The sequence below is a fragment of the Cibotium barometz genome, chromosome 8 (assembly GCF_041138505.1).
Source record: "Cibotium barometz isolate CiBa-2024 chromosome 8, ASM4113850v1, whole genome shotgun sequence".
Taxonomy (NCBI): Eukaryota; Viridiplantae; Streptophyta; class Polypodiopsida; order Cyatheales; family Cibotiaceae; genus Cibotium; species Cibotium barometz.
Window position 1 is genome coordinate 52,779,279 of NC_141053.1, and position 72,089 is coordinate 52,851,367.

The window sequence follows — 72,089 nt, forward strand, 5'->3', positions numbered from 1 at the left end:
CAAAAGAGGTGGAGAGAATCAAGCAAAAGAGGTGGAGAGAATCAAGGATGAGGTGTCCCCCCCAGATGTAGGGGAGGTGGCATAAATCAAGGAGCATATCATGGACAAACTTGTATAAATTGAGGCATTGGTTCCATCTTTTTTTTTTAATGAAAGAGAACGGGCGCATCCCAAGGTGAAACAGTGGGTCTTACGAATCCTTGCTCTAGTAGTTTCCTTAACTGCTCCTTAAGTTCTATGGCTTCTGGAACTGAAATTTTGTATGCACACTGGGCTACTGGCTAAGCTTCGGGGGTTAGCTCTATCTCATGATCTACTTCACGAGTCGGAGGCATCTCAGTAAGTTCTTCTAGGAACACATCGGCATATTGACTTAACCACTCTGGTTCCTTAGTACTGGATTCATTTTAATGACATAGACAGCCTGCCTCTTTCTGAGTCCCTTTAGTAATTTAGAACTTTGACTTATTGCAGAACTGGGGATCCAAAAATTCCAGTTCCTTGGACTCGATTCCCATGCAGGTCGAGGAAAGAAATGGTTCCATTGTGATAGTGAATGATGTCAGCCTGATTCTTATGGAGCCAATCCATTCCAAGGATTCCATCGTAGATTCCCAAAGATAGGACTCTAAACTAGCAGTCTGTTATGTTCTCATCTAGATTAAACTGAATACAGTTTGTCTCAGGGGTGTGAAAAGAATCTTTCCATTGGCCAATTCCACTTGCATAGGTTTCCCTGATTCTTGATTTAGGACTAACTTATGCAAACATCCTAGGGAAATAAAAGAATGTATACTACCTGAATCAATCAAAAGCTTGAAATGCTTACCCTTGTACTCTGCTAGAGTCTGGAGGACTAAGAATTGATGATTGTGCCCTTAATGCTCAATGGTGGCATAAATCTATCCTCTTTCTTCCTCCACTTCCCCAGCTATTGTGGTGGCTCAAGTTGCTGAAGTCTGATGTGGAACTCTCTCTCTTTGGTTTCCCCAATTCTAGGAAGGAGTTCTGAGACTACTTTGCATTGAGGCTGCAAGCTGAGCTAGCACTCTTTTGGGTTGCCCTGATTTTGGCGAGGGGGACCTTGATTAGACTGATATGAAGGAGTCGGTCTTTGAATTCTGGGACCTTAGCTTCCTTGGCCCATTGACATAGAAGGAGTTGGAATCCTTGAGCTGGTGCCCAAAACCTTGATAGCCGAAACACCTGTTTTCACTTCGAAGCTCTTGCTTTTGCATTTTGGAAAGAGCCAGAGTTCTTGAAAAAGAGCTTCGAGGAAAAGGCCTTCCTTCCGTTCTAAAGCTTCCCATCTCCTGGTTCTGATTAGGACCTTGGTGTCATTTTGGAAGCGGAAGTTTGGAAGTACTTCCCGGTGTTTGGAACCTTTTGAAGGATGAGGGAGCTGGCTTTGGCGGGACCTTAACAACAAAGGCCTTGGTGAAGTCCTTTGCCATCCGTACTACTCAGCCATTGAAACTGGCTTGGCATTCTTTACCAGGGTGTCCACCACAGGTTCTTTCATTCCTCGAATGAACCTAGCCATGAGTTTCTCTTCGTCCAACGGTGGCGAGTACTTGAGGAGAAGAGCGAACACCTGGTGATACTCTTCAATAGATCTGCTCCCCTGGGTTAACTCCAAGAATTCATTTATCTTAGTTTCCAAGAAGCCGGGAGGATAGAATCTCTTCCTTAGGTATGTCTTGAGATCATTCCATGTCTGGGTATTCCGATCCAGATGGTTTGTCTCACAATGGTTTCTCTATGCTACTCTGGCTATTTCTACTATCTTCAGCCTTTGCAAGAGCCACTTTACTTTTCTCATTGTATCCAGTGACATCAAAGTATTCTTCCATTGCTTCGATCCACTTTTCCACAGCCTCCTTGCCCAAGTTTTCCCCATTTACCCTTGAAGGGACCTGGCTAAGATCTATGAAGTGCTTTGCGAACATTGGGGTCAAGCTCTTCCTCATTTGTGAGAGGATCTGGCTGTCTCCCGACCGCGCCACAATTCGCACGTCTCATGATTCTGCCAAAACAGTACATCGTTAAATTTCTATTTAATTTCTTCATCAAGATCCTAAGACTTAAGAAGTTTGAAAATAATTACTTTAAACAAGATAATCGATCTTATTATAAAGATCTATGACATACATTCGAGGAAACAAATCTTATTTCTTTAAAATCGATATCGGATAGTCAAATCACTTAGATAACTAGAATTTTTTCACAAAACATTATTTATTTACATAAGATTTACAATATATACATAGAGCAACATGGCTCCAGATCAAAACCTCCATGGTATAAGCATGAGATGACGATACTGCGCTACTAGCATGCCGTGATACAATTGTTCCCTTATCGCTAAAGGTGCTACAATCTTACTACTTGGGATAAAACATCTAAGAAGTCTATAAATATGACAAGAAAGCCTAAAATCTTGAGGTGTGGGGTGATACAGGATAACACCGTGATACCAGATAACACCGCGATCCACCTTTAGCCTCACAACAGGACCATGGCTAAAGAGATATTCTTCCTCAGCATCCATCAGGTGCTAGTTGCAAGAGGTGTGGACATATTGCCCTGCATGCCACTTATACTATCGTCTCTCAGTCGGGTTCGAAAAATATAACTCCTCAAAATGATTTGCGAGTCTTGCTCTACTCGTTTGAGTCATAGCGGAGGAGAGGATATGCTCAAAAGCGAAAGCAGTCATATCTTGAGATTGAGTAAGATTGGGAATACCAGATAAACACAGAATGTCCATCTATAAAATCCAATTCATTGATTAAAAGTATTTATTAATGAAGCTTAAGGAATGAGAATACAACATGAAAATGCATCTTTCTAAGTTTTTATTATAAATTTCTGATAAAATTCATTTTTCCTTCTTAAGCTTTCAACAAAGCTCTAATACTAGTTGTGAGACCCCTGCCCTCTCTTCGCACAGCCTCCTCTGGGTTGCTGGCAGTGGAAGCAACAGCTTCTCACACAGGGCAGGGATGCCCACTCGTTCGGGGCCTCGCCCACGAATGTCCGGACAAGAGACTAATCCGGCAGTTCCTTCGAAATGGAGATCGAAAAAAATCCCTCACCTCCTGGAAGGCATGGGCGATTCCACCAGGAAACTCATCTAACGAAAAAATTATCTAATGAGTCAAGGCCTTAACTCTACTTTCTAATCTGACCAAACCCTTAGGTCACATGGCTAGATCAAGGAAGAGACTTGCACTTGGTTCATAGAAATCGTCGCTTTTCCCCCCCTTAAGTGAGACACAACCACTGATTCTTTACCACACAGAACAAGAATCTTCCTAGGACTTATTGTAACCAACGCAACTTGAAGGTATCTAAACTGTATTGTAGGAATCCACCGATCCAGCCCATGGATTAGCCAACTGCCCAACCGCCCAACCGCCCAACCACTATATTGGTGGGATCCCTTTGTATAAAAATTTGGTCGAGTTTTGTCCCGAGTACCAGGGAAAAGAGTTCCTAGGCCCCCTAGCCGGCGCTCATGCAAAATATAATTTAGACACACCACTTACGCACCCAATGTGAAAAATTACCTTTTATAGATTCAACTATCTTTAAAAAGCAGACTTGAAATGAAGCCATAATATTTCAAATCATAATCCTCCAAAATATCCAATCCATTGTTTTACAATCAAAATATCATCCAGACTCTCTGTTGAAGACCAGCTAGTCAACCAATGAGATCCAAATTCAAGTTCTAATTCACATAGATAATTCCTTGTTGTCAGTCTATCCATATCTTCCTCGACATACGCATGGGTGTCCTAGCAGCCGCCGAGCCCATGCATCACCTGGTGAGAACCCTCTAGGATCCTCCTTAGGTGTCCTAGCACTTCACTTAGGTACCACCTCGTTGGCCCTCGCCCATCATACCAGAAGCATACCATTTTAACTATACCGAGGCTGGTCAAGACCTTGGTAGGCTTTGCCACGGGAGACGCCCTTCGATGACTCTCCGCCAACTGTTACAAAACAATTCTCCTTAGAGACTAAACCATAAGCCAAATGCTTCCTCCAGCATTTTGGCATGAGACAGTCCTTTAGAAAAAATAGAGTTTCTATGCAAGTAAGAATTTCTTGTTGAGTTTGATCCCATAAGACCCTTTTTCTCAGTATCCAGACTTTCTTAATGAAAATCACAATTCTAGTATCTTGGTAACCCACCCATCAATTACAATGAATTTTTGACTTATTTCTCGATGATTTCGGTCTAAGGAAAACTTCTCTAAATCACTGCTAATCCATTCTTCGTACTGAAGAAATGGGAATGGTCACAAGGTTTTGCTTAATTTTTGATTCGAGAGATGGGCAAACATCTTACTAGTCCACCATTCTCACGTGGTCGTGGTCTAACCATAAATTGCTCAGATTTAATCCTAGCTTTCAGGATTTTTCTTCTATTTATCTGATAAATTAATGGTGATTTCCAATTGTAAGGAAAAATCCAAAATTATGAAAATTTATTCTTTCCTGGTCATAATAGAATTATAAATAGTTCTATTTGAGAATAATGGAATTTTATAAAGATAACTCTTTTTCCAATAATCGATTTGAGAATAATGGAATTTTATAAAGATAACTCTTTTTCCAATAATCCATTTGTGAATATGCCTACATCATTTTATTGATTTATTCACATCTAGAAATATCTTAAAATATTCTTTTCTCCATTTTGATCCTCAACATTAATATATCATAATTTTCTACCTGAAATTATGGTGAAACCTTCTCTTTAACACCGAAAGTAATTTATGCATTTTCTAATTAAAGAACGATGAAAATTTCCCTTTTAAATAAATAAAAATGCCCATATTTCAAATATGCTAAAAATTCCTCTTTTAATATTTAAAATATTTGTATCTAGAATATCATGGGAATTCCTCTTTTTGCATCTAAATTTTTATGCATGTAAAAATAAATATAATAAAAATTCCTCTTTTCTCTATTTAAACAATTATGCTTAAATACTATAAAAGTATTTCCATAAATATGACAAAAATCATTCTTTTAGCATAAAAATATCTATGCCTAGAATATGATGGAAATTCCTCTTTTTGCTTTATTAAATTTATGCATAAAAATAAGATTTATCTTTTTTCTGGAAAATTTTGCCATAGCTTCTCACTACACTTTCTGAGAATATTCAAATTTCTAACTTTAAAGGAATATTCATAATTGAAATATGATAAGAACTCTTTTAAACTAATTTTTTTATGCATACATAACATAATTATAAGCATAATTACGATTAAATCTTTTGATTATTCTTAAATTTCCATTCCTTGTTTCCAAAAATGTTAGCATAACCCTGTTTCAACTTAAATTGAGTTAATATGATTTTTCTTAATCATAAACAAGCTTATAGAAATGAATCATCATTTTTAACTAGATTAAAATCATAAAAATGCCTAATCTATTTCTCTAGCTTATCAAGCCTAGAGTTTTGTTTAAGATAATGAGTTTATCATTAAGAACCATCCTTCTAACAAGGATCTAACCGTAAAGATGATTAATCTTTCCAAAAAGAGAGATTTACTAATAAAAACCCTATAATTAAGCATAAAGATTAATATTAAACCATTTAAACATTATGAATCATTAGAAAGCTTGATTTCAAGAAAAAACCATTTAATTGAAAGCTTCCCAAGCATTAGAGGGATTGGGAAGGAGATAACCATTGAGAAAGATAGAAAAACCATCGGATTAAGGCTTACCTTTTATTTTGGCTTGATTCTTTAAAGAAAGAAGTGAAGCCCACAAAGCAAGATTTGGCCACCAAGTTGGGGATGGTAATCTCCAAGAGAGGATGGAGAATTGAGAAGCTCCAAAGCTTTCAGAAGCAAAGGCAAAATAGAGGGATAATAGAATTACACTAAAATGAAGATATTACTGGCATGTAATTACTCAAAGATGAAAATAAACAATGAGGGTTTATTTATAGGTGAGGGAGGCCACCAACCAAGTCCATCTAGGATCTAGAGGCTTCCAGCTTCAGTTTGATCCATTTTGGATAAGTTTTGGACTAGTTCAGCTCGCTTTATGATCCAATTTACAGGAGGAGAGAGGAGAGATGAAATATCTCAAATTTTTTGAATTAAAAATGCAAGAAAATGATGAAAAAAAAGGTGCCTAATTCATGAGCCCTTTTCCCCATTCTTGAGGTGTCAAAAAATCATGGTTTTACTAAAATATTCCAATTTTTAACTAATAAACCCAGTACTTGGTCCACTCTTCATCTTATGTGATAATTTACTCATTTTTGGGGTATTTTCTTTTATTCTTTGTATTTTTCTCATCCCAACACTTGGATTAATCCTATTGGCTCTTTAGAACCTTATTTGGACCTTACTCAAAAAAATTTGAAAATGTGGAACCTTAGGCTAAGGTCTCTAATACACATATTCAGTTAATTTCTAATGCACATTGGAAAATTCTTTTTGAACTTTTGTTTTAGGGGAATTCATGTTAGATATTAGGAGAACTTTGTATCCAGAAATATCTCAAAATTGAATTACCTCTCTCTAGAATACTCTCTCTCTAGGTCAGAAACAAAGAAAAAAATTATTTTCTTTCATTCAAAAATAAGGGATGATTACAGGGAACTGAGATGAGAGCTTATACATCTTTTAGGGCTGAGGAGGAAACTTACAAGTTAGGGAATCGAGGCACTGGTCGCGGGCTACCAAGTAAGAGAGAAACTTGGTATAGGTCCAGGTGTGCTAGAGTTATTCATTTTTGAGGGGAGGTGTTGAAATATGCAAGTGAATGGGTGTGTGTGAGAACAAGCCTTTAGCAAGAGACTGTAAAAGGGAGTCTGTAATTGAGTGGGTAGCAGTGAAAAGGTGAGAGGTATCTATTGTGAGGATGAGAGAATCAAGGGTAGCATGAGTGAATATAGGGGTGTGGAAAGATTCTAGAAAAAGGTGCCCCTAGATGTGGGGGAGGTGGCACAAATCAAGGAGAAATCAGTGGGATTAGATGCTTGGCATCTTGTGGATGTACAACCTATAAATTGAGGCATTGGCCTAATGAGAAATTGTTGGTTTTTAAGTATCCATGCCTACAGTAAGCTATTAGATTAATTATTCACTAATCTCATCTCAATCATCATCTAATCACTTGCTATTATGTTGACTTTTGCATTTGATCCACCATAGCTCATCACATTGCTGCAAATTTAACACTCTTGTTAGGATGTTGAGTGGTGTGATATTTCTAGGTTATACACTAATGGTCCGAATGGTGGCTTGATTGGTAGTAGAAGTCAAACCACTTGTGCGATATGGAAAATCCTTGATCAAATGATCAATCCCACATTTAGTACAGGTGAGTAATGGCATGTCATTGGGTGTAGCGGTCACTTGTTTAGGGTTAGTGCGCGCATGAACCATATTCTTGTTTGGGCACTTGGTGACTTGATGTGGTCCTCCACTAGCCAAAACATTGTAGCTATCCTCTTCTCAGGTTTGAGTTCATGTCCTTGCCCTTCCATTGTATCATGGTTTGAAACATAGGTATCGGCGTATTATTCTGTAGGACGTAATACTCAGGCGTGACTATTCCTAGTAGTACGTGGTGGTAGAACTGGTGGTGGCAGAGGTGAAGCGTCTTGTACACAAAACATCCCCCTAGGTAAGTAGAAAGAGTTGGGTTGTCGAGTAGTAGTGGTGATCTGTAGAGGTGGCGTAGGTAAAGCCAATGGGGCTCTACGTGCTGGTAGCTATGTGCAACATTTTGAAATCTTGGAAATCTGCACATTCAAGTGTCATGATTTCCTAATTTTACACATTGGGCACAATAGAGTAATGGCCTTGCTCTTAATTGTGGACACTCAGTGGTAGTGTGATTCAATCTACACATAGAGCACCACACCAATTCCATGCGGGAGTAAAGATGATTATGCCCATGCCCAAATGTTTCTCTTCCCTCCTTTACTTTCAATTTCTCTAATATGGCATTATTGAGCTCATCCAGCATCATGTTTCTGACTTTTTTGATTTGAGTTCCAATTTCTTGGTGACTCGAGACACGCGAAGTCGTAGTTGCTGAAGAAATTTTGACATCTTCCGGTTGCAGCAATTCCAACATATTATCTTCATATTCAATTGCCAGTTTGCAACATGCATCAAGAGTAGCAGGTTGGGCTAGTACCATAGGTAATCATGCATTTTGTGGTCTCTAACCCCTCTCCGAAAGCAAGGCAATAATTGATCATCAGTTAACCTCTCCCAGAGTTTGCACCTTGAATTTAAGTGCTTAAGAGATGAGACACATAGTCTCTCATCGGCTCAACTTCCTTTTGTTTTATATTAGGTAAATGTGCCACAGGGCTCCATCTATCACCACTTTGGGCAAAAATGGGCACAAAAACGTTCTTGAGTCTTGTGAAGTTAACCTTATCCTGAGGCTTGAGGGTTCAAAACCACTGATGAGCTTTTCCTTCCAAGGTTAGTGAGAAGGCATGAATCATTGTTACATCACTGACAGGCCTGCAAGTTTCACATGTGGATTCAAAAATCTCTACATGTTGGATAGGATCTCCGTCCCTAGAGAATTTTTGGATGAGTTTGGAAATGATATGTGGTTTTATCTGCGAGGGTCGGGATTCTAGAGTAGTGCCTAGTTCCTTGACCATTCCTCGGCCCATCTCTGCTACCATGTTTAATAGGTATGTCCTTATGTCCATTAAGGTTCATGGTTGGATCCATCCTTGGCCTTTTTCTGCATATCCGTGCTGCACGAGGCCCTGAGTGAGGGACCCTGCCCCATGCAAGAAGTGCTACTTTTGCTGCTAGCACCCCTGAATTCGTTGCGCGGAGGGGACAGGGATCTTTCACTCCTTTTGGCCCTCAAGTTTTTCAAGAGTACGCAATGTGTACAATGGCACACTTGGTCCTCTGACAATTCTAATTGAGTTCTATTTGGAAACTTGTGAATCCTCATAGTCCTGTTCTATGGAGCTCTTTATATCTTGGTATAACTCATGTTTAGCGTTTAAAGGTGCAAGTGGTGACACTATGCTAGCTTCACCCCATGAGAGAAGAGCACTCCTCCAAATGAGGATTGGAGAGACTGCTTTAATTTCGTAAGGGATTCATCGAATTCCTCATGTGCTTTTTCAACCGCATAATTCATGTAATCTGCCTCTATTGACTCTTCTATAGAGAGTATGTCTTCCTCTTGAAAGGGGAAATGATACTCCTCTGGTTCTTGTATTTTGGTTGCTTTTTTAGGATTGGCATTATTAGGTTCAATCACAACCGATGATCCTGTATAACACTCAAGAATGCTAAGCATGCTCTCTTGAGCTTGCTTTTTGCATTCCGCATATGTCATATGATCATGATTTTCAATTTGGGGTGGTTGGGTGGGTTCTAGTTTCATGATTGGTCTATTAAGTGCACTGACTGATGAATCAGAACTTGTTTCATCCTCACTAAGTGACGTACTAGAACTTGTTTCATCTTCTAACTTTCCTTGGATCATCAGGTTTTCATTATGTTTTCCCATGCAACGAGATCAAAATTTCTTTTGGGATTTTGTATTCTGTGTCACACATATGGGTGTTATGGTTTGTGTGGTAGCCTTTGAGGTGGATGCTTCTGCATCATGTGTAGCTTTAGGATCTTTTGGGGTTAGGTCCTCCACAGGCTCCTTTTCCTTGTCCTCCACATGCTCCTTTTCCTTGTCCTCTCTTTTAACCTTGGTTTTGATAGTTTGTTGTCCCTTGTTTTTCTTGGGTTTAGCAGGTTTTGTTTTCTCTTTTTGTTTCTACTTTAAGGCATGTTCTTCTACCCATTTCAAAGTGTTATCTTTTGCGTTCTTTTTTATAGTTTCTCATGCCTTAGCTTGCAATTGCGTAAGCACATTCAAGGGCACCATGGACAATTGCCCATTTTATATACTTAAGATGTTTAGAGTTGTATTCTGTGAGACAGATTATAGTGAAGCAACTCGCCTTGGGTAATCTTGGAACATGTGGTCTATGCCACAACGTTCACACAAGGGTTATAAAGTGTCAATGACTCTGGGCATGGAAGTATTCCAAACTGTGCAATCAGCCACCTTGTGTGGTCCACGATAATAGAAACAATGAAGTGTTTGATTAACTGCTTCTTCCTAAGCAATTTCTACCCTTTGGACTCTTTCTTCTTGGTGCATGAGAGATGGAGGTTTTGAGTTATTTGTAGATGAATTGGGACATTGGTGGGTAGTGTCATGACCAAAGGTTTTGCAATATATGCAGTACAAAAAAACACGTGCCTTGTATGCGTGTATGCACAATGGGGATTGGGATGGTCGTAGTGATTGCACTGAACACAAGGCATTTAGACATGAAGGATGTTTGGTTTTGAAGGATCTCATCATCTCTTAGAGATATCGATTGAAAGCTTTTAAGAAAAGCTGCATAGAATTCAAGAAATGACAATTCTGAGATCAATTGTTCTTTTGCCATTGCCTCACTTGGTTTAGATGAGGAATATCTCGTAACATAATCATCTTCCATCATGTCATCATCTAAACGTATTACTTCTTTACAACATTGATCAAATGTTTCTAGATTGGATACAAAGTTGTGTAAGCTATTTTTCTTTAAGCCCATCATGAAACATCTCTTTAATTGAGAATCATTTAATTTTTCCCATGAGTCACATTGTGAGTCCAAGAGTTTTATCTGAAGAATAAAGTATCTAATGGTTTCGTTTAGTTTATGCTCAATTGAATATATTTCCCTTATTGCAATCCACCAATCACCTTGTTTTGAAAAGCCACAAATAAAGGCTAACTTCAAAGGTTCTGAAGTTTGTCTTGATCGCGCTGGCATCAATGTGATGAACCATCGAATTAGTCTTTCCCACTAAGCATAGGTTTAACGCATGTACCTTGCTGGGGAATTTATGGCCGTATTTTTATGAGTCACTAAAGCCATGTGTGAGTGCTCTTGTGGGATAGGGACTCACTTAGTCCTTAGGCAAGCCCCCTTCTTAGATTAGTCAATATATCCAAGGTGTGGGCATCTAGGGGTTGCAAAGTATTGGTACCTATAGGATTTGTGAGAATGTTAGGTAAAGGACCAAAGCTCGGTGGGAATTAATTAAGTGATAGGGAGTGTAAAACCCAATGACATGCTTGTTGTCGGCATGGCAAATGGTATTGGAAGATGTCAGACATTGGGTTCAAAGATGTCAGTGGCTCGAAGATGTCAGCCATTGGGTTCAGTTCGTGTGTGAGCCCTAGAAATCTCTCTACTATTGCCATATCTTGACATTACTAATTTCTCCTTTAACGAGCAAGCACACATTTTTTTTAAAATATTTTCTCACATCCCACTACAGTCTTGGGAAGCTCGGCGTACTCTTCATTGGGTCAAACGAGTGTCTGTTTGCCCTAATTATCTTGGGCGCTACATGCACGTGAACGACCTTTTAGAGATGTTTTTCCAAAAAAGGTGCATGCTAGTAGCTTCCGAGATAAAAGAGGAGGTCTTAAAACCTATTTTCCATCATTGTCTCAAGATGAAATTTTTTCTTGGGAAATTTTTCCCTGTTTCATAGCCCATTTTTTAAGGTGTTTCAAAAGGAATTTGGAACAACTCTATATGAGAGAGTTGTAGTATTTTTGGAGTACTACAACTTTGTCTCTTTGAGCTTTTCATGATTTTGTTGTTTAGATCCTCAAAAAGTAGCCAGAATATGATCGAAAATCATTTTTGCATTATTTTGGGTGATTTTTAGTGCTTTAAGGACCATTTTTTACCTCAATTTTTGGGTCGAATTTTGAGGCTGCTGGTCGGAGGTCAAAACCATCGATTTTGACCTCGGACGGTCAAGACCAATTTCGAAGAGCTAGATATCAGCTTTTCGATGAGCACGAGTGCCTTCATCGGATTCATGGTTTAGGAGATACAAGCCTCCAAATAGGATTGTTTTCCAGAGTATATTTTTTTTTTTTGCTGATTGTCCCCCTTTCACGGCATGACCACTAGAGTGTAGTTCACGACGTGACATCCATGGCCTCCTCTACCTCGTCCTCTTCTTGAACTTGTGTAGAAGGCATGTTGCTCTCTGAACTGTTTTTGTTTTGTGAAGACTATTGGTCTTCACCCAAGATCTTCTCTTCTATAATCAACATAGACACCAAATCTGTGAAATTGGGAATGTTTTCCCGAGTCTGAATAGACGTCTTGAATGCCTTGTATTATGGTTCGAGACCACGTAGACAGACTTTCACTTTATCATCATCATCTACTACTGAGACACCAATAGATGCAAGGGATTCCACAATTTCCTTGATCTTCAAACAGACATACTCTTTTTCTCCATAGTATGAAGTTCATTCTTCAACTGTATCTTGTTGAGATATCGAGCTCATCTAGTGAGGCGATGGACACTAATGACCCGCCTGGGGGATAGGCCCCACACTTACACCACTGGCATGGTTGGTGAGATCATGGGTGATATGCGGCCAGTAGGATGACAGGCTGTGTGACAGCCATTCTAGAGACTGGCATAGTTATAGCACCAGCTCATTTAGTTGGATTCACACTATAGAGAACCTTAGTATGTATTTGGTTGAGTACCTTTTCATAGCTGTGTACTCTTATCTTTGTATATGGGTGTTGAGTGTTGAGTGAAGAAGAAGAATATTTTCAGCCTCTCACCTTGTGTGTTCTCTTTTAGGGTTTTATGAGTGTGTGTGTGCTTGCAAGAGCTCAAGCTCTCTTCTCCCCTGCATCTTTTCATGATATCAGAGCCTGGTTCATGCTAAGGGCTGAGCTGCAAGCAAGAGAAGCATAGGAAGTGGTACGAGGGTAAGAGCTTCAACTACTCTTCCCTATTTGTGTTGGCGACTACACCCTTGTCTAGAGCTCTACGGGAGGCACTGGAAAACGATCTCTGATTGAGGAGCTTTCTTCACAGGAGTAAAGCTATAGGGCAACTATATTGTCCTATCTGATTGTCCTATTGGACTTCATTTTTCGGGCCGAAAACGCGTTTCAGGCGCGTTACAACCTCTGTTTTTCAGAAAGCAGGGGATTTTGAGCACGGGCAAGTCATCGATTCTCTGCAGAACTCTGTTTTAAGAACTGCAGGAAGACAGATTAGTTGTGCAGACACTCTGTGTGCTGTAAGGAGGTCAACAGTTGCCATTGGGTGTATGTATGCACATTGAGGTCACTGGTTGTGACATTTAAGTGTACTACAGTACTGCTGCAGAAAATATAGCAGTTTTTGCAGGACAAACCAGAGTGCTATTTTTGGTAAATTTGTGTGTCTGGCAAGATGTCAAATGATGGCATAAACCAGATTGTTGCTGAGAAGCTTGATAAGAACAACTTCCATGCTTGGAGGTTCAAGTCGACGAATTTCTTGATGGGAAAGGGTTATTGGGGGACTACATAGAAGGTGAGCATGAAGAGGCACCGGAGATACCGGAGATCAATCCGACTGCTAGGAAAGGGTTATTGGGGGACTACATAGAAGTGAGCATGAAGAGGCACCGGAGATACCGGAGATCAATCCGACGAATTTCTTGATGGGCAACGGTTATTGGGGGACTACATAGAAGGTGAGCATGAAGAGGCACCGGAGATACCGGAGATCAATCCGACTGCTGGAGATGTGAAAGAGTTCAAGGATTGGAGCCAAGGACCCAGAAAAATTATGTATTGGCTCTCTATTAGTATACAGGACACCATGATTGGGCACATTCGGGATGCCAAGTCCCCCAAGGAGGCATGGGACACCTTGGTAAAACTCCATGAAACAAATACCAAGGCACAAAAGATACAGTTGAAGAATGAACTTCATACTATGGAGAAAAAGAGTATGTATGTGAATGACTATGCATTGAAGATAAAGGGTATTGTGGAATCCCTTGCATCTATTGGTGTTTCAGTAGATGATGATGATAAGGTGGAAGTCTGTCTACGTGGTCTCGGGCCACAATACAAGGCGTTCAAGACGTCTATTCAAACTCGAAAAAACATTCCCAATTTCACAGATTTGGTGTCTATGTTGATGATAGAAGAGAAAAGCTTGGGTGAAGGACAACAGTCTTCACAAAACAAAAATAGTTTAGAGCAACAGGCCTTATACACAAGTTCAGGAAGAGGACGAGGTAGAGGAGGCCATGGACGCGGTCAAGGAGGTGGTCGAACAGGTAATCAGAATTTTGGCCAGCAAGCAACAGCAACAACAACAGTCCCAGAATTCACAACAACAACAGCACGCAGGTGGAAGAGGCCAAATCAGAGGTAGGGGGAGTCAAAGAGGTCGTGGAAATTGGCAAAGGCAGTATAATGATACACGTGGATACTTTTATTGCGGTAAGCCTGGACATGTGTAGGCAGATTGTTATAAGAAGCAGGCTCACATGCAAAATGGAAAATTGCAGCAAAACAACTATGCATCCTTGAGCAAAAACAATGAGGATAATGAAAGGTTGTTTGTTATGCAGCATGTCGTTAATGCCATGTCTGAAAATGTTGAAGCAGCACATAAAGATGATGTATGGTACGTTGATTCAGGTGCTTCGAACCACATGACAAGTCATGGGGAGTGGTTCAAGGAGATGAAAAACCTTGAAAGACTAGGTTTTGTGGAAACAGGGGATGACACTACTCATCCATGTTAGAGATGTGCCATTGTCTATGCAGGATGGAAAAGTGAAGTACCTTGCAGATGTACTTCATGTTCCGAACATAACAATTTCAGTTGGCCAGATGATTGAGCAGGGTTTGCAGGTTCAGTTTAACCTTGATGGTTGTTATGTTGAGGACTTTAAAGACAAGTGCAGGTTGGTTGCAAAAGACAACACAGTGGGCACAATGTTTACATTGTAAACATGCCTGAAGTGAGTGCTGCGATGTTTGCAAATGGTTCAGGAATTGAAATAGACACAGACATTTGGCATAAAAGAATTGGACATGTGAATGTGCAGAGAATGAAGTCTATGCAGACTAAAGGAATTGTGACAGGGTTCCCAAAACTTAAAGTTCAAGGTATGTAGAGAATATGTGAAGCATGCCAATTTGGAAAGCAAACAAAGCATGTATTTCCACGTAATATAAATGTGAGCAGAAATGTACTAGATGTTGTGCATTCAGATGTATGAGGTCCTACGAAGACCATGTCTATGGGAGGCTATAGGTATTATGTGACATTTATTGATGACCACACAAGGAAAGTGTGGGTATACTTCATGAAGGAGAAGGGTGAGGTATTCACTCACTTTCAAAATTTTAGAGTTATGGTTGAAAAGCAAACAGGGAAATATGTAAAGTGCCTAAGGTCAGATGGAGGGGGAGAGTACTTCTCCAATGAGTTCTCTAAATTTCTAAAGAAAAATGGTATTCGGAGACAGTTTACATGCAGATACACTCTGCAGCAAAATGGAGTTACTGAGCGAAAAAACTGGCACATTGCTGAGTTTGCACGAGCATTGATGGAAGAGAAGAATATGCCACATAGCTATTGGACTCAGGCTGTTTCTATACAGCAATTTACATCATGAACAGGACTCCAACTGTAGCCATACAAGATGTAACTCGAGAGGAGAGGTTTACTAGTAGGAAACCTCATTTGTCTCATATCTGAAAGTCTTTGGATGCATTGCATATGTGCATGTGCCAAATGAGTTGAGAACTAAGCTAGATCCAAAAGCTAAAAAATGTGTGTTTATTGGATATTAGAGCATGATCCTCTGGGAATTACACATCCAAGACCCATGTTTGTCTGAGATGGATTAAAGATCTTGGATGATCGTCCTAGTGTACAGTATCGAATGGATGGCATTCACACGTCAACTATTCAAATCTTAATGGAGTTACAATCTTAATAATTTATAATATGCAAGTTAATGAGATATATCCTGAAAATTTCTCTAAACAAGTTTCGGTCTATCCTTCCAGTCTCTCACTAGTTTCTTAATTTGATCACCCTATGTTTTTTTCTCACAAAAGTTTTCTCCCCAATCTTATTTCTCAAATTTATTGTATAAATATCTTGCGTGTGCACCCCCAAGATACGAGCACAATTTCATAGGATGATTGTCTCAACATGTGAGGATATTCAAATCAATTCTATGGCCAGTAGAGATGATTGATTCGTCCTCATATGATAAACAATCACTTATTTTAATCCCTTGAGTGTTAACCTTTGAAAAACAAATCCTAGGAACTAAGATCGGCTCTGATACCACTTGTAAGGTTCCCCCTTCCACAAATAGGAGAAACACTTAAGATAGTCTGCTAAGTCTTATCTTAGAGAAAATTTCCTACTTATCGACACCTTGACCATACAGAGATTCAAGGATACGATTCATAGGTAAGACCTAGTTCTATCCCGCAGGGGGAGCGTGGTCTTCTAAAATCAAATCACCCATAGGGTAATTGATACATAAATTGGGCAACTACAAGACTTGATTTCTAGAGGCAACGCTTTTTTCCTCATCCATGCAAGGCACAGCCGCTGGCCTAGTCTTCTAGAATAGAGTTGCCCGAGAACCTATTTATCTAACGTAGGGCTTTCACTTAATAAGTTGGAAAGCTACCCGACTAATCGGGTCCACCCGTCCGTAGGATGGTGCCGTCGGGGCATTCCATCCTCCCACTTTCCTTCCTACTCACGCGTCAATTTATTTTCTAATTAATCCTACCACACTGTTTGACATAAATAAACATGTTCCTTAATTAAGGTCCTTTTCACAAGGTTTATTAAAACAGCCTTTTTCCACAATACAATAATACCAAAGACAAGATTTATAAAAACAAAGTTTAAACATAAATCAATTTCATACAAGCCAAACTGGCTCTCTTATTCTTTTCCTTTATACCACCGATGATCTAGAACTCGGCCTTACAGCCTCCACATGCTGGGCAAAACCCTACGGGACCATACACCACATCGTCGGCCGCCGCTGGCGAGGACTCAAGCCGGCCTGTCGCCCTCTCAGGCTCCATCGCTCGATCCTCCCGCCCCTCAGAGGGATGTCTGCGCACTAGGGTGGGCTAATTCACCGCACTAGCCTGGGCCCTCAGAACTAGGCAGCATCACAATCACTCGCCTCAATCGACAAACCTCATTCTCCCAATGGTATGAGGGATACCATGGACCAACTCCGAGCCTTACTAACATCTCCGCCGTCCCGCTATACAAGCATAAGAACGGGGCAGCATCAAGGCAGGGAGAGTTGTACCTGGACCTTAATTTAACCAACATAACAATCCATTTACTCACTAAACCATAGGACTAGAATCCATGTTACCTTCTTAAGAAAACAATCCTTTTCTCACATAGATTTTAGCATTTCAACTTGAGATTGTGATAAGACATTCTTTATTAAGGCATATGCTGTTGTTTAAAAGAATACAAACTTTAAATGGTAAATCAATCAAATAGATCACTGTAACAATCAATAGAGAAGCCGGGGCCATACCTCAACCCCTAAGAATGATATATAATTGAAAAACAAAATATGTATATACCTTATAGAAATTTATCGTTTATCGTTGTCTTTGCTCGTATTAACAAGAGCTTTAGAACTTGACATATGAGAATAGAGTCTTCTAATACCTTGTCTTTTGATTGAAATCATCCAATAATCTCCAAGCTTTATCTTCTCTTACTCATACTGTGACTCTTCTCTCTTTCTAAGGTCTATGGCAAAATAGCCTTCTCTTACAGGACTACGGTCTACTATTCTTTCTCTACAAGAAAAGCTATGGAGTTTTGGTCTCTTCCTTCGAAAGACCATAGCAATCTAAGCTTATTTTCTAAGATATTAGATAAGAATGAAGGGATATATACATCTCAAACTCTAGGATTACCAATGAGACTACTTGCTGCCTTCTCACAGCTTTCTCTGTGTAGAGACCCTGACAGAAACAACAAATTGTTTCGACCATAACTCTCTGATAAAAACTTAGAATATGGTCATATAACCAGTCAAAAGAACGGGAAGGCATCTGCTCTACAAGCCCGCGCGGGCAGAATAGCTAAAAACGTCTGTATATAGCCACAAACGTACCATCTTTAGAAACGCGTTGTTTTTCCACATTTTTAGTATGCATGGACTCTAAATGTATAAAAGTACTCTAAATATGACCTCTTATCACTTAAACTCAAAATTCTATTTTTGGGGATACTTATCTCTTAATAGAACTATTCTTATTTCTTTTAGGATTTTTGGAGCTAATATTTTTATTCTAACACTTTTCTAATGTTTCTAGCCTTATTGTCTCACTCTTTCTAATTACACTCTCTTTTCTTATTGAAATCTATATTAAAAGAGACACATACATACATGGCTTGGGAGGGACCTTACAATCTCCCCCACTTAAAAGATTCGAGATGTCCTCATCTCGCGAGCTGGGGTAGTATCTAAGTAAATCCTCCTATCTCTTTCAAATTGGTGTCCCCCACCACTAGGTAAAAATCTTCTTTTATCTAAACATTGTTCTTAAAGAGTCTTTTATTTCATGTGCTTGGCTCGTTTTATTGTGCCTCCAAAAGATCTTTATTATTCTAAAGTTAATTGGCCTTATTATCCTAATTTCATGTATCCATATACCTCTCATATGATATGAACCTTCGAATTCCTTATTCTATACCCCCATGTAGTATGGTACTTAATAAATTATCATGGAGAAACATAAGGGAATCAATCCTTGACACAATCTAACCTATGATAGCAATTTCATAATCTTAGTATCGTCTTGTAGAATACCTCTATTCATCATGCACATTACTTCACATGAATCTTGCACCAATCCTCTTCTATTTACTCATAGAAATACTTGTTGAATTCGGTTATCTTTAACCCTGCTATCCCTATTTCTTGACCTAATTTTTGCTCTAGCTCATGATTCCTTGTAGCCAGGGGTGGGCTTGATGTTCCTCTTGAATTAGGAAGCCTCTTCTTGATTAACATGGAAGGACTCATGTTCTTCTCGACACTTTCTATATATATAAAAACTTTATCACAGTCTCTGGCTATAATTATGGCTTCTGAAATAGAGGATAGTTTTACATTCTTGATGAGGTTATTCAAAGATAGATTAAGCTTCCAAATGAATCGATGGAGAAGAGTTATCTCATCCAGCTCTTGAGCAAATTGGAGAAGTTTAACAAAAGTTTTGTGGTATTCTTTTAGGGTCTTTCTTTCTTGGGTTAGCTCCAAAAATTCATTCATTTTATCCTCTCGAAATCCTGGAGAACAAAACCTCTCACGAAGGTGTACTTTCATGGCATCTCATAACTGATTCTAGCTCTAGTGGTTAGATTGACAACAATGCTTTTAACTTTCTAGCTCCAATGGTTAGATTGACAACAATGCTTTTAACTTTCTAGCTCCAATGGTTAGATTGACAACAATGCTTCCAACTAATTTGGCATTTCTTACGATTTTTAGACGCGAGCAAGGGTGAGCTTGCTTCTTTCGTTGTATCCATTAAAAGTTCAAAACTATCAAATACTTATCATAGTGCCGCATCTAAAGGCACTCTGGATTAATATATGTGAGATTTTCATTCTTTTTTTTTTTGAGAATTACACATCTGGTATCTTGGGACTAACACATTTAAGAGCATGATCCTCTGGGAATTACACATCCAAGATCCATGTTTGTCTGAGATGGATTAAAGATCTTGGATGATCGTCCTAGTGTACAGTATCGAATGGATGGCATTCACACGTCAACTATTCAAATCTTAATGGAGTTACAATCTTAATAATTTATAATATGCAAGTTAATGAGATATATCCTGAAAATTTCTCTAAACAAGTTTCGATCTATCCTTCCAGTCTCTCACTAGTTTCTTAATTTAATCACCCTATTTTTTTTCTCACAAAAGTTTTCTCCCCAATCTTATTTCTCAAATTTATTGTATAAATATCTTGCGTGTGCACCCCCAAGATACGAGCACAATTTCATAGGATGATTGTCTCAACATGTGAGGATATTCAAATCAATTCTATGGCCAGTGGAGATGATTGATTCGTCCTCATATGATAAACAATCACTTATTTTAATCCCTTGAGTGTTAACCTTTGAAAAACAAATCCTAGGAACTAAGATCGGCTCTGATACCACTTGTAAGGTTCCCCCCTTCCACAAATAGGAGAAACACTTAAGATAGTCTGCTAAGTCTTATCTTAGAGAAAATTTCCTACTCATCGACACCTTGACCATACAGAGATTCAAGGATACGATTCATAGGTAAGACCTAGTTCTATCCCGCAGGGGGAGCGTGGTCTTCTAAAATCAAATCACCCATAGGGTAATTGATACATAAATTGGGCAACTACAAGACTTGATTTCTAGAGGCAACGCTTTTTTCCTCATCCATGCAAGGCACAGCCGCTGGCCTAGTCTTCTAGAATAGAGTTGCCCGAGAACCTATTTATCTAACGTAGGGCTTTCACTTAATATGTTGGAAAGCTACCCGACTAATCGGGTCCACCCGTCCGTAGGATGGTGCCGTCAGGGCATTCCATCCTCCCACTTTCCTTCCTACTCACGCGTCAATTTATTTTCTAATTAATCCTACCACACTGTTTGACATAAATAAACATGTTTCTTAATTAAGGTCCTTTTCACAAGGTTTATTAAAACAGCCTTTTTCCACAATACAATAATACCAAAGATAAGATTTATAAAAACAAAGTTTAAACATAAATCAATTTCATACAAGCCAAACTGGCTCTCTTATTCTTTTCCTTTATACCGCCGATGATCTAGAATTCGGCCTTCCAGCCTCCACATGCTGGGCAAAACCCTACGGGACCATACACCTCATCGTCGGCCGCTGGCGAGGACTCAAGCCGGCCTGTCGCCCTCTCAGGCTCCATCGCTCGATCCTCCCGCCCCTCAGAGGGATGTCTGCGCACTAGGGTGGGCTAATTCACCGCACTAGCCTGGGCCCTCAGAACTAGGCAGCATCACAATCACTCGCCTCAATCGGCAAACCTCATTCTCCCAATGGTATGAGGGATACCATGGACCAACTCCGAGCCTTACTAACATCTCCGTCGTCCCGCTATACAAGCACAAGAACGGGGCAGCATCAAGGCAGGGAGAGTTGTACCTGTACCTTAATTTAACCAAGATAACAATCCATTTACTCACTAAACCATAGGACTAGAATCCATGTTACCTTCTTAAGAAAACAATCCTTTTCTCACATAGATTTTAGCATTTCAACTTGAGATTGTGATAAGACATTCTTTATTAAGGCATATGCTGTTGTTTAAAAGAATACAAACTTTAAATGGTAAATCAATCAAATAGATCATTGTAACAATCAATAGAGAAGCCGGGGCCATACCTCAACCCCTAAGAATGATATATAATTAAAAAACAAAATATGTATATATCTTATAGAAATTTGTCGTTTATCGTTGTCTTTGCTCGTATTAACAAGAGCTTTAGAACTTGACATATGAGAATAGAGTCTTCTAATACCTTGTCTTTTGATTGAAATAATCCAATAATCTCCAAGCTTTATCTTCTCTTACTCATACTGTGACTCTTCTCTCTTTCTAAGGTCTATGGCAAAATAGCCTTCTCTTACAGGACTACGGTCTACTATTCTTTCTCTACAAGAAAAGCTATGGAGTTTTGGTCTCTTCCTTCGAAAGACCATAGCAATCTAAGCTTATTTTCTAAGATATTAGATAAGAATGAAGGGATATATACATCTCAAACTCTAGGATTACCAATGAGACTACTTGCTGCCTTCTCACAGTTTTCTCTGTGTAGAGATCCTGACAGAAACAACAAATTGTTTCGACCATAACTCTCTGATGAAAACTTAGAATATGGTCATATAACCAGTCAAAAGAACGGGAAGGCATCTGCTCTACAAGCCCACGCGGGCAGAATAGGCAAAAACGTCTGTATATAGCCACAAACGTACCATATTTAGAAACGCGTTGTTTTTCCACATTTTTAGTATGCATGGACTCTAAATGTGTAAAAGTACTCTAAATATGACCTCTTATCACTTAAACTCAAAATTCTATTTTTGGGGATACTTATCTCTTAATAGAACTATTCTTATTTCTTTTAGGATTTTTGGAGCTAATATTTTTATTCTAACACTTTTCTAATGTTTCTAGCCTTATTGTCTCACTCTTTCTAATTACACTCTCTTTTCTTATTGAAATCTATATTAAAAGAGACACATACATACATGGCTTGGGAGAGACCTTACAATCTCCCCCACTTAAAAGATTCGAGATGTCCTCATCTCGCGAGCTGGGGTAGTATCTAAGTAAATCCTCCTATCTCTTTCAAATTGGTGTCCCCCACCACTAGGTAAAAATCTTCTTTTATCTAAACATTGTTCTTAAAGAGTCTTTTATTTCATGTGCTTGGCTCGTTTTATTGTGCCTCCAAAAGATCTTTATTATTCTAAAGTTAATTGGCCTTATTATCCTAATTTCATGTATCCATATACCTCTCATATGATATGAACCTTCGAATTCCTTATTCTATACCCCCATGTAGTATGGTACTTAATAAATTATCATGGAGAAACATAAGGGAATCAATCCTTGACACAATCTAACCTATGATAGCAATTTCATAATCTTAGTATCGTCTTGTAGAATACCTCTATTCATCATGCACATTACTTCACATGAATCTTGCACCAATCCTCTTCTATTTACTCATAGAAATACTTGTTGAATTCGGTTATCTTTAACCCTGCTATCCCTATTTCTTGACCTAATTTTTGCTCCAGCTCATGATTCCTTGTAGCCAGGGGTGGGCTTGATGTTCCTCTTGAATTAGGAAGCCTCTTCTTGATTAACATGGAAGGACTCATGTTCTTCTCGACACTTTCTATATATATAAAAACTTTATCACAGTCTCTGGCTATAATTATGGCTTCTGAAATAGAGGATAGTTTTACATTCTTGATGAGGTTATTCAAAGATAGATTAAGCTTCCAAATGAATCGATGGAGAAGAGTTATCTCATCCAGCTCTTGAGCAAATTGGAGAAGTTTAACAAAAGTTTTGTGGTATTCTTTTAGGGTCTTTCTTTCTTGGGTTAGCTCCAAAAATTCATTCATTTTATCCTCTCGAAATCCTGGAGAACAAAACCTCTCACGAAGGTGTACTTTCATGGCATCTCATAACTGATTCTAGCTCTAGTGGTTAGATTGACAACAATGCTTTTAACTTTCTAGCTCCAATGGTTAGATTGACAACAATGCTTTTAACTTTCTAGCTCCAATGGTTAGATTGACAACAATGCTTCCAACTAATTTGGCATTTCTTACGATTTTTAGACGCGAGCAAGGGTGAGCTTGCTTCTTTCGTTGTATCCATTAAAAGTTCAAAACTATCAAATACTTATCATAGTGCCGCATCTAAAGGCACTCTGGATTAATATATGTGAGATTTTCATTCATTTTTTTTTTGAGAATTACACATCTGGTATCTTGGGACTAACACATTTAAGAGCATGATCCTCTGGGAATTACACATCCAAGATCCATGTTTGTCTGAGATGGATTAAAGATCTTGGATGATCGTCCTAGTGTACAGTATCGAATGGATGGCATTCACACGTCAACTATTCAAATCTTAATGGAGTTACAATCTTAATAATTTATAATATGCAAGTTAATGAGATATATCCTGAAAATTTCTCTAAACAAGTTTCGGTCTATCCTTCCAGTCTCTCACTAGTTTCTTAATTTGATCACCCTATGTTTTTTTCTCACAAAAGTTTTCTCCCCAATCTTATTTCTCAAATTTATTGTATAAATATCTTGCGTGTGCACCCCCAAGATACGAGCACAATTTCATAGGATGATTGTCTCAACATGTGAGAATATTCAAATCAATTCTATGGCCAGTAGAGATGATTGATTCGTCCTCATATGATAAACAATCACTTATTTTAATCCCTTGAGTGTTAACCTTTGAAAAACAAATCCTAGAAACTAAGATCGGCTCTGATACCACTTGTAAGGTTCCCCCCTTCCACAAATAGGAGAAACACTTAAGATAGTCTGCTAAGTCTTATCTTAGAGAAAATTTCCTACTCATCGACACCTTGACCATACAGAGATTCAAGGATACGATTCATAGGTAAGACCTAGTTCTATCCCACAGGGGGAGCGTGGTCTTCTAAAATCAAATCACCCATAGGGTAATTGATACATAAATTGGGCAACTACAAGACTTGATTTCTAGAGGCAACGCTTTTTTCCTCATCCATGCAAGGCACAGCCGCTGGCCTAGTCTTCTAGAATAGAGTTGCCCGAGAACCTATTTATCTAACGTAGGGCTTTCACTTAATATGTTGAAAAGCTACCCGACTAATCGGGTCCACCCGTCCGTAGGATGGTGCCGTCGGGGCATTCCATCCTCCCACTTTCCTTCCTACTCACGCGTCAATTTATTTTCTAATTAATCCTACCACACTGTTTGACATAAATAAACATGTTCCTTAATTAAGGTCCTTTTCACAAGGTTTATTAAAACAGCCTTTTTCCACAATACAATAATACCAAAGACAAGATTTATAAAAACAAAGTTTAAACATAAATCAATTTCATACAAGCAAAACTGGCTCTCTTATTCTTTTCCTTTATACCGCCGATGATCTAGAATTCGGCCTTCCAGCCTCCACATGCTAGGCAAAACCCTACGGGACCATACACCTCATCGTTGGCCGCTGGCGAGGACTCAAGCCGGCCTGTCGCCCTCTCAGGCTCCATTGCTCGATCCTCCCGCCCCTCAGAGGGATGTCTGCGCACTAGGGTGGGCTAATTCACCGCACTAGCCTGGGCCCTCAGAACTAGGCAGCATCACAATCACTCGCCTCAATCGGCAAACCTCATTCTCCCAATGGTATGAGGGATACCATGGACCAACTCCGAGCCTTACTAACATCTCCGCCGTCCCGCTATACAAGCACAAGAACGGGGCAGCATCAAGGCAGGGAGAGTTGTACCTGTACCTTAATTTAACCAAGATAACAATCCATTTACTCACTAAACCATAGGACTAGAATCCATGTTACCTTCTTAAGAAAACAATCCTTTTCTCGCACAGATTTTAGCATTTCATAAGGCATTCTTTATTAAGGCACATGCTGTTATTTAAAAGAATACAAACTTTAAATGGTAAATCAATCAAATAGATCACTGTAACAATCAATAGAGAAGCCGGGGCCATACCTCAACCCCTAAGAATGATATATAATTGAAAAACAAAATATGTATATACCTTATAGAAATTTGTCGTTTATCGTTGTCTTTGCTCGTATTAACAAGAGCTTTAGAACTTGACATATGAGAATAGAGTCTTCTAATACCTTGTCTTTTGATTGAAATCATCCAATAATCTCCAAGCTTTATCTTCTCTTACTCATACTGTGACTCTTCTCTCTTTCTAAGGTCTATGGCAAAATAGCCTTCTCTTACAGGACTACGGTCTACTATTCTTTCTCTACAAGAAAAGCTATGGAGTTTTGGTCTCTTCCTTCGAAAGACCATAGCAATCTAAGCTTATTTTCTAAGATATTAGATAAGAATGAAGGGATATATACATCTCAAACTCTAGGATTACCAATGAGACTACTTGCTGCCTTCTCACAGTTTTCTCTGTGTAGAGACCCTGACAGAAACAACAAATTGTTTTGACCATAACTCTCTGATAAAAACTCAGAATATGGTCATATAGCCAGTCAAAAGAACGGGAAGGCATCTGGTCTACAAGCCTACGTGGGCAGAATAGGCAAAAACGTCTGTATATAGCCACAAACGCACCATCTTTAGAAACGCATTGTTTTTTCACATTTTTAGTATGCATGGACTCTAAATGTGTAAAAGTACTCTAAATATGACCTCTTATCACTTAAACTCGAAATTCTATTTTTGGGGATACTTATCTCTTAATAGAACTATTCTTATGTTCTTATTTCTTTTAGGATTTTTGGAGCTAATATTTTTATTCTAACACTTTTCTAATGTTTCTAGCCTTATTGTCTCACTCTTTCTAATTACACTCTCTTTTCTTATTGAAATCTATATTAAAAGAGACACATACATACATGGCTTGGGAGGGACCTTACAATCTTCCCCACTTAAAAGATTCGAGATGTCCTCATCTCGCGAGCTGGGGTAGTATCTAAGTAAATCCTCCTATCTCTTTCAAATTGGTGTCCCCCACCACTAGGTAAAAATCTTCTTTTATCTAAACATTGTTCTTAAAGAGTCTTTTATTTCATGTGCTTGGCTCGTTTTATTGTGCCTCCAAAAGATCTTTATTATTCTAAAGTTAATTGGCCTTATTATCCTAATTTCATGTATCCATATACCTCTCATATGATATGAACCTTCGAATTCCTTATTCTATACCCCCATGTAGTATGGTACTTAATAAATTATCATGGAGAAACATAAGGGAATCAATCCTTTACACAATCTAACCTATGATAGCAATTTCATAATCTTAGTATCGTCTTGTAGAGTACATCTATTCATCATGCACATTACTTCACATGAATCTTGCACCAATCCTCTTCTATTTACTCATAGAAATACTTGTTGAATTCGGTTATCTTTAACCCTGCTATCCCTATTTCTTGACCTAATTTTTGCTCTAGCTCATGATTCCTTGTAGCCAGGGGTGGGCTTGATGTTCCTCTTGAATTAGGAAGCCTCTTCTTGATTAACATGGAAGGACTCATGTTCTTCTCGACACTTTCTATATATATAAAAACTTTATCACAGTCTCTGGCTATAATTATGGCTTCTGAAATAGAGGATAGTTTTACATTCTTGATGAGGTTATTCAAAGATAGATTAAGCTTCCAAATGAATCGATGGAGAAGAGTTATCTCATCCAGCTCTTGAGCAAATTGGAGAAGTTTAACAAAAGTTTTGTGGTATTCTTTTAGGGTCTTTCTTTCTTGGGTTAGCTCCAAAAATTCATTCATTTTATCCTCTCGAAATCCTGGAGAACAAAACCTCTCACGAAGGTGTACTTTCATGGCATCTCATAACTGATTCTAGCTCTAGCGGTTAGATTGACAACAATGCTTTTAACTTTCTAGCTCCAATGGTTAGATTGACAACAATGCTTTTAACTTTCTAGCTCCAATGGTTAGATTGACAACAATGCTTCCAACTAATTTGGCATTTCTTACGATTTTTAGACGCGAGCAAGGGTGAGCTTGCTTCTTTCATTGTATCCATTAAAAGTTCAAAACTATCAAATACTTATCATAGTGCCGCATCTAAAGGCACTCTGGATTAATATATGTGAGATCTTCATTCATTTTTTTTTTGAGAATTACACATCTGGTATCTTGGGACTAATACATTTAAGAGCATGATCCTCTGGGAATTACACATCCAAGACCCATGTTTGTCTGAGATGGATTAAAGATCTTGGATGATCGTCCTAGTGTACAGTATCGAATGGATGGCATTCACACGTCAACTATTCAAATCTTAATGGAGTTACAATCTTAATAATTTATAATATGCAAGTTAATGAGATATATCCTGAAAATTTCTCTAAACAAGTTTCGGTCTATCCTTCCAGTCTCTCACTAGTTTCTTAATTTGATCACCCTATGTTTTTTTCTCACAAAAGTTTTCTCCCCAATCTTATTTCTCAAATTTATTGTATAAATATCTTGCGTGTGCACCCCCAAGATACGAGCACAATTTCATAGGATGATTGTCTCAACATGTGAGGATATTCAAATCAATTCTATGGCCAGTAGAGATGATTGATTCGTCCTCATATGATAAACAATCACTTATTTTAATCCCTTGAGTGTTAACCTTTGAAAAACAAATCCTAGGAACTAAGATCGGCTCTGATACCACTTGTAAGGTTTCCCCCTTCCACAAATAGGAGAAACACTTAAGATAGTCTGCTAAGTCTTATCTTAGAGAAAATTTCCTACTCATCGACACCTTGACCATACAGAGATTTAAGGATACGATTCATAGGTAAGACCTAGTTCTATCCCGCAGGGGAAGCGTGGTCTTCTAAAATCAAATCACCCATAGGGTAATTGATACATAAATTGGGCAACTACAAGACTTGATTTCTAGAGGCAACGCTTTTTTCCTCATCCATGCAAGGCACAGCCGCTGGCCTAGTCTTCTAGAATAGAGTTGCCCGAGAACCTATTTATCTAACGTAGGGCTTTCACTTAATATGTTGGAAAGCTACCCGACTAATCGGGTCCACCCGTCCCCGTAGGATGGTGCCGTCGCCTCGGGGCATTCCATCCTCCCACTTTCCACCCTACTCACCCGTCAATTTATTTTCTAATTAATCCTACCACACTGTTTGACATAAATAAACATGTTCCTTAATTAAGGTCCTTTTCACAAGGTTTATTAAAACAGCCTTTTTCCACAATACAATAATACCAAAGACAAGATTTATAAAAACAAAGTTTAAACATAAATCAATTTCATACAAGCCAAACTGGCTCTCTTATTCTTTTCCTTTATACCGCCGATGATCTAGAATTCGGCCTTCCAGCCTCCACATGCTGGGCAAAACCCTACGGGACCATACACCTCATCGTCGGCCGCTGGCGAGGACTCAAGCCGGCCTGTCGCCCTCTCAGGCTCCATCGCTCGATCCTCCCGCCCCTCAGAGGGATGTCTGCGCACTAGGGTGGGCTAATTCACCGCACTAGCCTGGGCCCTCAGAACTAGGCAGCATCACAATCACTCGCCTCAATCGGCAAACCTCATTCTCCCAATGGTATGAGGGATACCATGGACCAACTCCGAGCCTTACTAACATCTCCGCCGTCCCGCTATACAAGCACAAGAACGGGGCAACATCAAGGCAGGGAGAGTTGTACCTGTACCTTAATTTAACCAAGATAACAATCCATTTACTCACTAAACCATAGGACTAGAATCCATGTTACCTTCTTAAGAGAACAATCCTTTTCTCACACAGATTTTAGCATTTCAACTTGAGATTGTGATAAGACATTCTTTATTAAGGCATATGCTGTTGTTTAAAAGAATACAAACTTTAAATGGTAAATCAATCAAATAGATCACTGTAACAATCAATAGAGAAGCCGGGGCCATACCTCAACCCCTAAGAATGATATATAATTGAAAAACAAAATATGTATATACCTTATAGAAATTTGTCGTTTATCGTTGTCTTTGCTCGTATTAACAAGAGCTTTAGAACTTGACATATGAGAATAGAGTCTTCTAATACCTTGTCTTTTGATTGAAATCATCCAATAATCTCCAAGCTTTATCTTCTCTTACTCATACTGTGACTCTTCTCTCTTTCTAAGGTCTATGGCAAAATAGCCTTCTCTTACAGGACTACGGTCTACTATTCTTTCTCTACAAGAAAAGCTATGGAGTTTTGGTCTCTTCCTTCGAAAGACCATAGCAATCTAAGCTTATTTTCTAAGATATTAGATAAGAATGAAGGGATATATACATCTCAAACTCTAGGATTACCAATGAGACTACTTGCTGCCTTCTCACAGTTTTCTCTGTGTAGAGACCCTGACAGAAACAACAAATTGTTTCGACCATAACTCTCTGATAAAAACTTAGAATATGGTCATATAACCAGTCAAAAGAACGGGAAGGCATCTGCTCTACAAGCCCGCGCAGGCAAAATAGGCAAAAACGTCTGTATATAGCCACAAACGTACCATCTTTAGAAACGCGTTGTTTTTCCACATTTTTAGTATGCATGGACTCTAAATGTGTAAAAGCACTCTAAATATGACCTCTTATCACTTAAAATCGAAATTCTATTTTTGGGGATACTTATCTCTTAATAGAACTATTCTTATTTCTTTTAGGATTTTTGGAGCTAATATTTTTATTCTAACACTTTTCTAATGTTTCTAGCCTTATTGTCTCACTCTTTCTAATTACACTCTCTTTTCTTATTGAAATCTATATTAAAAGAGACACATACATACATGGCTTGGGAGGGACCTTACAATCTCCCCCACTTAAAAGATTCGAGATGTCCTCATCTCGCGAGCTGGGGTAGTATCTAAGTAAATCCTCCTATCTCTTTCAAATTGGTGTCCCCCACCACTAGGTAAAAATCTTCTTTTATCTAAACATTGTTCTTAAAGAGTCTTTTATTTCATGTGCTTGGCTCGTTTTATTGTGCCTCCAAAAGATCTTTATTATTCTAAAGTTAATTGGCCTTATTATCCTAATTTCATGTATCCATATACCTCTCATATGATATGAACCTTCGAATTCCTTATTCTATACCCCCATGTAGTATGGTACTTAATAAATTATCATGGAGAAACATAAGGGAATCAATCCTTTACACAATCTAACCTATGATAGCAATTTCATAATCTTAGTATCGTCTTGTAGAATATCTCTATTCATCCTGCACATTACTTCACATGAATCTTGCACCAATCCTCTTCTATTTACTCATAGAAATACTTGTTGAATTCGGTTATCTTTAACCCTGCTATCCCTATTTCTTGACCTAATTTTTGCTCTAGCTCATGATTCCTTGTAGCCAGGGGTGGGCTTGATGTTCCTCTTGAATTAGGAAGCCTCTTCTTGATTAACATGGAAGGACTCATGTTCTTCTCGACACTTTCTATATATATAAAAACTTTATCACAGTCTCTGGCTATAATTATGGCTTCTGAAATAGAGGATAGTTTTACATTCTTAATGAGGTTATTCAAAGATAGATTAAGCTTCCAAATGAATCAATGGAGAAGAGTTATCTCATCCAGCTCTTGAGCAAATTGGAGAAGTTTAACAAAAGTTTTGTGGTATTCTTTTAGGGTCTTTCTTTCTTGGGTTAGCTCCAAAAATTCATTCATTTTATCCTCTCGAAATCCTGGAGAACAAAACCTCTCACGAAGGTGTACTTTCATGGCATCTCATAACTGATTCTAGCTCTAGTGGTTAGATTGACAACAATGCTTTTAACTTTCTAGCTCCAATGGTTAGATTGACAACAATGCTTTTAACTTTCTAGCTCCAATGGTTAGATTGACAACAATGCTTCCAACTAATTTGGCATTTCTTACGATTTTTAGACGCGAGCAAGGGTGAGCTTGCTTCTTTCATTGTATCCATTAAAAGTTCAAAACTATCAAATACTTATCATAGTGCCGCATCTAAAGGCACTCTGGATTAATATATGTGAGATCTTCATTCATTTTTTTTTTGAGAATTACACATCTGGTATCTTGGGACTAACACATTTAAGAGCATGATCCTCTAGGAATTACACATCCAAGACCCATGTTTGTCTGAGATGGATTAAAGATCTTGGATGATCGTCCTAGTGTACAGTATCGAATGGATGGCATTCACACGTCAACTATTCAAATCTTAATGGAGTTACAATCTTAATAATTTATAATATGCAAGTTAATGAGATATATCCTGAAAATTTCTCTAAACAAGTTTCGGTCTATCCTTCCAGTCTCTCACTAGTTTCTTAATTTGATCACCCTATGTTTTTTTCTCACAAAAGTTTTCTTCCCAATCTTATTTCTCAAATTTATTGTACAAATATCTTGCGTGTGCACCCCCAAGATACGAGCACAATTTCATAGGATGATTGTCTCAACATGTGAGGATATTCAAATCAATTCTATGGCCAGTAGAGATGATTGATTCGTCCTCATATGATAAACAATCACTTATTTTAATCCCTTGAGTAACGTAGGGCTTTCACTTAATATGTTGGAAAGCTACCCGACTAATCGGGTCCACCCGTCCGTAGGATGGTGCCGTCGGGGCATTCCATCCTCCCACTTTCCACCCTACTCACGCGTCAATTTATTTTCTAATTAATCCTACCACACTGTTTGACATAAATAAACATGTTCCTTAATTAAGGTCCTTTTCACAAGGTTTATTAAAACAGCCTTTTTCCACAATACAATAATGCCAAAGACAAGATTTATAAAAACAAAGTTTAAACATAAATCAATTTCATACAAGCCAAACTGGCTCTCTTATTCTTTTCCTTTATACCGCCGATGATCTAGAATTCGGCCTTCCAGCCTCCACATGCTGGGCAAAACCCTACGGGACCATACACCTCATCGTCGGCCGCTGGCGAGGACTCAAGCCGGCCTGTCGCCCTCTCAGGCTCCATCGCTCGATCCTCCCGCCCCTGAGAGGGATGTCTGCGCACTAGGGTGGGCTAATTCACCGCACTAGCCTAGGCCCTCAGAACTAGGCAGCATCACAATCACTCGCCTCAATCGGCAAACCTCATTCTCCCAATGGTATGAGGGATACCATGGACCAACTCCGAGCCTTACTAACATCTCCGCCGTCCCGCTATACAAGCACAAGAACGGGGCAGCATCAAGGCAGGGAGAGTTGTACCTGTACCTTAATTTAACCAAGATAACAATCCATTTACTCACTAAACTATAGGACTAGAATCCATGTTACCTTCTTAAGAAAACAATCCTTTTCTCACACAGATTTTAGCATTTCAACTTGAGATTGTGATAAGACATTCTTTATTAAGGCATATGCTGTTGTTTAAAAGAATACAAACTTTAAATGGTAAATCAATCAAATAGATCACTGTAACAATCAATAGAGAAGCCGGGGCCATACCTCAACCCCTAAGAATGATATATAATTGAAAAACAAAATATGTATATACCTTATAGAAATTTGTCGTTTATCGTTGTCTTTGCTCGTATAACAAGAGCTTTAGAACTTGACATATGAGAATAGAGTCTTCTAATACCTTGTCTTTTGATTGAAATCATCCAATAATCTCCAAGCTTTATCTTCTCTTACTCATACTGTGACTCTTCTCTCTTTCTAAGGTCTATGGCAAAATAGCCTTCTCTTACAGGACTACGGTCTACTATTCTTTCTCTACAAGAAAAGCTATGGAGTTTTGGTCTCTTCCTTCGAAAGACCATAGCAATCTAAGCTTATTTTCTAAGATATTAGATAAGAATGAAGGGATATATACATCTCAAACTCTAGGATTACCAATGAGACTACTTGCTGCCTTCTCACACTTTTCTCTGTGTAGAGACCCTGACAGAAACAACAAATTGTTTCGACCATAAATCTCTGATAAAAACTCAGAATATGGTCATATAGCCAGTCAAAAGAACGGGAAGGTATCTGGTCTACAAGCCTGCGTGGGCAGAATAGGCAAAAACGTCTGTATATAGCCACAAACGCACCATCTTTAGAAACGCATTGTTTTTCCACATTTTTAGTATGCATGGACTCTAAATGTGTAAAAGTACTCTAAATATGACCTCTTATCACTTAAACTCGAAATTCTATTTTTGGGGATACTTATCTCTTAATAGAACTATTCTTATGTTCTTATTTCTTTTAGGATTTTTGGAGCTAATATTTTTTGGGGATACTTATCTCTTAATAGAACTATTCTTATGTTCTTATTTCTTTTAGGATTTTTGGAGCTAATATTTTTATTCTAACACTTTTCTAATGTTTCTAGCCTTATTGTCTCACTCTTTCTAATTACACTCTCTTTTCTTATTGAAATCTATATTAAAAGAGACACATACATACATGACTTGGGAGGGACCTTACATCCCATTTAGAATGAGTTAAAGTAAATTTTTCTACTCATAAACAATCTAAAAAGAATTAACCATTTTTACTAACTTAAAATCATGAAAATATCAATTCTTATTCTCTAGCTCATTAAGCCCAGAGTTTAGATTTGAAACAAGAGATTATCATTGAGAAACATCCTTTTACTAAAGGATCTAGCCATAAAGATAATTAATCTTTTTAAGAGAGATTTTCTTAAAGAAAATATTATAATTAAGCATCAAGATTAACTTAATTCTAATTCGACATTAAGAATATTTGGGAAAGCTTGATTTGAAGAAAAACCATTACTTTGAAAGCTTCTCAAGCTTGAGAGTGGTTTGAGAAGAAAGTCATTGAGAAAAAAACCATAAAAATTAGTCTTACCTCTAAGTTTAGCTTTATTCTTTAATTAGCAGGATGAAGCCCCCAAGCAATCCTTTGGCCACCAAGAGGAGAGGAGAAATCTTCAAGAGTTGTTGGAGAGTAGAGAAGCTCCAAGCTCCCAAGAGAAGAGGGAAAATAAGGGATAATAAAAATATGCTTATTTTTGGGATAATACTGGCATGGTATAGCTCAAAGATGAAAATAAAAAGGATTGAGGGTCTATTTATAGGTGAGGGAGGCCACTAACCAAGTACAACTAGGTTCTAGAGATTTGTAGCTTCAGTTTGACTCAATTTGGACAAGATTTGGACCAATTTGGCTCCCTTTTTGATCCAGTTTATTCCAAGAGAGAGAAGAGATAAAAATATCACATTTTTTTGAATTAAAAATCCAAGTAATGATGAATAAAAAGGCACCTACTTGATGGGGCTCCCCCTCCTTACCAAGGTGTCAATAATTCATCATTTCTCCTAAATATCTCATTTTTAAAACTAATATACCTTAATTTTTAACTAATAAACCTTGTACTTAATCAACTCTTCATCTTATGTGAGCATTTACTCATTTTTGGGTATTTTCTTTTATTCTTTGGATTTATCTCATCCCAGCACTTGGATTAATCCTATTGGCCCATTGAAACCTTAATTAGACCATAATCCAAAAATTTCTAAAATGTGGACCCTTAGGCTAAGACCTTTAATACACATATTTAATTGATTCCTAATGCACATTGGAGAATTTATTTTGAACTTCTCTTTCAGGGAAATATATCTTAGATATTAGGAGAATTTTGATTTCCAAAAATATCTCAATATTGAGTTACCTCTCTGTAGAATATTTCTTCTCTCTAGGCCAAAACAAGGAAAACAATATTTTCTTGCATTTTGAAATAGGGGATGATTACAGGGGATTGAGGTAAAATCTTATTCATTATTCAGGGCTGAGGAGAAATCTTACAGGTCTTGAAAGTTGGGAATATTCTCCATAACTGCAATGGAGGTCTTGAATGGCTTGTACTCTTTGCCAAGCTCATTCAGACAGACACTCACCAAATCATCATCCTCCACTGATACATTGATAGACCCAAGGGATTCAACAATTCCCTTGATCTTTAAAGCATATTCATTGATGGACATGCTTTTGTTTTCCACAGTATGAAGCTCTTGCTTTAACTGCAACTTCCTTGCCTTTGTGTTAGTCTAGAACATTTGAACCAAATTCTGCCATGCAACTACTGGAGTTTTTGCATCCTGTATGTGTCTATCATAGTGTCTGTGACACTAATTGAAAGCCATTACATGACTTTTCTTGAACCTTGATTCCAATCCTTGAATGCCTTTATATCTGCAAGTGTGGCATTCTCCTCAAATAACTCTAGAGGTTTCTCATTGTCTCCTTCTACATAATCCCAAAATCCTTTACCCATTAGGAAATTGGTCATTCCTGAACTTCTTCTAGGCATGGAAGTTATTCTTATCCAACTTCTCACTAACAATCTGATTAATTTCGTCAGACATGTTTTCCTATAGCAATCAAATAACATGCAAACAAACAACTTCTATATGCAACTTGTAATACAACATTATCTACTTCAGTATACAACCTGTAATACAGCATTATCTCTTGTAACTGTTGTAGCAGCAGTACTTCAGTACAACCTGTGTGTCACCAAATATGACCAGAGTACATGTACATACACCCAGTATAAACAATACATGTGCAAACCCTATTTGCACTTCCGAAATTCACTGATGCACTACAATAACCAGATTTTGAGCAAAAATAGTTCTCTACCAAAACTTTCAGAGACTGCTAAAAATACACTACAGTGACAAAATCGGGTCCGTAAAAGGTGCCCAAAACATGAATGTGGCTAAAAAAAATCTGTCCAATAAGATATTATACCTACCCTATAGCTCCTCTCCCACCACGAAGACAGCTCCTCAATCAGAGATGGGTAGAAGCATGTTAACGTGCTACGCTTTTTATGCTAGTTCACATGTATGAACCAGCATTCCTAGTTAGCGTAAGTTTAGGCATGTAAGTCACTATATTAGTAATCATATTTAAAACTTCTGGCTGATACAAAAAGCTCAAATGAGCACTTCAAAAAAAAAGAATAATCAATGAAAGTTGTGGTATATTAAATTACGAGCTAGTCTTTGAAGCTAGTTAGCACGGGCGTTACAGTGGAGTGGTGGGGTGATGAAGTGCAAAGGCTAGAGCACCATGGAGCTCGCAAGCAAGGCGGCGCATTCGCGTTCTCCTATACACAGAAAATGCAGAGCCCCTTCTGCTTCTCCATCTCCCTGCAAAAGCGCAAAGCAATCTCAAGGTTCCCCAATGTCCCTCTCGGGTACTCTCTCTCTCTCTCTCTCTCTCTCTCTCTCTCTCTCTTGTGCGGGTTCTGTGTGTTTTCTATTCTACTTTCGGCTTCAGTACCACAAGAAGCTCCATGCAATACAGTTGAGCACATTTCCATGCAATATAGTTGAGCACATTTCCATGCAATATAGTTGAGCACATTTCCCTTTACAGTTGAGCACATTTCCCTTTGATGTGTGTAGGCCGATGGAAAGCTCCGAAGGTCGTGATCCCCATGCAAGAAAAATTCTGTACAACTTTGGTGGAGTTCAATGCTGCTTATGGCCTTTCCATGGAGGGTATCCCAAAATGGTTAGGTGGGAGCAGGTCACTGATGCTGAATGGTTCAGTGTGTTCAAATAAACAAAGGATCCCAGCCACCACCAGTACCGCATCAAATGCAGCACCATCTACACCGAAATGTATGAGTCGATGATGAAACTGCACTACAATGTATACCAGAAGGCCCCAACCAACATGGAAATTTCCTCTGCATTTGCAAAGGGTTTCATGAAAGAATTCAGTCCTGCCGTGATTGCAAGCGAGACAGCCATTAGGTTCAATTGGGCCGAGTTTGCAGTGCAGTACTTGCAGGATATTCGAGAGAAGGGCTATTATGAGAGCCATGTTAACAAGTGGAGACTACGCAATCTTCAGCTTCCAGCTTCAAAAATTGAGGATGAGTCTGCTGACATCTGCGAGGAAAACATGGCATTGGCAGGAAAGAGTACTGCCAAATCTACCAAGGCCACACTTCAGTCTCATCAAGATAGTCGACAGGAGATGGAAGCTTCTTCATTTTGTGGGTTGGAGGAATGGCAGTGCATGAAGGCAGCTGTCCTTCAAATGAAAACACAGCTACATTATGAGAAACAGAATCTAAACAAAGTGCAAGAGGGCCTGGAACTTGCTAGGGCTTTGAATGCAAAAAATGTGAAGGTCACTTCTATTGTCACGGCCATGAGACAGAGGTTGCAAGCAACTGATATGGAGTTGCAGGCTTTATTGCAAAGCAATGATGTGGATGCCCGGTGAACGATGGAGCTTGAAGTCGGAATAGAGACAACCAAAGACACCATAGAGGCTATGGGGTTTCCTCTTCATGAAGATGACCCCATAGATAGTGACATAGACATAACCTGTAAACTGGTAAGTGTCCGTAAGTTTCATCTCTGCACTTTATGTTTGGTACATGTGCTCAGGTAACTCATGTACTTACCATGCTCTTTTTGTCTTGGTTTTGTAGGTTGAGGTGGAAATTGCAAAATCCGAGGCGCAGAACTCTGAAAGCCAACTTGAACTTCTGATGCACATGCAGTCCAAACTGCTGGGCTTGTTTCTCCAAATTGCCCTAACTAATCTAGCCCTTGCTAGTTTTATGAAGGATAGAGAGGTGCAAGACAGCATCATCGGAACAAACCTGTGTACTGGCTGTGGTCTGCCCCTTGAGGTCCAACCATTCCTTGCAATGGTCAAGCTCCCTTGTGAGCATAATTATCACCTTCTATGCTTTGCTACTACATGCTCCCTTGGGACCGTATGTAGGGCTCCCTTCTGCAAAAAAAGCATACCTACCACATGGTTGTGCAACCTTGCAACACAACGACATCCAACCACACCAGAGATTGGTAAAAAACCATACTTGAATGTATGCTTAGCATACAGGACATACAGTCTGCAAGCTTGATCATATTGGGAATAAAAGGTGTGCTAGTTAGCATAATGAATATGCAACATATCCGGTATACTAGTTAGCATACTAGATATGCTAGTAGGATGCTAACTAGCATATACCGTATATGCTAGTTAGCATACCCTGCATGCTAACTAGCATCCTCGTTAGCATACTCTGTATGCTAACTAGCATCCTAGTAAGCATACCCTGTATACTAACTAGCATAGCATATATGCTAGTTAGCATACCCAATACGCTAACAAGCATACCGGATATGCTAATTAGCATATCAAGTAGGCCTACTAGCATATCCAGTATGCTAACTAGCATACGGGCATACGGAATATGTTAACTAGCATGCTAACTAGCATACCAGCATACGGGATATGTTAACTAGCATGCTAACTAGCATACCGGATGTGCTAAAAAGCGTATCCAGAATGCTAATAAACACAACGGATATGCTAGTTAGGATACTAGATACGCTAACTAGCATACAAGATACGCTAATTAGCGTAACCAGTATGCTAACTAGCACATTGGATATGCTAGTTGGATGAGTGGATGCCAATTAGCATATCCAATATGCTAGTAAGTATATTGAGTATGCTTATTAGCATACCGGAGTTAGCATATTGAATGCTAATTAGCATATCCAGTATGCTAGTTAGCATATTGGATTGCTATCTGAAATGCTAATTAGCATACAGGATATACTAATTAGCATATCTTGTATGCTAACTAGCATACTGGTTATGCTAATTAGCATACTGAATATGCTAGTTAGCATACTTGATATGCTATTAAGCATGTTGGATATGCTAATTACCAATTTTTATATGCTAGTAAGCATTTTGGAGCATATTGGATTAGCTTAGAGGTTATAAGGTCTACTAGTTAGCATACTAGGTATGCTAGTTAGCATATTGGATATGCTTATTAGCATACCGGATATGCTAGCTGGAATGATAGTTAGCATACAGGATATTCTAATTAGCATATCCAGTATGCTGGTTAGTATACTGGATATGCTAATTAGCATATCTTGTATGCTAACTAGCATACTGGATATGTTAATTAGCATACTTGATATGCTATTAAGCATGTTGGATATGCTAATTAGCATATACTGTGCTCTAGTAAGCACATAGAAGCTTTTGGGTACACTTGAATTGCTTAGAGATTATAAGGTTTACTAGTTAGCATACCTGGTATGCTTGTTAGCATACTTGATATTCTAGTTAGCATATATGATTATGCTAGCTAGCATACACGGGAATGCTAATTAGCATACTGGCCTAGCTGCACACATAGTTAGCATATGAAACATACCATGTAGCATACATGACATGCTTATAAAGGGTGTAATCAAAGATTTTTTTGTTGCAGGCCTCTCAAAGCCCCTACATGATGTGGGCAGTGTGCATGACACCAAAGGTAAGGGAAAGGCTACAACTGAGAACCCTTCGAGTGAGAAGGGTGGTGAGCTAGATACAATGAATGAAGGAGTAGATGCGAGATCCCAGCAAATGCAAAGTGCAAGCATGAAAACAACAGAGGAAGGCGGTGACGTGAGCAGTAAATCAGAAGAAGATGATTTTTTTGTCACGGTTCCTCATGCACGTGCCATGCTTGCTGCAACTGACACAGTAAAAACTTCTCAGCAGACAATGGCTAGTGCCAGTGCATCAGGGGAAACATTGAAGACTAACAGCATAGAGGACCCACAGGAAGTTGGTGATAACAGCCCTCTCGAGGGTTTTTTGCGAAAGGCTAAGGCAAAGAGAAAAGTGGGCCCAGGAGAGGTACCTGAAGAAACTACAAGCAACGGCTATGGTTCCCTAAAGAAGATGGAGGACAAAGCTGAAAGCACCAAAGGTGAAAAGAAAGCCACCCGCTCAAGAGCTTGCAAAAAACTGTGTTAAGACCTTTCCTGTTTTGCCCAGATTCTGTACTGTAAGCAGGCAACTGTCACTGTTCAGTTGTTTAGCCTTTACTCTATGCCCTTCACTCTTATGGCTATGCCATTTTGAAAACCTAATGCCTCTTGTGGCTGTCATGTAATTTTTTTTATTTTCCCGGTGAAAATGTCTTTGTGTAATATAATGTTGAGCAGTAGTCCATTATAATTTTCTACCAATCTATGAACTTCTTCACTTCGTATCGCTGTTTCTTTGCAGAGGAAGAGAAACTGGCATTAATTGCCTTGCTTGATGTAAATGCTGCCATGCAATGGCAGAAATTACAAAAATGGTGAGTCCGCAAAGCCAGGCAGATAAGGAGACAAAAATTGGAGATTGAAAAGTGGCTCGAACGATATTCACAGCGTGCCCGTAGAATTTTTGAGCGCCTAAATTATGTTCACCCATCAGGGGAGGTTATATATGCTGAATGGTATCCTCTTCCAGACCCAATATGGGTGCCTAAGCGACTGTGTGATGAAAAAAGGGCTCTTTTACTAGATCTCAATGGTATTTTGCTGAGGGTGGTAGAGACTCGGCGAAAAGCCCCCTGCATATGCAGATGAGATGTTAAAATACAATGTAGAGGATAAGCAGGTGTTCTGTCGCAAGGACAGCCACATGTTTTTGGACTGGTGTCTTCAATTCTTCAGTGTGTATATTTGGAGCACAAGCATGCATCGTAAAGTCATGAATATTATAGGGCTGTTTTTAAATTGCAGGTGCCAAGGATTGCTTATTTTTTTGTGCAAGAGCACTGCAGTCTGCAACCCTGGCAGATCTTGAATAAACCTATGTTTATGAAAGATTTAGCCTTGTTTTGGAAATACAATTCGGCGTACAACACCCAAAACACGCTTCTGATTGATGATAGCCTCTACAAAGTGTTTCAGAACCCAGCATAAGCTTGGCTCGTTACTCCGAAGCTAGAGGACCAGAGTGCTGAGGAGAGACAACAATTTCTTATAGAAACTTTGAAAGACTGGCTTTTTCTTTGGCTGCAGTCGGATGATCCGGCAGCTTATGTGGCTGACAATTTCTTTGATACAGGCTCTGATAACTTCTCTAATGTAGTCATCAAACAGTTTGCTAGAGGCTGAGAGACAAGTAGAACTTTGTTGCAAACAAAAGGAAGATGACCTAGAAGCAAAGAGAGAGGAGAAAGCTAGGCTAGAGAGAGAAAGAAAAGAAAAGGAACAGCAGAGAGGCAACCTAGAAGCAGAGAGAAAGGAAAAAGCAGAGGAAAAAGAGAAAGCTGAGAAAAAGGAGGGAGCAAAAAAGCCCGGTCACTACAAACGCCCTCTGAGGAGGCCTAAAGATTTTTGGCGGGTGTGACTTGAGATTGTAAAATTAAACCCTATGTAATGTTATTTGATGCTGGAAGTTAATGATGAGATATTCTTTACAATAGTTGCTTCTACTATTCCATTTTTATGTGTTACAGAATTATGTATTGGGTTTTTTGTTAGGTAGCACGCACTATAAAGTAGCAAGTATATAGTTAGCATATATTGTGGTAGTTAGCATACACTATATGCTAGTTAGCATAATCCTGTATGCTAGTTAGCACACTATATAGTAGCTAGTTAGTATACAGTTAGCATATATTGTGCTTGTTAGAATACACTATATGCTAGTTAGCATATACTGTATATGCTAGTCAGCATATACTGTTTGCTAGTTAGCATGCGCTTTATGCTAGTTAGCATACAGTATATGCTAACTAGCATATACTGTATGCTAGTTAGCATACGCTTTATGCTAGTTAGCACACACTATGTAGAAGCTTGTTAGTAAACAATTATCATATACTGTGGTAGTTAGCATACAATATATGCTAGTTAGTATATACTGTATGCTAGTAAGCACATGCTATATAGTAGCTAGTGAGTATACAGTTAGCATATACTGTGCTAGTTAGCATACCCTATATGCTAGTTAGCATACACTATATGCTAGTTGGCATATACTGTATGCTAGTTAGCATACGCTATATGCTAGTAAGCACACAATATAAATTAGGTAGTTAGTATACAGTTAACATGTACTGTGCGAGTTAGCATACAATAGTTAGCCTATACTATATACTAGTTAGCATACACTATATGCTAGTTAGCATACGCTTTATGCTAGCTAGCACACACTTTGTAGAAGCTTGTTAGTCAGCATATACTGTATATGCTAGTCAGTATATACTGTCATATAGTATATGCTAACTAGCATATACTGTATGCTAGTTAGCATACGCTTTATGCTACTAGCACACACTATGTAGAAGCTTGTTAGTAAACAATTATCATATACTGCGGTAGTTAGTATACACTATATGCTAGTTAGCATATACTGTATGCTAGTAAGCACACGCTAGTGTGCATACAGTTAGCATATATTGTGCTAGTTAGCATACACTATATGCTAGTTAGCATACACTATATGCTAGTTGGCATATACTGTATGCTAGTTAGCATACGCTATATGCTAGTAAGCACACAATATAAATTAGGTAGTTAGTATACAGTTAACATATACTGTGCGAGTTAGCATACAGTATATGCTAGTTAGCCTATACTATATACTAGTTAGCATACTTTATATGCTAGTTAGGATACACTGTATGCTAGTTAGCATACGCTTTACGCTAACTAGCACACACTTTGTAGAAGCTTGTTAGTACAAAAGAATGCCAATGGTCTTGTGGCAATGGCAGTTGCATCCTGTCGGTTGTGACCGCGAAAAGCATGCAAGGTGCGAGACTTCTCAACCGTGGCACAATTCCATTTAACCTCCCTGTTTACATCACCTACTTTGATCTCCCAAAACACACGGGCACATTCCCTTTCTTTTAGAGGATATGATGAAGGTTGGCTTGGCAATAGGCAACCACATCTGCAGCACACTTTAAAGTGGCCCCATTAGGCTTCAACTGTTCATGTGTCAACGATCTTTTAACAACTACGCCTGCACCGTCATGCTCTCCCTTGCCATGTCCTGATCCAAAGAAGAACCAGCTCATCTCCATTCCTGTCACTCCAGCATACCTTGCAACAAAATAGAAAGGCCTAGCAGCCTTAAACTATGAGGCAGCACCATCTGATCAAACCCAGTGACGTTTTGGAGTGACACCTTCTCTCTGTAACCAGCCACAATGCAACATAAAACAATGTTGGACAAACAATGTGTCATGCACTTTGTCATCTGATATGAAGAAGTGGATTTTCTTGACTACTTCCCCTTCCCTGGCGGTAGTATGTTATGTGCACAAAAATAGTTACTTGACTTGAGTGCCAATGCATGGATTGAATCTCATTTTGCTCCTTGAATGCATAGTTTTCTGCAAAGTCTACAACCGACAACAACCATATCGTCAGGAAATCTAAGAATACAATCCTTGAACTGTTGTGCTTGCCATCGAGCGATATAGTTATGTTTGATAAAAACCTTCAACTTGGTTTGAAAGAGTTGAAGAAACTCCCAACACTGCATTTCTTTAGTCACAAGATCTTTTCTCTTTTTTTTGTCTCCGTGCTTATCTGTTGCCTCCACATATGCAAACAATTTTACAAAGATATTCTTACCTGGGCTTTGTGTCTCTAAGCAGCATGTTTCTAGCTTTTTCACACCACATTTCTTACATTCGCCCATCAAACACTCACTATTGTGGTAACCAGCATCTATCTGCTCTTCGGGCAGAGAACTGACTCTCATCGATGTGTGACACCTTTGAAAGTTTGACATAAAGCCATGCAACCCCTGCTAGTTTCATCACCTCTGACGCAAACGCTGCATGTACATCTGCATTGGGCTCCATGTAGCCCGAATGATTGAGACCGCATAAAAAATGGCTTCATCATCTCAAACATTCTCATACCTATTTTGCAATCTGGATGCTTTTCTTTGAATCTGTAGAAGAGCTCAACCTGCAATTATGAGAGTTAGAAGGTGGTTATTATGCTAGTTATGCTAATTAGTATACAGGCCATGCATGGAAGCATACTGTATGTAACCAGCACTTACAGTATGCTAACTAGCACTTACAATATGCTTCCATGCATGTGCAGTATGTTAACTAGCACTCACACTATGCTAACTAGCACTTGCAGAATGCTAACTAGCACTGACAGTATGCTAACTAACACATTCAATAGGCTAATTGGTACATTCAGTATGCTAAGTAGCACATTCAGTTAGCTAATTGGTACATTCAGTGTGCTAACTAGCACAAACAGTGCTAAACTAGCACAAACAGTATGCTAACAAGCACATTCATTATGCTAACTAGCACATTCAGTATGCTAAGTAGCACTTAAAGTATGCTAAGTAGCACATTCAGTATTACTACTGATGCCACACATAAGAAGGTAATTAAAAGTTTAAGGGCTGTCAAAGAGCAAGATGCAAGAATAACAATGATGGAAGGGCATAATAAACGTATTAGTAAGACAATAGTCCAAACCACCAAGGGAAATGAGGAGCTCAAGTGGCGAACACCAAAGAAAAAGAGTTGCAACACACACAATAGCTAAGAGAAGCACACGCCACCTTTCAAGCCAAGGAAATAATTAACAAGACAAATTAACAAGCTTAAGGAAATAATTTTTGTCTTAGAACAAAAGTTGGCAAGCCTCCAAGCAGAGTGAGAACAACTAAACAAGGCACATGTAGAAAAGATCAAGGACCTCAATGAGGCCGTCAATGCCAGCAGATGCTGGTGAGCCACCAGCAGCAGCAGAAGCAGGTATTAGAGCATGTCCACAAACAACTCAACACAAGCCAATCATTTGCACAAGAATGAATGATGCAATTAGAAGAGTCTCAAGCCCAAGAGAGTGCTAATAGCATTGCAAAAGAAAAGGCCGAGAGAAGATACACAGAGTTGGTGATTGCTCGGGATGCACGAGAAGCAGCAATCTCCTCCCTCCTCAATGAAAAGGATCAAAGAATCCAGGAATCGGAATGAATGCTCACCCTCTAGGAATGTCCTCAGCGCGGCAAGAGCAAACTGACGAGTTATGACAACTCATCGAGTACGCTTCGGAGATAGGATCCTTGCCGGTGACTCCACGGGCTCTCCTCAAACACTAACTCTGTTTTTGTCTACACTAACCTTGTCTTTACTTCAATATGAAATTAACTTATTAGAAGACCTTAGTTTAGGAGACCTTACACCAATATATCAAAACACGGAGAGGGATGCAGACCCCACAATCGTCATGGGAATCCTAAGGGGTGATATAGTTCTTACTAACCCATCTGATATCTTCTTTTTTCAGTTACATCCTATCGTGCTAAACCTATGTAGTTGGTGTCGGGTGTTACAACAATCGGCTATCTTGGATGACAGTGTTGATAAACTTGACCTGTTCATGCCAGATGCAATACCATCCACACCGGTTAACTACGAGGTTACAGCCCATAGCTATCAATGTATAGTATGCCAAGGGTGGGTGAAAGTTTATGAAACACATCAGCACTTGAAACTTTCAGAATCCACAATGTATCACCCTTTAGGTATCATAAACCTTTATAGAAACATCTATAGACATCTGGAGGCCATGTTAACGAGTGTTCTTTATGATTTTGATCTCACTCACATTGAATATCCAAATATATCCATAGATGAAATCAAGGAACTCCATGAATTTATGAAAACAGTTAAACCTCCACACCCACCACCCAGTTCAGGGCAACCACCAGAAGAAGCCCAAGATCATCCCAATCTATCACTTATCCTGTTTTTCCATCCCTCCGTAGAACTAAGCTCTTAAATCCTTATCCAAGTGTCACTCCTTCTCACAAAACTAAGGTTGATTGCATATTTTCACGCTTCTCTTTACCCTTGGTGGATCTTCCCACTAACCCTCTAGACCTCGAGGAGTTACTGGCAACGACCTTATCTCCCCAACGACCACTCAATGAGGTATGCACTCCCATTCCCATTGATGATGTACCGCCTCTCACTAATCAGAATGTTTTGTATACAGTTCTAGCTATTGAATATGAGAGCATGATCAAAGATGGGAATCCTCTACTAAATCCCAAGTTGATGTTCCAAGTGTTGATGCAAATCACTCCCTTTGATCCGACATGAAGAATTATGCCCGAGGCTTACTCCAACATACATTTGAGGTAGCAGCACAATGCCCCTTATCCTCTCAGAGCCCCAATGCACCAGATCTGGAAGAATTGCTGCCAATACGAGGAGAAGGTACATTGTGGGACAATGTGGCAAAGCATACAAAGCTAGCAAACCTTCATCTCGCAGATCTGCTGGAGATCAGGGTAGTTACTTTTATGATTAGTTACTATTTCTGCATATGGCGATGTCAGCATCCAGAGCACACACGGGGTGGTTTTTATGCAATCAAAATAGATGGAGACAACCCCCGCTTGGAGGATTTTGGCATCCAATCGGAATGGCATAAGGAATACCTATTCATTCCTCCAGAGTTCTATTGGGAATATAAAGGCTCAGCCCCCAACAAATGAGTCGGTTCAATCTTCATGCCTATCAAATGGAGACTCACGCCACTACAAGAGGAGGAACCTTCATTATCCACTAGGAAAGAGCAAGAGGCTTAGGCATAGTTGTGGGATTGTGTCAATGCCCATGTGCGTTCTTTCATCTTCCTTAATTGCACACCCCAAGTGATAAATCACATTAAACACATGACATTGGTTTGAGGGATTTGGCAGCACTTGGCTTCTTTGTAGAATAGGGTATTGCCCATGATGAAGAGAATTTCCTTGGAAGTGCAAATGCGAGTGATGAATCCTGCAAAGTCTTCGACGATGCGAGAGCACATCAATAAACTCTAGGCTCTTCAATAGGAGGCTCTTTAGGCTGGGAAGGATATATCATCAGAGGACATGGCCATCACCTTGTTGTCTCATCTATTGTAAGGTTCCCCCTTCTAAAATAGGAGAAACACTTAAGATAGTCCACTAAGTCTTAACTTGGAGAAAATTTCCTATTTATCGACACCTTGACCATGTAGAGATTCAAGGATACGATTCATAGGTAAGACCTAGTCCTATCCCACAGGGGAAGCGTGATCTTCTAAAAGTCAAATCACCCATGCATGATCCGTTGGGTAGGCTCAAAAGGAATAATCTGCATTAGTGCTTTGAACATCAGTTTGGGTTTCAAAAGCAGATTATCGGCTCATATGAGTCCCTCGTATTCTGTAGCTGTCAAATCATCCAAAATTGTGTCATCAGTAAATGGCTAAATATTATCTTTTGGTGTAGTATGCCATACCTCTTGGGTGTGTCGTGTTGGAGATGGGGTAATTCCTTGTACCTCCTCAGGAGTGAGGGTGTTAGTGGGAAAATCAGTCTCAAGACGATAAAAAGATGAGAAGATACATTCGGCACCTGAGAGGTGTTAGTAGCTTGCGAGGTAGGATAGGGGTTAAGTAATTTACTAGCAACATTAGCGTAGACAGAGTAAGTGGATTTTAAAAATGAAGATGTTTCTTCTTGACCATGTTCTATGCTAGAGTAGGCGGCGGGTGACTAGGCTTATGAGTCTTAATAAATTCCCTTATGTCTAGAATTTCCTCTTCGTTTATAGTAGGATACTCTATATTGGTAGCGTCAAAATTGTATTGTACAGTTGTCATCATGGCTTCTAAATGTTTGTAAATATTACTATAGAGTTTTAGAATGCCATAAGGGTGATATAGAGTGGACTCATAGAGGTTTAGATGTTGGTGAGTATTATAGACCTCTAACTAGCCATGAGTTATGACCCATTGGTAACTTTGTGTTACGATTTCGTAGTTGGTGGTCGTATCTGGGATGTCATCTGGAAAACAAACAAATCTAATTTTTCAGCACTGTTGTCTAGAATTTCTGAGTTTTGGAGCACGCGACACCAACTACGAAGGTTTAATATGATAGGGGGTGGAGGGGATAGAAAAAGATATCTTGAGGGTTAGTCAAGACTAAGTCACCTCTCAAAACACCCATTATTATTGTGGGGTTAGCATCTCTTTTAGTATTTTGTTTGATTAAAGTTAGTTCACCTAGGCCTATATCTTCAACACAGGTGTAGCGAGGTTTATATCATACTGAAGCAAAGAGAGGGTTAGTGTAGACAAAAACATAGAAAGAGTCTGAGGAGGGGCTCGAGGAGTTACTGGCAATTGTCCCAACTCAAAGGCATGCTCAATGAGGAGACGAAGGTCATCGCTCAGCTCTAGCCTTTGACTTCTTTCTTTTATTGCTAGCTGACGCTCGAGCTCTTGCAGGTGGGACTCCGTGTTGCTAAGGAGGTTAGAAATGGCCATTTCTCGGACCATCCTTGCAGTATCTAAATCTTCAAATCTTCTTGTGGCAACTTCTTGGGCCCGTCGGGTGCTTGCTTCCCTTTCCTGAGTTGTGGTAATCTTGTGGAGTCTTTGGGCTGCCAGGTTATGAGTATCTTGGAGATGTTGAGTGAGCAGCATCACTTTTTCTTGGTGTGCTAGCTCTTTTGTGTGTGCTTCTGCCTAGCTTGTGCTTATGGTTTCATTGAGGACTCAAATTTTCTTTGCATGAGCATTATTGGTTAGTTCCCATTCTTGCTGTAGTCGATTTGCTCTTTCCTCCTCTGCTTTGAGTTGTGCTGTTAGCTGCATAATTTGGTTTTTGTAGCACCTCTTCCTTGGCCCTGGCATTTTTCTGGAAGACTTGTGTTTGTTGTTCATGTAATGCTATGATTTCTTTTGTGTGGTTTACCTCTTTCTGGAGTTGTTCCTTTGCTTGTTCCAGCTTGGCATTGAGATCAGCATTCTCTTTTATCTTTTGGACTATGGTTTGGCTTAACACAAGGTTATTATTTTCCACGGATGTGTACTTCTTTTCCTGCTCTTCTGCAGCCTTCAAACTTCTCATAATAACCTCCCTGTGTGTTGACTCTGCTTCTTTGAGGTTTTCCTGTAACTTTTGCACTTGTGTTGATGTGTTCTTGACTTGTTTCTAGAGTGCACTGTTATGGTCATGGAGCATATGGGTGGTGAGGAGATGGCATCGCCAAACATTTTGCTCCTGTCCCCTAAGTGTATCGGTCCCCGATTCTATTTCCAGCCCAATTAGTGGTTGAGGAGCTCATCCAGTTCCACGAACAGCCTCTTATACGAATTGTTGGTTGTTGTGCAAGGATGCAAGCTATGGTAGCCCTTCTTCATTTTCCAATCATCTTCACTTGCTTGGACTTGACAGCTCTGGAGATATTTTGCATTTGCTTGCTTCTATACGTCCCTCAACTGGTGTTTGGGCCATGGATACTTCTTCACTTCTTATTTCTTTAGCTTGCATGAGTATGGCTGGTTCTGGAGCTGTTTCAATTAGTGTGTCTGCTCTGCAGTGTAGAATCCTTGAGAGGAGATAAGGTGCTGGGGAAGTAAGGTGTTGCTGGGACTCTTGTGTTATCTAAGTGAAGATGGTTTCCTATATTGCCTCTCCTGGTAAGTTCAAATCTTGGTTGCGACTTCCTCCTCTATTCTTTGTGATTCTGCTGCAACATTGGTGAGGACCCCCGCATCTTTTTATTTGTCTTCTTTTTGCGGTCTTTCTTGCTCTGGTTTAAGATGTCCTGGGTCTCCATCAAAATGGCTTGTCCTTCTTCTTCAGTTTTGTTACCTTGGGTTGGTCCTGTAGTAGTGCTAACTACAATCGTTCTTCTGTTTGGGCTCTTTGAGAGGCCTTTTCGTTACATGGTTGAGGACTTGTGTGAGGAGGTATGGGTTACTTAGCTTCGACTGGTGAGCTTTTAAATAGTTTTCCATCTCCTTGTGGAGGTAATATGCCCAATCTTCCTCTTTCTCTTTATGTACCTTGGCAATTCTATGGAGGCTCACCCTATTGTATCTGTCTACTGGCTTTATTTGTAGCATCAAAGATATTGCTTTGCAAGCTTTTTCTATTGCATCATCTTTAATAATTTCATACTCAACACCATTCAAATTGTATGCTATCTTCTTGACAATGTCCTCCATTGGCATCTTGTCAATGCTGTGTTTGGTGTCTAGTTACCAACTGGAAGGTGTAGAGCCTTCCTTATCAAGTCCTCGGTGATGAGGAGTTCTTGAGTGGTGCCATCAGCCTTTGTGATTCTCCCTCTCTTGGTTCCCTTGTTGTAGGTTTTTAGCAGGTGCTCTGCACTTAATTCTGTGTCGATTGTTCTCAGGGAAGAATTTGGGCCATTGCACTTAGTCTGTTTTTTTCCAACTTTGCTTGAACTTTAGCTTCCTCCAGTATCTTCAGACACTCGGGGCTGTGGTAGTGGTGGAGAGCTACTTTTCCATGGGGCGTATGCATTTCGTTGGGCCCCTGGAAGGCTTGGGAATAGGGACCCAAGAAATTCAGCTTTGGTTTATATATTGTCCTTTTTCTCCCGCTAGGCGAGGATCCCATAGCACTTGTAGATTGTGATGTGGCCGGAGTTTCGTGTGCTTCGAACTCCGAGGCTGACATCTGTGTACAGTCACAAGGTATCAGTCTCATGACTAGTGGGGCTTGATACCATCTTTTCCTTTTTCTTTTTTTTAAAAAAAGTTTGTTAGTGTAAAAGTAATTATATGTTAGTATCAGCATATGGCGTGAATTAGCAGGGTGCAAAGAGGGTTGACCCGTGAAAGTGCAGACCCGTGAAATGGTTGGGTGTGAAATGATTGGGCCATGAAATGCTTAGGTCGTGCAATGGTTGGGTCGTGAAACAGATGGGCCCTGAAAACGCAGACCCGTGAAATGGTTAGGCCGTGAAATGGTTGGGTCGTGAAAATGCTGACCCATGAAATGGTAGGCCGTGAAATGGTTGGGCTGTGAAATGGCAGACCCGTGAAATGGTAGGCCGTGATGGTTGAGCCGTGAAAACGCAAAATCATGAAATGGTTTAGCCATTGAAAACACAGAATAGTGAAATGGTTGGGCCGTGAAATGGTTGGGTCGTGAAACGGTTGGGTTGTGAAAACGCAGACCCATGAAATGGTTGAGTCGTGAAATGGTAAGGTTGTGAAATTGCAGACTCGTGAAATGGTAGGCTGTGAAATGGTGGGCCGTGAAATCGCAGACTCGTGAAATGGTAGGCCGTGAAATGGTGGGTCGTGAAATGCAGACCTATGAAAGTGCAAACCTATCGTGTAACTAAAATTCGTTGTTCATGAATCTACATCTAGCATTTTTATACTTGTATGAGTTTTCTTATGCATATCGTGAAAGAGTGAGAAACGTTTTAATGATGTTTTCTGCAATATAATTGATGCCATTGATCAAAAAACAACAAAAAGAAAAGAAAAGAAGAGTTAAGCGCCCACCTTGAAGGGAATGGTCGAGATGATTGTACGGAGGATGGGAGCACAATGTGCACGCAATCGAATGCAGAAGACCGATAATCGCAATCGAATGTAGAAGACTGATAATCGCAAACGATGAACTAACGAAAGAAGAAAGATAATTCGATTTTGTAACGTAGCCGTCAGACAGGGCGGCTACCTTAATGAAGGAAGCCACGTGGCTCTACGTGAGTGGCTGCGTGAAAATCATCGTTTCACGACGTGAATTGTTTTGGACTTTTTCATGGCGTGAAACTATTTTCTACTATAGTTTCACGTCGAAGTGCATAAGATCGAATTTTTCATGAGTGGCTGCGTGAAAATTACCATTTCACGACATGAATTGTTTTGGACTTTTTCATGGCGTGAAACCATTTTCTACTACAGTTTCACGTCGGACTTTTTCATGGCGTGAAACCATTTTCTACAGTTTCACGTCGAAGTGCATAAGATTGAATTTTTCTCATTTTTTCGTTATGCTCAAGCAATCAATCATGCACATGATGAGGGAATGATACAGATCTTACCTTATACCCATTTGTGCAAACATTGGATACCTATTTGTTTATTGCCATGAGAACCAGGGCTCTATTGGGCATTCGTGATGCAGTCTTTTTAGTTCCATGTGGGAGTTTTTTATTGTTCCTTCCACCCAACTGAACAATGTTGTCATTGTTTCTGGTTGTGGAGGAGGTCTTATGTCTGCATCTCCTTGTTGAACTTCTGGGCTTCTATCTGCATCTCCCTACTGAACCTCCTTGCCTTTATCTTTAGATTCCTTGTTCGTCGTTGTTGTAGCTAGGGTGGGTACTTCTGTTGTGCTTTGGCCCTCCTCATCCCAATTGGCTAATTTTTCTTCTTTCTCCACACAACAAGAGTTGGCATGGTGCTAGCTTGGGCTGGGAGTTGATGTTGCACACCCTTACCATCCTCTTGTTGATGATTCAAATTGTTTATTATGGTATTGACCACTGGATTGGGTTTAGGTACCCATATTACTGCATTGCCTCAATAGCAGCCTTGTGCTTGCAATAAGTCCTTCCGGACCCATTGCTTATTATGGAATCCTTGGATTTTCTTCGGGTGCTTGGAGTCCTTCCACTTGGTTTGTGTCAGCAAGGTGAGACTTTTGAATTGTGTCCTTCTTTGGGTTTTTATACTATGGTTAAGTGTGTCCTTTAAAAAGGACATCTGCACATGATATTCGCAGTAGCATGTGTATCTATCTTTCAGCCGCTGTCCTTCTTGACTGGCTGATCCCTAAGTAGGTTCTTAGGCACCCACTTCTGCATACCCTTAGATGTTGGGTATTGTGTGGGCGAGCTTCTCGGAACGGGTGCTGGTGCTGTTTTCTGAGGTGTTGCCTCTATACTCGTTTGTTTGTTTATCACATATGACGTACTTCCCTTTGTTTTTCGAGTTCCATAAGGGTATGGACATGACCTTCTCGGCTGTGCTTAGCAATGATGTTCTCTCTTCCCATTGGATATAGCATTTATTACTGCACAGATCCAGGATCATCCTAGAATCATCTCTTCTTCCTAGAACCGGCAGGCATGACAAACACCTTTCTGACCAAATTTACTTTTTATGGAAATATTAACATTAAAATACCCTTCGGCTTTTGTGGTTGTCAAATGAATGCTACGAACTTGTGCAGCAATGGGTTCAAGATTTGGTTTATCTAATGCTACCCAAGTCTCATAGGTGATCAAGTTATGACTTGACCTTGTATCGATTATTTTGCAATACTTATTGCATGGCTCTTAGCTACAGTCAATCCCACCTTGAGTCGCGCTAGTTCAATATTCAATGCCCCTTCATCCAAAAGGGTCACAGACGCCATGTTAACATGTATCAATCTTTTGTGCATTAATTGTTTGGCCTTGGCCTCCCTAGCCTAGCTTCTTCTTGCACTTGCTAGATTTTTTCTTTTGCAATTGTTTTTGTTGTTTTAAGAAATGTTCTTGTTTGCAAGAGCATCTCTTGGGTCAGTGGTCCAAAATATTTTTTTAGTTTACTTCCATTGACATAACCCTCTATTTGGATGCCGTCAATTGTTTCAATTTGGACAGATCCCTCAGGTGTGATTTTCAACACTCGGAACGGTCCCAGACCTTTGTATTTAAGTTTATTTTTCCTGGTGTTACGACACCATACATGAGGACAAGATCCCCCGTTTCTAGTTCTTTTTGCTTAAGGTTTTTGTCGAACCAATGTTTCCTACGTAGTTTTTCAACCATGAGGCATTGTGATGCCATCAACCTGGTCTCATCTAGCTTTTCCAATTCAATTAGTATTTTGGCTAACGCATTCTCCGTTAGACACTCTTGTATGGAAATCCTTAAGCTTGGGACTAGGCATTCCATGGGCATAACTGCTTCTTCAACCCCATAAGCTAGACGAAAGGGAGTATAGCTCGTTGTTGCTACCTTATATGATGTGCGATAGGCCCAGAGGGCTGCTCTGTCAGTTTATGTTCCCAGTCTATTCGATTTGCTTTCAATGTCTTTGTCAAGATAGTACATAAAATCTTGTTTGTACTCTCTACTTGACCATTGGCCTATGGGTAATAAGGTGATGATTTTTGATGGATTACTAGGAACCCTGCAAGTAAATGATCAATCACCTCATTGATAAAATGTGAGCCGTGATCACTAACTAATTCTAATAGACATCCGAACCTTGAGATGATTTGCTCGTATATAAATCTTGTTGTTGTTCGTGCATCAACTCTCTTTGAGGCTCTGGCTTCTGCCCACTTTGTGAAATAGTCAGTGGCTATGATTACATATCAAGCTTGAGATGGATGTGTCGCTAGACTAATCGGTCCCAAAAAATCTATCCCCTATTTCTCAAATGGTTATCTTACAATGATGGGGGTTAGCGGCATCTTGTCCCTTTGTTGTGGAATAGCGAAACGTTGATATTCTTTGCATCTTTTGACAAATTCAATGGCGTCTCCGAATAATGTAGGCCACCATAGTCTTGCTTGAAGAACTTTTCGAGCTATGATTTCTCCAACAAAATGCCCACCAGAGCTATCTCTGAATGAGCTTCTTCTAATATGGTGACGAATTCATCCTCTCTAATGCATCTTCTAAGTACGTTATCTTTTCCTAGCTTATATAGCTCTTCTACAATCAGTTGATAAGGTGCAACAAGGTTGATAAGCCATCGCATTTTGTCTTTGTTCAAAGGTTTTTCCTGAAAATCCATAAGCTAGATACTTCGAGATTTCTTCACTCCATTCGGGTACCATGTCTAACTTAAATAAACAGGCATCAGGAAGATCATCATTCAACACCAGTTTTGCTGGCTCCCCATTTGGAATTCTTGACATGTGATCGGCTAACACATGCTGTGTTCCCTTTCTCACCGTGACTGTAAAGTCAAATTCCAACAACAATAGCAACCATCATGTGATTCTCCCCATGGTGCAAGGTTTATTTACTAGGTATAGTAAGGCTTGATGATTCATGAAAAATATAAATTTGTTGTCCAAGAGGTAATGTCGATATTTCTTGACGGCGTAAATTATGGCCAATCCTTCTCTCTCTCTGGTGGTGTAATTCACTTCTGCATCGTTCAACTGATGATGACTAGCAAAGCAAACTGGATAGTCCAATTTGAACTCACCCAGGCTGGGCTAATACGCAACCAATTGTGAAATTTGATGCATTAATATGCACGTGAAATATAAGATCCCAATTGGGGGGTCGTAGAATTGGTGCACTAGCCAATGCTTGACACTAGCCAATGCTTGCTTTAGATAATCATAAGCTTCTTGACACTCCTGAGTCCACTCAAAGACAATGAGAAGCTTGTCTAAAGGTCTAGCTATTTCAGCATAAAAAATTATGAAGCGTCGATAATACCCCACATGACCCATAAACCTTTGCACTCCTTTGTAGGTGGTGGCAACTCCAATATTAGTTTGACCCTACTATCATCAGTGGGGATATACCATTCTTTGAGACAATGTGTCCCAATATCAAACCATGCTTGATCCAAAACTGGCACTTCAAGGGATTTAGCGAAATACGATATAATCGACATCACTCAAACACTTTCCTTAAGCAAGTCAAATGGTCTACCCATCGAGAGTGTGCACATAGATTGTCAATGAATACTTCCAACCACTTTTGTAAGTAGTCTTGTCCCCCACATTGTGTTGAAAGCTGTCTTGTGTTGATCCTTTGGTGCTATTATGGACACTTGATTGTAGCTAGAGAAACCGTCCAAGAAGCTGTATGCTTCTCTCCCAGCCACTCTTTCCAAAATGTGTTTTGTATGAGGTAAAGGGTAATGATCTTTCCTAGTGGGGCTACATTAACCTTTTTAAGATCAACACATACCCTAAGTTTTCCATTATTTTTAGGCACTATCATGATTGGTGACAACCAATCTGTATGTTTGATTTCATAGATGAAATCCATAGCAATAAGCTTATCAAGTTCCTCCTTTACAATTGCCACATACTTAAGATTCATCTAGTATGGTTTCTGCCTGGTTGGTCTCAAACCTTCCATGATTGGAATCGTATGATGTACTACCTCACGTGGTATCCCTTTCATCTCCTTGTAATTCTAGGCGAAACAATCTTTAAATTCCTTAAGGAGAGCAATGAGCTCTTCCTCTTTAGCCGAGCTCAAATCTTTAGCAATGTATACGGGCCGAGCTTCTTCCACCGGTCCCGCAATATCCACCTCCTTGACTTTTGTCGGGCCATCGTATGATGCAGACAGCCCATCCTCTTTCACCCTAGTAGCTGTCAGTGGACCACCATCCGTTCGTTTAACAGTGTAGTTCTTGAAATGTTCGGGTACAGAAAGCAAGTCTGGCTTGTCCTCATGGTCACTTTTGGCTTTAGCCATGATCTTTTTTGCTTCACATTCTGCCTCTGCTAGGGCTTTATTGCATTTTCGGCATCCTGCTTTTGTAAGCTTGGGTGCGTCTGGCAATTGAAGGACAACTTTCTCTTTATGCCTCCCCTCCAACGATATCTTACCAACTCCTCGCCCCAATCCTTTGAGAATTCATCGTGTACCGTAGTAGCCTCAAGGTATCTCAGCCCACTGGGCGTCTGTAGGTCTGCTTCATAACACGGCATTTCGTCGGGCTATATATCGTTTCTGTCTCCCCCATCATCTAAAACGTTGAGCACTGGTATGGCTTCATGCCACAGTACCTTCTGTATGATGTTTCCCCTCTTGATTCCTCATCCATGGTCTTCCAATTAACCATGCAGTAGATAGAGGTCGTAAGGACAGTTCCAGATTCCAAATAGTGGGTTCCCTTGGGCTATATTACATCAATGGTAGCCAACACATGCATCCAGATTTCACTGAAGTCCAGAGGAAGTAGTCACGCATACATTCTTGTATTACATCAATGGTAGCCAACACATGCATCCAGTTTTCACTAAAGTCCGGAGGAAGTAGTGACGCATACATTCTTGTTTCCCCTCATTCTTGGATTCCCCCTCTACAGGTTGGCATATCTGTATGGATGTGGTTCATTTCATTTGTGACTGAATTGTTACCAAACAACTGCCATGGGGTGTGCTTTCCATGCTCTCAGATCAATCTTCAAGATTTGTGAATCCCTATGTACGTACAGGTGAGATCCAAGGCCCAATCATGTACCAATTTGGATTCCCTCATGAAGGGTCTCCCCAATATTATGTCATATGTATCAGGTTGGCCGCAGGAAGTCCATGACCACAAATGTATGACGATAGCGAAATGTAAAAAGTCTGAATTTAACATTTTCCAAGAGTCCAATGGGTCTTGAAGATGTTCCATTAGCCATTTTAACAAATCTACTTTTTTTAGATCAGGTTTCCCCCAGTTTTCCCAGCAACGTTTGGTAATGATGCTAAACCCCGCCCCACCATCATCTAGGATAGCCAATTCTTGGTATCCATTATGATGAATCAGGATGGTAGCAATCATGTCGTCGCTTTCATAGTAGCGTCCCAATTGGTTAATAACTAGTATCTTAACGACTCGAGTTTCCCTTGTATGCTTCAAGGGAAATTCTGCCAGGGTGGCAGAGTCTCATCTATAGTATCGATCGGCGGCCTTAGACTGCCCTCTACCCATTCCTTTATGTCTGTCCATAGGGTTGGTGAATTGCATAACAGTTGCCCCAACAGCATTTGGACAGGCGTGGATAGCACAGCCTACAAGACGAGACTCCCTATATCTCTAGGTTCTTTGGAGACAAGGGCTCTTCCCATGTAGGTGTCTCGTATTCTACCACACAGGGAAGGAATGGATGGACTCCCCTAACCCATTTTCTTCAAACATTCTGAACATTGTGTCTGCTTTTGGGACTCCTCTTCTGTTCCTTCTGGAATTGGGGTTGGCACATCCAATACCCTATCCTCCCGGTTTTGCTCGTTTCGTGTGTAACCCTTACCCTGTTGGCCCTTAGCTTGCATCATGAAGCCGTTGGTATTCTTCAACTAAGGCCTTGGCATCTTTAAGCTTTCTTATTTCTTCATCGGCATTGGGATATTCGCCTAAGAGTTGTCAATTGCTCTCCTTGCTTCCCTTGATGATTTGATCCTCTATGATTGATCTCTTGACCCCCTTCATCCTTCGATTGGGTGGATCCAGTATTAGTTGTATCTTGGTGGATTGTGACTCGTGTCTCACCCTTGCCCACTTTTTTAACTCTTCTCCTTCAGCTAGTTCTGGGAATAGTTGCATCCGCTCAATTTCTTCCCTTGTCTTCTAGTTGAGCTTGAGCTCTTGTCAGGACATTGAGCGGTGTGATCTTCCTAGATTGTACATTAATGGTCCGGATGGCATTTTGATTGGTAGAAGCAGGGCTACTTGCTTGGTATGGACAGTCTTTAATCAAATGATCAACAATTCCACATTTAGTATAGGTGAGCACTGGCATGTTATTGGGCAAAACCACCACTTGTTGTGGTTGATATGTATGACTCATATTCTTGTTTGGGCAATCGGCTACTCGATGTGGCTCTCTGTAGCCATAGCATTGTAGCGGTCCCCTTGTCAAATTCGAGTTCATGTCCTTGGCCTTCCATTGTACCATGGTTTGAAACACAAGTATTGGCGTATTATTCTGTAGAACGTAGTATTCCAGTGTAACCTCAGTCATATCCTCGTAATACTCTCTGCTAAGTTCTATTTCCCGCACCATATTAACATCTTTTGACGGTTCTTCAATTAACACTTGATTGATCTTAGCCTGTGGTGGTTGTGGCGGTAGAACTGGTGGCGACAAAGGTGAAGCGTCTTGCACCCGAAACATCCCCCTAGGTAAGTAGGAAGAGTTGGGTTGTCCCGCAGTAGCGGTGATCAAGTGGCACCGGTAAAGCCAATGAGGCTCTAAGTGTGTTGGTAGTTGTGTGTAACATTTTGAAACCTTGGATATCTACACATTGAAGTGTCATGATTTCCTAATTTTACATAGTGAGCCCAATAGAGTAATGGGGCCTTTCTCTTAATTGTGGACACTCGGTGGTGGTGTGATTTAATCTGCACATGGAGCACCACACCAATTCCCTGCAGGGGTAAAGGTGATTACGCCCATGCCCAGATGTTTCTCTTCCCTCCTTGACTTTCAATTTTTCTAGTATGGCATTACTAAGCTCATCCACTGTCATGTTTCTGACTTGCTTGCTTTGGATTCCAATTTCTTGGTGGCTCAAGACATGCGAAGTCGTAGTTGCTGAAGATGTTTTAACATCTTCTGGTTGTGGCCATTCTAACATATTATCTTCATATTCGATTGCCAATTTGCAGCATGCATCAAGAGTAGCAAGTCGGGCTAATACCAGGTAATTGTACCTTTAACATTCTTTAGCCTTGTGAAGTTAACTTTATCCTCAGGCTTAAAAGTTTGGAACCATTGATGAGCTTTTCCTTCCAAGGTCAGTGAGAATGCATATATCATGCTCACATCACTAACCGACCCACAGGTTTCACATTTGGATTCAAAAATCTCTACATGTTGGATAGGATCCCATTCCCATAGTACTTTTGGACAAGTTTTGAAATGATATGTGGTTTCATCTGGGAAGGTCGGGATTCTAGAGTAGTACCTAGTTCTCTAACCATCCCCCCGACCCATCTCTACCGCCATATTCAGCAAATCCACCCTCATGGCTACATTAAGGTCCATGTTTGGATCCATCTTATGTCCTTGGGGCATTGCTCTCCCCCTTCCTAGGCCATGTCCCCTACCTATATTGACCCTTCTAGGTATTTCGGGTCCATGGGATGGTCCAGCCGGCGGTATCTTGGAATGACCCCCCATTCGTCGCCTCCATATGTCTTTGCAGAATCAAGAGTTCCATGCCTTGTAGGAACGTAGGATTATTGATCATCTGCTCAATATCCTTTTTGGTGTAGAGTCGGTCCTCTACTTCAACTACCTTGCCAGCCAGGTTACCCTCTTCTTTCATGGTTGTAAATCCTTCCTCTATTCTGGATTCCTCGTTTATGGGTTCCAAGTTTGGAATTTCTCCCTCACTTCTACTCATAGCTATTTCTGGTTCCTTCCCTCATGCTGAAGTGGGTTAAGACTTCCCGTTTCCTTCTTCTCTCAGCTGTTGTCCTACAAGTGTTTGTTGAGCTCTTCTTTCCTTAAGCTTAACTCTCGTAGATATCATTCCACCTCACTCTATTTGAGGTCTAACTCTACTTCCTCGATATAGTGGGGAGGAATATTTGACCCGTCCTAGCCGCACTTTTCATGTCTCATCTTATTTGAGGGGTGTCGGTATTTGACAGCCTAGAATTTGACAATTGGAATGGCACTTCTTATCGTGGACCGAGTCCAATGCTATTTAATAGACCCATGCCTGTAGATTGCACTTCTTCCTCATGGCTAGTTTGGAGACCTAAAAATTCCCAGGCGATATCAATGATACCATTGGACCTGGTTGGGGAGGGTGGTTTCTCCTCTTCCCCAAACCCAGCATATCTCATCCCTTCTTCCATGGACTCTTCACTACTAGTTTCAGCGGTGGTCAGCATTGAGATATCGAGCTCATCTAGTGAGGCGGTGAACACTGATGACCTACCTAGGGGGATAGGCCCCACACTTACACCACTGGCATGGTTGGTGAGATCATGGGTGATATGCGGCCAATGGGATGACAGACTGTGTGACAGCCATTCTAGAGACTGGCATAGTTATAGCGCCAGCTCATTTAGTTGGGTTCACGCTATATAGAGAACCCTAGTATATATTTGGTTGAGTACCTTTTCATATTGTGTGTACTCTTATCTTTGTATATGGTGTGTTGAGTGTTGTGTGAAGAAGAAGAAGATTTTCAGCTCTCACCTTGTGTGTTTTCTTTTAGGGTTTTGTGAGTGTGTGTGTGCGCGTGTGCTTGCAAGAGCTCAAGCTCTCTTCTCCCCTGCATCTTTTCAAGGTATCAGAGCCTGGTTCATGCTAAGGGTTAAGCTGCAAGCAAGAGAAGCACAAGAAGCGGTATGAGGGTAAGAACTTCATCTACTCTTCCCTATTTGTGTTGGGGACTACACCCTTGTCGAGAGCTCTACGGGAGGTACCGGCAAACGATCTCTGATTGAGGAGCTTTCTTCGTGGGAGTAAAGCTATAGGGAAACTATACTATCCTATTGGATGAAATTTTTCAGGCTGAAAATGCATTTCGGGCGCGTTAGGACCTCTGTTTTTCAGAAAGCAAGCGATTTCGAGCACCGATTCTCTGCGCAGAACTCTGTTTTAAGAACTGCACGAAAACAGATTGGTTGTGCAGACATTGTATGTGCTGCAAGGAGGTCAATAGTTACCATTGGGTGTATGCATGCACATTGAGGTCACTGGTTGTGACATTTGAGTGTAGTACAATACCGCTGCAGAAAATACAACAGTTTGTGTGTAGGACAAACCAGAGTGCTATTTCTGGTAGATTTGTGTGTGCAAGATGTCAAATGATGGCATAAACCAGATTGTTGCTGATGAGAAGCTTGATAAGAATAACTTCCATGCTTGGAGGTTCAGGTTGACAAATTTCCTGATGGGAAAGGGTTACTGGGACTACATAGAAGGTGAGCATGAAGAGGCACCGGAGATATCGGAGATCAATCCGACTGCTATACAGATGTGAAAGAGTTCAAGGATTGGAACCAAGGAGCCAAAAAAGTTATGTATTGGCTCTCTATCAGTATACAAGACACCATGATTGGGCACATACAAGATGCTAAGTCCCCCAAGGAGACGTGGGATACCTTGGTAAAACTCTATGAAACGAATACCAAGGCACGAAAGATACAGGTGAAGAATGAACTTCACACTGTGGAGAAAAAGAGTATGTCTGTGAATCACTATGCATTAAAGATCAAGGGTATTATGGAATCCCTTGCATCTATTGGCATTTCAGTAGATGATGGTGATAAGGTGGAAGTCTATCTACATGGTTTTGGGCCACAATACAAGGCGTTCAAGACGTCTATTCAGACTCAGGAAAACATTCCAAATTTCATAGATTTGGTGTCTATGTTGATTATAGAAGAGAAGAGCTTGGGTGAAGACCAACAACCTTCACAAAACAAAAATAGTTCAGAGCAACAGACACAAGTTCAGGAAGAGGACGAGGTAGAGGAGGCCGTGGACGCGGCCAAGGAGGTGGCCGAACTAGTAATCAGAATTATGGCCAGCAGCACCAACAACAGTCCCAGAATTCACAACAACAATTCAGAGGTAGGGGGAGGCCAATTCAGAGGTAGGGGGAGTCAAGGAGGTCGTGGAAATTGGCAAAGGCAATATAATGATACACGTGGATGCTTTTATTGTGGTAAGCCTAGACATGTGCAGGCAGATTGTTATAAGAAGCAAGCTGACTTGCAAAATGGGAAATTGCAGCAAAACAACTATGCATCCTCGGGCAAAAACAATGAGGATAATGAAAGGTTGTTTGTTATGCAGCATGTCGTTAATGCCATGTCTGAAAATGTTAAAGCAGCACATAAAGATGATGTATGGTACGTTGATTCAGGTGCTTCGAGAACCACATGACAAGTCATGGGGAGTGGTTCAAGGAGATGAAAAACCTTGAAAGACCAGGTTTTGTGGAAACAGGGGATGACACTGCTCATCCAATTTCCCATATTGGAGATGTGCCATTGTCTATGCAGGATGGCAAAGTGAAGTACCTTGTAGATGCCTTGATGTTTGTTATGTTGAAGACTTTAAAGACAAGTGCAGGTTGGTTACAAAAGGCAACAGAGTGGGCAGAATGTTCACATTGAATGTAAACATGCCTAAAGTGAGTGCTACGATGTTTGCAAATGGTCCAGGAATTGTTGCAGACACAAACATTTGATATAAAATAATTGGACATATGAATGTGCAGAGAATGAAGTCTATGCAGACTAAAGGAATTATGACAGGGCTACCAAAGTTTAAAGTTGAAGGTATGCAGAAAATATGTGAAGCATGCCAATTTGGAAAGCAAACCAAAAGCTGAAAAATGTGTGTTTATTTGGGCATTCCCTTGAGAGCAAAAGGGATATGGGTATTATAACCCTACTACACATGAGTTGAGGGTAAGCAGGGATGTTGTTTTTTATGAGACGAGGAGCTTGTATGCTGCTGAAAAAGAAGCTGTTGCTGATGTGAGTGGAAATGTGGTTGCACAGAATGCAAGTCAGCAAAATCATAGTCTTTGAGTGGACCGAGTGGACCAGGAGAGTTCTCATCTAGTGGTTCAATTGATAGACCATGGAGTGGCAGGCTGCGTCATAATACCAGTCCTGCAAATGTGATTAGTACATCACATAAAGGCAAAGAGAAAGTGATTGAGCCCCTTAGTATGCCTGACATTTCTACATGGCATTCTCATGTTAATAGAGAGTCTAGTGGCTCAGAGATGAGCCTTGATGAGGATCTTGGGATACCAGCTATGAGAACACCTGGTGTAAAGAAGGCTATGGAAGCCATGAATGCAAAGCTGCGAAGATCTGAGAGACTGAAGAATCGTGTGCAAAGGTTTACCTATGATGGTTATGTGGCACATCACTATGCATACATGGCAAAAGTTGTGCAAGTTAGAGCCCACATGCATTGATGAGGCTATTGGAAATGTGTGTTGGGAAAGCTATGGATGAGGAGATAGATGCACTATATGGAGATGAGACTTGGGATTTAATGCAATTGCCTGAAGGCAAGAAAGCCATTGGATGCAAGTGGGTGTACAAAGTAAAACATAATAGTGATGGAAGCATAAGCAAGTACAAGGCTAGATTGGTAGCCAAAGGATATGCGCAGACATATGGCATTGATTATGAGGAAACTTTCATCCCAGTTGTTGCCAAGATGGCAACAGTGAGAGTTGTGATAGCAATGGGCTACGTCAAAGCAATGGTCTTTACATCAAATGGATGTAAAGAATGCATTCTTGCATGGGGATTTGCAGGAAGAGGTGTATATGTTGTAGCCACCTGGTTATGAGGATGTGAGTCACCCCGAGCATGTGTGCAGGTTGAAGAAAGCCTTGTATGGCTTAAAACAAGCACCAAGAGCATGGTCTGACAAGATTTTTGAATATCTTGTCACTATTGGCTTTCATGTAGCCAATGTAGATTTCTCGCTATATGTGAGACATAGTGATAGAGGGATTGTGCTTGTTGTCATCTATGTAGATGACCTGATCATTACAGGGGACCATGATGCAGAGATCTTTGATGTAAAGATCTTGCTTAGACAGAAGTTTGAGATGAAGGATCTTGGGGAGCTCAGATATTCCTTGGGCATTGAGGTGATTAGGTCACCACATGGTATTGGATTACTGCAGAGACAATATGGCTTGGACATGGGGTGGTTGCAAGATCAAGGTGCCCAGTTTTGTCCACTGAGACACCCTGTAAACAGTAAAAAAATAGGCATTTATTTACCTTTAGTGGCTAATCTCTCCTAGATAATGAAGGAATTTTCTTTCAAGTTCTTTTGTTGGAATATCACATGCAAAGTTGGGAATATAGTTGCATAATCTCATTAAGCATTAGATAGTCTAAAGTCCTCATTTTCTTAGGTGTAAAGTCAATGTATACTTCCTGTCCCAAATTTGGATCAGTTCCAAAAAATGATACAATCTTTCACATATAAGCTCATATGCGATTCCCACTTTGGACCTTAGATCTTCACATCATATAGAGCTTAAATTGTTTTTTTTGAGAAAATTTTAAGCTATTTGTCTATTTTCTTTAAAAATTTCAAGGTCTTTAAAGTGTTATATTATATGCCACTTTTGTACCCACGATAACTACCACTTAAAATGCTCAATCTTGCAGATTAAAAGAGTGGCAGATAGTGAGACATTAGTAGAATGTGGTAGTTAGTCAAAATTGCAAATCCAATGGTTGGATTTTTAATGGTCTCTTTTTCAAAATTCTTCCAAGTTATTAGAAGGCCTACAAATATTAATAATTTAATTAGTAAAATTATATTTTTTATGTAAATCATCTAAAACTTATAGGGACTAGTGTACTTGTAATGATACATCTATGGAAAAGAAATGGATCACTCTAAAAATGGAAAGATCATTTTTTATCATTTTATCATATTTTTTATTACTTTTGATTAATTAGACTAATTTATATTAATTTAAGTTATTGGGTTAATTTGAGTGTATGTGTATTTTCTATTAGTTGCTTGATCTCATTTAAAGTACCTTGCTTCCCCAAAATCTCTCTTGAAGCATTGTCCCAGTCCAGCATAAACTGGACAAAACTGGACACCCCGATCTTGCAACAACCCTATGTTGTCCAAGTATGGTATGACAGGCTGTAAGCCTATCTCAGTGCCATTAGATCAGAATGGCAAGTTGAGTGCAAATTCAGGAGAGATTTTGGAGGATCCTACTATGTATAGGCGCATAGTAGGAAGCTTGATCTACATGACGATCACCAGGTCGGATTTGAGCTATGTTGTTGGGTTGGTGAGTCAGTTTATGTAGGTTCCTCAGAAGCCGCATTTGGATGCATTGAGATGCATACTGAGGTATGCGAGGTCTACTTTGCATTGTGGACTATTTTATGAAACTAGGACATAGATATGTGTACATGGGTACACGGATGCTGATTGGGCTAGTAGTATCTCAGATAGAAGATCTACTAGTGGCTTCATGTTTTCTTTGGGGAGTGCTGCTGTAACTTGGAGCAGCAAGAATTAGCCTACGGTTTCTCTATCTAGTACTACAGAGGCCAAGTACAGAGGTGCTACTATGGCAACATGTGAGGTAGCTTGGTTGAGAAAGCTACTTGTGCAGATTTGGGTCTATTAGTGGTGGATAGACAAGTTGGCATTTTCTGTGACAACATTAGCAGTATACAATTGGCCCCAGGAACCTAGTTTTTCATGCTCGCACAAAGCATATAGAGGTCCAGTACCATTTTGTCAGAGAGAAGGTTTTGGCAAGAGACGTTGACTTTGTTTATGTCAGCACCACATAGGATCAGGTCGCTGACATCTTCACCAAAGCATTGGGTACAGAGAAGCTCCGCAGATTCAGGGCTTCGCTTGGTGTACATGAGATGGAGTTGAGCTCGAGGGGGAGTGTTGAGATATCAAACTCATCTAGTGAGGTGGTGGACACTGATGACTTGCCTGGGGGTAGGCCCCACACTTACACCACTGGCATGGTTGGTGAGATCATGGGTGATATGCAGCCAGTGGGATGACAGGCTGTGTGACAGCCATTCTAGAGACTGGCATAGTTATAGCGCCAGCTCATTTAGTTGGGTTCACACTATAGAGAACCCTAGTATGTATTTGGTTGAGTACCTTTTCATATTGTGTGTACTCTTATCTTTGTATATAGTGTGTTGAGTGTTGTGTGAAGAAGAAGAAGATTTTCAACCTCTCACCTTGTGTGTTCTCTTTTAGGGTTTTGTAAGTGTGTGTGTGCTTGCAAGAGCTCAAGCTCTCTTCTCCCCTGCATCTTTTCAATCAGGTTTCTTAAGACACTCAGGTGTGTGCTTTGTAGAATGTCCTGATCCCACACTTCTTTGGTAGGAAGATCCTAGGTGATTCGATGCACTATTGTCAGTCGTCTCCGATGAGTTTTCCGAATCTTAAGTGCATGTATATATGATTTGATAAGCTATTTGTCAACCCAATTTGATTTTACTTTTGATTTTATCGCTCTGTTTCAGATGCCGTGAAACTGCAGATAGTGGTTCACGTCGTGAAACTGCCAGAACTGGTTCACGTTGTGAACGTTCTCCTGCACTTTCACGTGCTCCAAAATTTATGTACCCTTAAGGTTGGATTCCCTCTTTTTGGTATAATACGCCTTCCTTAACTAACCCTTATGGCCTCGGTCTGTCCAATCATTGGTTTTGTCCTACCCGTGTATCACTTTCACGTCGTGAATAGTTTCGAATCATTTCGCGTTTGTGAAACAGTATCGGTTTCATGCTGTGAACAGCTTCAGGTCACTTCACCTTGTGAAACAGTATCAGTTTCACGCTGTGAAAGCTTTAGATCGTTTCACGTCGTGAACGCATTCCTGAACTTTCATATGCTCAAAAATTTCAGCAGATTGCAAGGTGTCAAAGGTGTTGGGATAAGGTTTTCTATTTTTGAAAAGGGAATCCCATGATTTTCGGCATTAATTACGGCCCTGATTTCGTGAGCAATTCGTGGCGTGAAACTACAAGAAATTGTTTCACGACGTGAACAACTTTTTTGCACTTTCATGTGAAACTTCCCGTGTCAAATTTGGTGACTTTGGGTGCGTAATACTTATCCAATTGATAGCAAATCGACAGTGCCACTCCTAAAGAATGAAATGCAAGTTCTTGGCACATTCAATGGTCCCTTATGTTTTTTATTTTTATAAATTTTTTGAAATAGAAAGAAAACAACACACCAACCTGCTCATTTATGCTGGTGGTTTGAAAGATGCAAATATAAAAATTAACAAGAACAAATAGTGAAGCCTTATCTTAGAAACACTCCACTACAAACACACACAACATCACAACCAATTTCTCATAATTTTTCCCACCACACACATCTTATCCATTCATTTTCCACACAATGCACTACCAGAATGCAAGGGCAATAATGAATCCTATGCAATGGGAGAGCTGAAACTCTAAGAGGTTGAAAGAAACAAAGGTGTTTCCCTGGCAGCGACGCCAAAAATGTTATGGGCTACTACACTTCCAAGAGAGAACTCTACACATTCACCTAATAGGTGAGCAGTAGATCACAACCATTGTAGGGTACTTACCAATGCTTCGATCTTGAGTCCCTTGAGGCCTGTAAGCTTCGATCTTGAGTCCCTTGAGTCCCTTGAGGCCTGTAAGCTCGCTTTGTTAAGCCCACGCTATCACCAAATGGAGTCGCTCACACCGTTGCATAGGACAATCACTCTCTCTCTCTCACTCTCTCACACAAGCATGAATCATACAAGCATAAAAGAGGCACAATGCTAGAATGCTCTCACACCTTCAATCTCTCTCAAGACACAAAGGGAGAACTCTCAATAGCATAAAGGGGATTCTCTCTTCATTATGAGAAAATGCCTCATATACAATTGGCCCTTATTCATTCTTGGGCGCCCAAAACTTACTTTACGAGGCCTTGGGTGGCCAATATCTCATAATGTGCAACTTTTACAGTGCCGTTTCTTCATGACACTTATTAATGTCCTCAATTGAGGATCATGTTTGTTAATCCAAAATGGGACTAATATATATTATCAGATTAGGAAGAAGGAGCAGGATACTCCCAAGAGACAGCTTTTAAAACCTAGTACGCATTCTGCATTCACAATAATGCCATTTGGATTGATGAATTCCCATGCTACCTTTAATTAATTAATGCAAAAAATCTTCAAAGAGTATCAAGATAATTTTGTTATGGTCTTCTTTGATGATATTTTGGTTTACTCAAGACTATGTTGATCATGAGAAAGAAGCATGTGTGTAAAGTCTTGCAAATTCTTAAAAAGCACAAACGTTTTGCCAAGAAGAGTAAGTGTGTCTTTTTACCGACTAAATTGGATATTTAGGGTTCATAGTGTCAAAAGATGGTATATCACCTGATCCCACAAAGGTTCATGTTGTAATCGATTGGTTGAGACCAAAAATGGTAAAGGAAGTCATAGGATTGACAATGTTGGATTTTTATTCCCTATTATGCCAAGATATCTTCTCCATTGATAACACTTCTTAAGAAGGATATTTTGTTTTGATGGTATGTGACGTGCCAAAGTGCTTTTAGAACCTAAAGGTTTATTTGGTGACTAACCCACTACTAAAATTGCGTGGGTTTAGGAAGCCCTTCGAAGTTATTACCAATGCTAGTGGATTCATTGTCAGAGGAATCCTAATGCAAGAAGGATGTTCTCATGAAAGGAACTATGATGTCTGTGATCTTGAGTTTCTTATAATAATGCATGCCCTAAAGCTTTGGTGACATTATCTTCTTAGGCAGAAGTTTAGTTTGGTTACATATAAGATTTTAAAGTGGATGTTCACCCAGAATGATCTTAACATGAGGCAAAGAAGGTAAGATGATGACAATTCAAGAGTTTGATATTGAGATCAAATACATACCAGCAAGGAGAACATAGTGACAAATGAAATTATTTAGTAGGAGGCTTCCTTACTTGCAATTATAGTAATTTCAAACCCATTTCTCGTTGAGATCAAGCAGAAGATTGAATCCTGTTATTGCATTACTTAAGCAAGAGAGTAAGATTGCTCAAGAAAAGAGAATTCAAGGATTCAGGATTGAAGATGGATACATGTACTTCAATAATCAGTTGTGTGTTCTTGAACATAGATATCTTAAGAGAAATTTTTTAAATGAAGCTCATGATAGCCTTATACCAGGACACCTTGGCTACATGAAGACTTTCATGTATATAAAGAAGAGTTTCTTTTGGCTCGGACTTAAGAGAGATGTACTACAGCATGTTCATCAATGCTTAGTCTACTAGAAGTTTAAGACCAAAATTCCATGAAAGTTACATTGCTTGGATATTCCGCAGCAGATGAAGTGGGAGTGCACAAGCATAGACTTCATTACTAGATTTCCTTCATTTTGATGATGGATACAATTCCATCTTAGTTGTGATAGAAGTTCACTCATTTAATTCCAATAAAGAAGCCTTGTATAGATCTTAATGTTGCTAAAGTATTTTTGAAGGAAATATTCAGACTCCATGGATTTCCCACCACAAGGATTTTCAAGATCAAGGTGTAAAGTTCACATCCCATTTTTGGACTGCATTCTTTGAGGTTGTGGGGAGAATGTAAGCTCTCTCTTACGTAAGTAGTAAATTTTTAATTTATTGTGGAAGAATATTTTTGTTCATTATTTTGAGAAAAGTGTGTAAATAATAATAATAATGCCTTTTTTAGATAAAATTTTAAAGTCTATGTGTAAAAATAAAATGAAAGGCCCCTAGGTGCACCAATGCACATATGCACATTAGTGCACATATTGGTGTAAAATGAAAGGCCCCTAGGTGCACCAGTGCACATATTGGTAAGTAAATTTAGATTTAAAAAAGGATAAAATTTAATTAGAAATAGAAAATAAATAAATAAATCAAGTTTCAGTGATGATGAATTAAAACTAAATTGCAAGAATTTCCCTTGGATAAATTAAATTAATATGCATATCCATGTATGTGTGCACATTAATAGTTGGACTAATGTTAATTCTTCTAAGGTTCAAAAAACCATCGTTTAGACAAAAACAAAGTGGATTGGGTTGGTACGTGGTGGTTTATCTATTCGTGGTATTCAATTGATGGTTTATGGTAAATGGTTTATGAAAAACTAGAGTTGTGCACCTTCTATTATAGATCACTTTAGATAAAGTGCTGCTCATGGTATTTAGTTGATGGTTTATGGTAAATGGTTTATGCAAAACTAGAGTTGTGCACCTTATATTAGCTCACTTTAGATAAAGTGCTACTCATGGTATTTAGATAATGGTTTATGGTAAATGGTTTATGCAAAACTAGAGTTGTGCACCTCCTATTAGTTCACTTAAGATAAAGTGCATTCATGTTAGTCTACGGCTTAGTTTAGCCCTCAATTTCTATGGTGTTCATAACATTAACTCAAGAGGACTAGCAGCATGTGGAGGCTCCTAGCCATAAATTTCTAGTATAAATGCCCCCCTCCCTTCATGAGAAATCCATGAGTGTTTCTTGAGGCTTGGGAAGTCCATGTCATTGTTTTCTGTGCCAAGTACCCTTCCTAAGCCCTTCCTATACTAAGAACAATCCCTTTTCTAGCCTTTGCCCTCTTTTCAAAAGTACCAAAACCTTGTCACATAATAAGTATTTCAAGTACCTAGGAAAGTGTAGAAATAAATCCATGGCATTCTAGGGCTCGAGTCTCCTTTATTCATCAAGTCTAATTCAAGCCCCAAAAGGTACAATTCGTATTCTTTTCTAGCATTTATCTTGCTTTTGATTGGTATAATTTAATTTAATTTAATTTAATGATTCTACATAAATAAATACACAAGAATCTTAGAACTTTATCAAGATCAAAGGACTATGTGCCCAGATTTAATTAACTCAATTAGATGAGCACCATTATGTAAATTCAAGTCTTGGAATTGACCTAGAATGAAAGATTAATTTAATCTTTTGAGAAAGAAATATTCTCTACTCATACTCTTAGAAACAAAATATTATTTGATCATAGGAGCTACCTTAGGTTTAATTTATTAAATTGACCTTAGTTTAAAATCTAGTCTAAGGATAAAGGTCTAAATTTAGAGAAAATGGATGCTCTAGAATTATGAGGGTAAGCCTTGGGTAGGATGAAACAAAACGCTTGATTTTTAAAAATTGTTTAGGGTTAAACTAATGAAGTGCATTAAATTATGTTCAAAGTGTATACCTTGAGGATACACACAAATGTGCAAATGTGCACATAGATATGTATACCTTGAGGATACACACAAATGTGCAAATGTGCACATGGTGCACATAGATATGCACAAATTGAACCCTTCAAAGGAATTTGGCTAAAAGAGTATTAATCAAGTGTGAATATAGATTTTTGAATAAGATTTATTCTTGGGGTAAACCCTAGGTCTAGAGAGAGAACATAGGATTAGCATTTTAGAGAGAGAAAATGATTTTAGATGAATAAATAAGGCCTTTGAAAAACTAAAGATTTCCTAATGGAGTAATTAGAATTCCTTTTTAATATGAATGCAAAGAATCCTAGAGAAAGAATAATTCTACAAGAAAAATTCTAGAGACAAGTAGAGAATTTAGAGAGAGAAAGATAAAAGACCCCCTAAGCAAGTAGGATTAAGCATATGATTCAGATAGAATCTTAGGATTAGCTCAAGGAAACTTAGTTGATCCCCAAATGTAATTAGCTTAAGTCAATCTCTCTCAAGAAAAGAACATTTCTAGAGAAAGAAAGTCTCTGACAACCCTTAACTCAAAAGGTTGAGAATACTCTAATCACTCAAGAAAAGGGTGTATCCCAAAATAAAATGTAGGAAGTCTTGAAAAAGGATAGATTAAGAGACTTTTAGTGGAAAATAAGGATTTAGACAAGTAAAGATTATTGTGCAGGACTCAAGAAGGCCCATATTTAAGAAGTATGATAATGGTAGGACTTAAGAAGCCAAAGTTGACTTATAACTTAAGGGCCCCTCAATGAGAGGTAACTTTAAGACCCTCAAGAATTGATTATAGATTCTTGGAAAGATTCTCGATGTAAGATAATGTGTAA